This window comes from Clavelina lepadiformis, chromosome 8, assembly GCF_947623445.1.
Source record: "Clavelina lepadiformis chromosome 8, kaClaLepa1.1, whole genome shotgun sequence".
NCBI classification, from domain to species: domain Eukaryota; kingdom Metazoa; phylum Chordata; class Ascidiacea; order Aplousobranchia; family Clavelinidae; genus Clavelina; species Clavelina lepadiformis.
Window position 1 is genome coordinate 8,062,935 of NC_135247.1, and position 72,089 is coordinate 8,135,023.

At 33.5% G+C, this 72,089-nt stretch overlaps 5 protein-coding genes across 6 annotated transcripts in view; 3 read left to right on the forward strand and 2 right to left on the reverse strand.

Moving 5' to 3' along the window:
• The window catches only part of LOC143469871 (thrombospondin-type laminin G domain and EAR repeat-containing protein-like), a 21,177-nt gene extending 11,128 nt beyond the window's left edge, over positions 1–10,049 (forward strand). The window contains exons 5-13 of one of the 2 annotated variants that reach the window (XM_076967736.1): positions 878–968; positions 1,058–1,187; positions 1,377–1,505; positions 1,944–2,188; positions 2,280–2,466; positions 2,602–2,849; positions 7,021–7,220; positions 7,309–7,395; positions 8,434–10,049. In XM_076967736.1, the coding sequence (XP_076823851.1) occupies positions 878–968; positions 1,058–1,187; positions 1,377–1,505; positions 1,944–2,188; positions 2,280–2,466; positions 2,602–2,849; positions 7,021–7,220; positions 7,309–7,395; positions 8,434–8,587 (1,471 nt within the window). In that variant the 3' untranslated portion in view covers positions 8,588–10,049. The remainder of the gene's footprint in view (positions 1–877; positions 969–1,057; positions 1,188–1,376; positions 1,506–1,943; positions 2,189–2,279; positions 2,467–2,601; positions 2,850–7,020; positions 7,221–7,308; positions 7,396–8,433) is intronic. The other variant, XM_076967737.1, reaches the window with a different exon arrangement.
• A 5,491-nt stretch (positions 10,050–15,540) lies between these two features.
• On the forward strand, positions 15,541–16,272 carry LOC143468717 (uncharacterized). Its single transcript, XM_076966069.1, has one exon. The coding sequence runs from the start codon at positions 15,541–15,543 to the stop codon at positions 16,270–16,272; it is 732 nt and encodes a 243-aa protein (XP_076822184.1).
• Positions 16,273–28,204: 11,932 nt separating this feature from the next.
• Positions 28,205–37,633, reverse strand: LOC143468163 (ropporin-1-like protein). The gene is made up of 4 exons (XM_076965182.1): positions 37,365–37,633; positions 35,541–35,811; positions 28,481–28,656; positions 28,205–28,377 (listed from the first exon to the last, which is right to left on the reverse strand). Exons 1-4 carry the CDS (start codon positions 37,493–37,495, stop codon positions 28,311–28,313), a joined length of 645 nt encoding a protein of 214 aa, XP_076821297.1. The 5' UTR covers positions 37,496–37,633; the 3' UTR covers positions 28,205–28,310.
• Positions 37,574–40,546, reverse strand: LOC143468162 (sperm surface protein Sp17-like). Its single transcript, XM_076965181.1, has one exon. The coding sequence runs from the start codon at positions 40,405–40,407 to the stop codon at positions 39,598–39,600; it is 810 nt and encodes a 269-aa protein (XP_076821296.1). The 5' UTR covers positions 40,408–40,546; the 3' UTR covers positions 37,574–39,597.
• Positions 40,547–44,383: 3,837 nt separating this feature from the next.
• LOC143468748 (uncharacterized) lies at positions 44,384–48,097 on the forward strand. Its single transcript, XM_076966117.1, has 4 exons — positions 44,384–44,500; positions 44,811–44,966; positions 46,440–47,761; positions 47,845–48,097. Exons 1-4 carry the CDS (start codon positions 44,384–44,386, stop codon positions 48,095–48,097), a joined length of 1,848 nt encoding a protein of 615 aa, XP_076822232.1.
• Positions 48,098–72,089: the final 23,992 nt, after the last annotated feature.

Sequence of the window (72,089 nt, forward strand, 5' to 3'; positions counted from 1 at the left end):
ATCATTTCATAGTTTACATTTGTACTTACATCTATATAAGCCTATATGAGTCATGCATTTCGTGCAGTATTTGTCGACGCATAACTGCCACGCAATGAGGCGTATAGTAAGGTTTTGCATCATCGACCGAGAGGAAATATGCTGTTGAAAGTTGAGAGCGGGAAACTGGTGGGCAACGTTACTGGTTAAAGATAAACACCCTAAGTAGGCTATTACGTACAATAAGGAACACATAACCATATTTAACTCAAAATGATCCCATTTTACAAAAGGCAGTAGCGTCTTTCATTCGTTATAACACGCCTATAGGACTATAATGCCAACAGTTTTTTGATAGTACTGTATCTTTGTTTTTTGACAAGATAGATATCTCATAGAACAAACAGTTCTGTTGAGACAAATAGAAGCATCGCTTTTCTGTATTGTATGACAATAACGTAAACTGTCTACGACATTCTTTTACAAAATATCAGCAATTCTGTCAAATTTTAACTTCGCATGACGTTCAATCCAGTCTTGGTCGACCACTAGAGGCAGCAACTGAAAAACGTCACTAAAAATAAAAGATTTATATGTTTTGCCAACTTTTAGCAAAGGCCACAATTTCAATTTCAAAAAAAATAAATAGATCACCATCATCAAACCATCAGGCCACCCTAAAGGTATATTGCGTCTATACTCTGGTGATGCAATGCTTGTTGGAAAAATGCTTTGTTGGAAAAGTAACCATATGTTGAGGAACATCAAATAACGAGCGGCTATCGCACTATACTATTTTTATGCATATAGGTGAATGTTAAACTTTTTAATTAAAAAAAAATGTCTTGTAAGCTGCTCGTTTTCTGTTTATGTTTACCTTTTTTATTATTCATGTTAGTAAGTTAACAGTACCCTTTCCGAAGAAAATGAACATAGAGCAAACAAGAATTTACGTGGGCAGCAGAAGAATAAAAAGGAAGCGATTCACTGTAAGAGTATTAACTAAGCTTTTCGCGATACTTAATTGTGAATGGATTTTATAAAAAGTAATTTTTTTGTATAAAAATTTTTTTTGTAGGGTCTTTTACGTCAACTTGTGTTAGTTCCGGGGTCGGATGCGTCGATTATAATTTGTCCGTCAAACAATCCTTCTCTTGCTACATTAGACAAAAATAGTGGAAAAGTATTTAAACAACCTGTTGAATCACGTAAGCGTGTAGAGTATTTTTTGTAATTGTTTAGATGATGTAAAAAATATGTCATCAATTTTCCACTGTAAAGGAACATGTGTTGTCTAAAGTTGATAATAATTTATTAAAACGTCAATTACCAACTTATACTGGTTTGCTAAGAAAGGATACTTTGAAAATTAAACCTTATTCATATCATTTGTATAGCTCCTTATGTAACCTTTGAAAAAGATCCCGCATTTTGTTCGATACATTCCAAAGGGTCATTGATTTACACTGAAGCAACCATGCAACTAGAGTTATGTAACGGTCATTCTTACGGTCTGGTGCGAGGAGGTATTATTTGAAACCAATAATTTAATAATTTTCTATCAGACTTGTATTGTCGCCTATCCTTTACCTTATACTGTTAATCTAAGACATTTGGAAATGATATGTTAGTGCATATATAAGTCCCTTTACCTCGTTTCGTATAGTCGTACACGGTATACATTACTTTCAGATTAACCGGAAATTTTCAAAATGCGAAATTGAATCACAAACTTCTTTACAGTTTTCATATAACTTGATGGAACTTGAATAAGCTATGTTTTAATAATAAATACACTAGGGACACAAATTTGCCGTTTGTAGACAAGCACACACTATCTTATGCATTTTGTATATCTAAAGCAGATAAATATCTTGTCTAATATAAAAATTTTCTCAAATTTAGGAAAGATGCTATACTTTATTTTTTTTAAATGTTTTTTTATAAAAATGAGTGTAATATAGGTCCTGAGAGAATGGATTATATTGTGGACTATGACGATATCGTCACCAACAATTTTACTTTGTCAGTGGAACACTTTACCATACCTGATGAAGGTGACTTTGTTGCTACAGCGAATTACGACGACATGATCAGCAACATGTCTCATATATATTTGTGGAACCAAACACTTTCGAAATTTGTTCATTTCCAAAGCATAAAAACCCAATCTGCCATGATGTGGAAATTTTTTCAGATTGGTTATCAAGTAAGGAGCATATAGCTTTACTCAAGTATATTACAAATGTTCTGTTACAAAAAATGTGTTCAAAATCACTAAAGCATATACTTCTTTGCAGTATTTTTTAGCAGTGGCTAATGCGGGCGGAGTGTATGTACAACATGCAGTGAGCGTCATTTACCGGTGGTCTTATAAAGAAAAAAAATTCATACGACACCAAATTCTTACGATAATGGCAAGAAGCGTCGAAGTGTTTTCGATTGACATGATGTATTTTCTTATTGTTGCAAGCAAAACAGAATTCGGTTATTCTTCTTTGTATATAAAAACTAGTATTGCAGATGGCAGTAGGAATACAAATTTGTAGTTTTTTACTGTATTTATGAAATTAAAAGTATAATTTTATAACAAATGATTTTTCATGACAAATATTTGCATAGGCAGTGGGTCAAGTTGTACTATCATCTTCAAATGGAGTCCAGATCAAAGCAGTTTCCTCTTTTACAACACGCTGCCAACATGTGGTGTCCTGGATCTGACTTTTTTTCGTGCCAGTATTGCTCCAAACTTAGATGGACATTGCTTGGCAATAGCCAACGCGCTTGGTGATACATCAAGTCGTGTTGCATCGGAAATTTACTGCTGGGAAGACAGTATAGCGATGTTCATTCACTTTCAGACAATCGAGGTAAATTTTTTTTTAACTGCTACTTTAACTGCTACTAGCGTTTTCATTTTTTTATCTAATCTCCCAACACTTCTACTTTCCGCATTAGTATATGATATTGTCACGTAGAAGTCTTAAGTCCACTGCCCAGTGCCCACAGTGGTTTTTATTTTTTCCTGAAACTGAACTTTATTCCTTTGATCGAACTAGTTTTTCGGCTCATTGCGTAAATTAGAAGTAACATTGTCTAGGTTGTAAAGAACATGACGAAATACTTATCAGTCCAACTTGTTGATTTTCAATATACAGTTGTAACTGTGCACGATACTTCGCATTGTCTTGATGGATGGTTACTACAGCTCACTAAGAAACCATTCCCTGTGTTTAGTTTGACATGATTTACACCTTAGTCAGAGGCTCACAGTAGTTGATACTGTTAACATTATAGCTCCTTTTTCAAGATATAAAGTTATAATGGGTGCTTGCATATTAAAACAAGCATTCTCAAAAATGATTTATGTTTTTGCCTGTAGAACGTTGGTATTTTTGGAAGTCTTGACAGAAAAGTCGTTGTGTTTTCGTTCTACAGAATGCTTTTTGGGCTCCGGCTCGTCTTGCCAAACTCATGTTTCATTGCAAGTCATTATCCTCCAAAATAAACCCGTTCACCATTAATTTAAAGCGGTAAAGAAAGTGCATGGGCAGCTAAACAGTTTTGTTTTGAACAGTAAACCCTTTAGTGCCTTTAGAGTTTAGAACCTCAGCGGCAACTACTTCGTCGTTTAGTTTGCGATGACAGGCAAATTTGAGGAACACAAAGTATGTATCTGTCAATAATAATTTTTGCCTATGATTTTTCAAAACCAATTTTTCTGCACATTTACAAGAAAAGGAAGATAAGTGGATGCATAATCAAATTATATACATATACCCAGCTAATTTTAATTTTGTGACATTATTGAAAATAATGTTATGTTGATAAGCTCACTTTAGGATTTAAAACGGAGAATCGTTTTAGCTACACGGTGTAGTTATACGGAGATGGTGGTGCTGGGCAGATCACTATTCAAGGAAAATTTCTGTGGTGGGCGCAAACTCGCGTCCATGCTCTTACGTCACTGGCAGTTGTAGAATACTCCGAAAGTTCTAGATTTGGGGCCATCTTAAATATCGAAATGATCTAACAGTAAGTCTAGCGATAAATTGTAACCAAATGAAATACTTTATAAAACTTGCTGCTGTTTGTTAGACGGGTCCATACTATCTCAACCTTACAATACTTCAAACAAGAAAGGCAACGCTACATGCTTTTTGCGAGAATATTTTACTTTTGCGATGCTATCACTTGTATATATTGGCTAACACATGACACACAAGTTTTTGTTAATTTTGCAACTTTTTTGAAAAATGTTTATTACTTTTGTTTTTTTATTCATAATTTTAAATTTATTTTGTTAATTTTTTAAAATTAGAATTAGACATAATAATAAATAGACTATAAGAGGTTAGTTAGGTCTTTTATAGTTTTTGTTTTTGCTAAATGCAATGAGTTAAAAAAAATGCGTAATGGCGTTTGTTTTGGTTAATAGCCTGGTCTGTCATCGTCTGAATGTAAGAACAGATTCTGTATATACGGTTCGAATACGTTACCGGTATGGTATGGTATGCCGGCGTGCAAGATGATTTGGCGTGTTGTAACTGAATTGTAATAATTTCTAAATTTACGTATTAATCAAGATAGTGGCGTTGACTCATGGCTAGGAAAAGTGTCATTTAAAATATTCGCATTATGTATTACGTGGCTATACGATAGTTTGTCCAGTTTAGCTATGTCGCATGTATTGAAATAATTTTCAGGTGGTTGCGATGTAAGTAACACTTAAACCTATAATAGTAACAATATCCACGTTTGCTTGTTTACATTTTTCTATTCACCTAATATTGCGGTTAGATTTTCATTGGTTAGAAATGCTATATATGTGTGACTCATTGCGTCGTTGTCAACTCTTGATTGGTTATGACAAGATATAAATCATGTAAGGTTTATCGACTGAAAGAACAAATGAATAGAAGATGTTTTTAGGTTTTTAGGACGCATTCATGATTTGCTTGTTGTTTGGAAAACATCTGAAAATAATTTGGGATGAACTTCGTTTGATACATATATAAAATACGGCTAGAACTGGAATATAAGAATTTCGGATATTTTAACATTTGTGCTTGTGATGAAGAAAACGATAGCATTAGAACAAACAAGTGGAGTCAGTAAAGAACAGACAAAGCGGAGTCTTAAACAACTATACCTTGCCCCTTTGGTGCACGTGATTTGAATAGATAAATATAGCCCCAACGTCTTCGCCATACTGTTTTGCACCTAAAAAACTTTGGTGTGCACGTGACGTACTTTGTAGCCTGACTAATTCTAAAGTCCTAACTGACTTCTGGCTAATTCTGACTACCATTTGCGTTTGTGTTTGAGAAATAATTCTCAACAGATCGGTTTATGGCGGTACACTGAGGGACCTGACGGTAAATTATTCGAACTTCCGTTGTACTCCGACCGGGACGAAAGCCGCACTGTATATTTTCAAGATGTAACTCCACTATTTCTCGGAATCGCTTTTCAAGATATTTGGTATATACCTTACCAGGTGGCTAAGCATAGATGTATGCCCCGACAGTTAGAACAGCTTCTTGTCACCATTGTTGTGTATTTGCCAATATGTTGGTGTTTTGCCTGATTTATATGCCATTTGACATGGGCGTTTGAGTCACAGTATTTCAGGTTTCTGCGACAGGATTAAATTGATATCTGGTTTCTCTTTGGTAAATAGCTAGGAGGCCACCCTGTTGGTCTTCTTCATACTGTTCAGCAGATGATATTTTGTCTCGCAGTCTGCGGATGGTTTGCCAGAATACTTTAATAGCCGTCCTATAGTCTAACTCTGATTTTTTTCGAAATGCTTCAAAAGTCTGCGCTCCTTTCGCAGTTTCACTGCTGAGGCTGCAGCTGTTTGCGCCACAGTGTACCGAGCTCGTAAAGCAGACTACGACCCGTCATAGAGCTAGGCTTTGTATGCCGCCTTTTTTGCTGAAATAAGTTGTTTAACCCCTTAGTTCCACCATGAAGTTGTTTCTCACTATTCCTGGTCACACCGAGCCATTTCCACAGGTAAGCACTGATAGCAGATGCTAGTATTGTGACTTTAAACAGCGTCCATTCCACTTTGATGTCCTCGGTGCACTCTAGAAGTTCCGTGAACTTGGTTGACATGTTGGAAGCAAAGGTCTTTTTACATCATTGTCTGCTAAGGCTTCCCACTTAATGAAATAAAATTAATTGGTTTTATTAGATCTTTAACTTACCAGAAGTTCGAAGAGATACAGAGTGCAGAAATTCAGATGGTGATCGGTAGATAGTTCAGCTTACCTATTAACTCGAACGTTCACCATAGAAAAAAGAGGTGGGCTGAAATGGTCCCAAAATGTATCAACGACCGCTGTTGTGCACTATCCCAGAACCAGGTATTACTGTGCACATCTTTCAGCTGGAAAAGGTGTTCATAATGCTGAGATCGCTGTTACAACGTCTCTGTAAGAAGCACCTTCCATTCTCAATAAGCTATGCACCACTATGCTTTCCAAACAAAGGTTTCCATGTTTGGTCATTAGTTTCAACATGTACATTAAATGTTTCCAATATAAGTGTGGATTCATTGTGTACCACCCTTTCTGCATGGCAGCCTGCACTTCGCCAACAAATTCGAGACATTGTGATGTTGAATATCTGTGTACAAATTAGGCTCTGTCCTTTAAACTTTAGTTTCAAAATGTACACTCGACAGTGGGCCCCGCGCTGTTTTGCACCAAAAGAAAAATAATAACTTAGCTTTTATTTTGCGCAAATTACAATGTTTTTTCTCAATTTGTTCTTGAAAAGAATGCTTTGGTAAAAAAATAACTCAAAGCAAAACTTGGGTGGGAGATGATTTCCAAAGAGTTGATATTTCATTTTCGCTACGAATTTTTTCCTATTACATAAAATGTTTTAAAACTGGTAAGTGGCCCTGACATCAGTTCTTGCATTGGGCCCAGCGCTTGCTAAGGCTGGTCCTGAGTGTGTCTTCTGGTATTTGTGAAAAACCGTTTGTTATGTAATAATTAATTAAAACTATGCTCAATGTCATTACAGACCATTGGTGCTTCAGATTGGGAATATTTCAACTTTGAGGATCGTTATTTTTTGGCTGTAGCTAATCAAGTGTATCAATGGAGTAACGAGCGAGACGACTCGCCCGTAATCGAACATGAATTCGCTCTTAATTCAGTCATATATGAATTTGATATCAGTTTGCTTCGGTTTGTGTTTTACCAGCGAGTGGAAACCAACGGGTACGTTTAACTTTATACTTATTTAACGAACTTTTTAAATCATAATTATTTTTTTTCATATAATTTTTTTATTCTCTGAAATATTTAGAGCGACAGATTGGGAATTTTTCACTATCGGCAATCAACGTTTTTTAGCCCTGGCTAACAGCAATTCTTCAATTAGTCATATTTATAGGTAAGTCGACGTTAATAGAGCGTTTTCGAGCGTGTTATTAATAATATAGTCGTATAGTCAGGGTTGCCATTCCGTCCTTATTTCTAAGATTTGTCCTTATTTTAAAGGTCCGTGTCTTAGAAAATATGTTTGTCCTTTTTTCTAAGAAATGTCCTTATTTTCGGTGGGCACGTTTGTCCTTATTTTGGGCATTTTGTCACCTTTACGATACCATTTTGTACCAAAGAGATACCAAAATTATGAACATGCAGATAGTGTCTTGTTTTTTTTTTTTTTTTTTAGGAACATTGGTTGCTTTCTCTTGTTGTACACTGTTTAAGGTGGTATTCCTCGTTCATTTTCTAGTCGTCCTTATTTTTGAGTTGAGACTGATGGCAACCCTGCGTATAGTTTAGATCAGAGATGTCCAACCTTTTATTATAGTGGGCCGCATTGTCACTTGAAATAATTCAATGGGCCGCAGAACCTATTAATTTTCAAGAAAAATTGATAAAATTAACTACTTTAACAATATCAGTCATCAAAGTATTCCAAGTGAAAATGACTAGCGGGCCGCACAAAAATCTCAGGCGGGCCGCAGGTTGGACATCCCTGGTTTAGATGGTAAACTTTCCCTATTTGAATTTACCTATTTGGTTAACATAAAAATTATCGAACTAAACTGATTCGTATACTAATAACGGTCGATTGTTCGTTGTAAATCGGAAGCTAGCAAACTTTATCTCAAGTTTTTGCCGCATTGCCTGACTGTAAAGGAAACCATATGCTACAGTAGCACAAGTTTCTTTTTGATTCGATAACTGAAACGCTTGCATTTTGAAAAAGAAATGAAGCGTTTTAAAAATTCTTCCATCATATATAAAGTAAATAGATAGACGGTCTAAAAATAGTTTGGAATTACAACCAGATTGCAATTTTACTATAACCTGAAAAGAATCTGTTCGAATTATATCTGACATTGCACCAACTCTGAATTGCAAAAATCGAACAACAAAGTAGTAAAATAATGAAGAATAGTAATCCCTGTGGGTTTTACAGATGGCGAGGTGTAGAAAAGTTTGTTGAGGTGCATCGTTTACCAATTGGTCCAACCACTGATATCGACTACATTCCCATCAACGGCGAACACTACCTCGCTACAGCAAATCACAAAGGCAATCGATCAAAGCTGCTCAAAATAGTGACATATTAATTATATCGATTACCTGATATTTGGCATACCTCATGTAAACTTGCTTAGGTAATATTTTTGCATAAAAGGTTTCATTTTTTAAAACAGCATATTTATTATGGTGTTGAGCAGGATCTCTCACCTTTTTAAAAGGCTCATGTTCTTTATTGTGCTAAACATGCTTAGTATGTTTTTAGAGCTTTACGTCGTTACAGCATATAGTCCTACTGTGAGCTTGAAAATATTTGTTTTTTCAAAATCGTGACAATGAAAGGCTTCATTAAACTTAAGTTTTAGTTTTGTCACAAGTGTACGGTATCGAAAATGACCTTATCGTTTCCTTTATTTTTTCGCCATTGAATTGGGTGGGGAAGAATGGTGCTAAACTTGTTACAGCAAAATATAACAAGAAATATTCTCACGTAATATGTTCACAAATTTGCTCAATAATCAATAAACAGGAAAAAATGGCAAAGCCCCAGAAGCTTAAAACTTAAACTTACTTGTTACAAGCTTTTACAAAAAAACAATTGCCAGTATGACACTGTTTGGATAACATTCCCAAGTTAATGGAATTCTTATTTTGTAACTGGAAGTTGTCAGTCGGAATTTTACAAGAGAAATGGTTTGTATTGTGATAATATAAACAAAACAACGGTCTGCAACACATTGACAGTAAATAACATGTTTTCGGTGGGTTGCGTAACTTCTATAATCTATATGTTTAAAAGAGCTTTCCTACCTCCTATCACGAAATGCAACTACAGTACATTCAAGAACAAAATTACAGTGTCTCTGAACAGTATTAAAGTTGAAAACCCTGTTTGCAAAATTAGGAGTTTGTTATGCTTACTCCTTACTCCACTCCATGTTTTTGGATTTGACTTGAATGTTAGGCTATACTGCAAAAAAATTTTAAGATTTCCCAGAATCGCTGTTATTACATTTGTTGGTGATGTAAAGAAGAAATTCTAGAATAGGCTACATACTATATCTATAACCCTTTTTTCTTTTATATGTAAGTCAGCTGGAGTTATAATTTATGAGGAGCTTATAGAGTTACATAATCATTTTTACGTTAGAAAGCTGTTGCCCATGCTTTGATTTATGTAAATGAAATCCGAAAAAGAAATTGATAATTACTGTGCTGGAATTACTGTTTGCTGCATGATATTTAAGTTTGTGTATTGTATAATTTTACAAGTATACAGTAACTGCTATATTTTATACTCTTGAATTGTTGTGTTTAAACGCGTAAATTTAGGCCAAACTTCATAGGTATTTTTATTTTCTGTGTATGTTCCTTTTGATGTTTGCAAACTAATCAGCATATTAGCATCATTTCCAATGTCGATGTCTATTTTAATGGTTTTAGCATTTTTATCTTTGTTTATTTTATTTCAGTGTAATTGAAATGAATTTATATAGCTGAGAAAGCTACAGCTTAAAATGACCATTATAAGTGGTTTTCAGTTTGCAGTATTCAGGTAGTTTTAGTGTGTTTATCGCTCTCCAGTGACATTGAAGTGCGGTCTTCCCGATGTAGGAGCAGTGCTTTCAATAAGGCCTGGAGAATTGATCCACCATATTTCCTAACATTTTTAAGCACTTGGTTTTGTGCACCTCTTTCAGCATTTACAATTTTATTTAAAATTAAAATTGTCTAAAACTTAAATGTAAGCCAATACTCAGTAGCAACATGCAGAAAAACATTTTTGCACTTTATACTGTAGTTTTATACTGTACTTTCACATCACTTGAGGTAAGTTAACAAGCAAGGGTAAAAGTTGTCTAATTGATTGAAACATTCAACTGAAATTGGCGCATGAGATGATGAGCTTAAAAGCTAAAAGTAAAAATACCTGCTGAAATGCTAAACATCATATATTTTCGAACAAAAAACAATTCTTGGTTAATCTTGACGATGCTAAGAATCTTTCCAAAAGAAGATACACCAGTTTCACAATTGATATTATGCACTAAATATTCCTGGTTTATACACTGTATTCTACCAGAGGAAGTTTAACTTTTTAAATGGAAACTTGTGACGAAATATATTTTAGATTGATCAATGATTCTGAACGATGCACATGACTGAATTCCTAAAGTGGAACAACTTGCTAGAAAAAGTTGATTTGTTACCATTATAAGTTTCTTTCGAAAAAAATGATTATCTAAGTAGTAGTTGATGACGGCAGGCTATGGTCTTACCAATTATTCCGAAATTGCATGTTATGTGACCAATTCGGCAAAAAAAAATTAAATTTTTCCTCATATCTTATTCACCAAAAACGTAGGCCTACAAGTGAACCTACCTTCTGTACTATTTGGACAAAACTAACTCTATCCCCACCAGCACGCATATTTAGAATCAATCTAACCATTATGTACGGCTTTAAGAACCGCGGCATCAGCAAATTAATTATCAGCAGCTCACGTTTCAAATATTTTCTTCTGGGCTTATACATATCGCGGTTTGTTTTGCTTTACCTGCAAGCTTGGGCGATTCTTAATTCACGTAAAAGGCTAAAATTAACTTTGTTGACTTCATAAGAAAAAAGAGCTAGAAAACCGGAACAATCTAAAATTACTTCGTATTGGTATACTTAAAAACTGTTACCAAATTCTTACCAAAAGACGCGAAATAGCTAATACCCTTCTCTTGGGATGTCGTGTAACTGGTATGATAACTGAGTGATAATGATAATAATGGATAACTTGGATAACGACTAACGTAACAAACACATTTTTCATAAACATATTACGTCATATTTCGTAACACTTTATTTTATCCCACCTATGGTCTTTCGTCTGCTAAAACCTCGTTGAAAGAAGAAGTAAAAGCTGTAAATCATTCGTTGCGATTAAATGGCTAACCGAATTTGATTTTAAATAGATGTGAGTTTCAATCGAAGAAAAACACCTGCCCTTCAACCGTTATGAAAGTTTTGTGTTACTTCAATATATTTCCAACCTTTCTGATAAATTGAGACGGATCCCTAAGAGTCAAAGGATTAAGACGATATTCAACCTTGCTGTACAAACATGTAATTTACTTCCTTCTCCAAAACACCGGGTACCATCTACCGAAAGGCAAGGAGCGATTTCTGAGATCCCACGCCAAGGTGCTCAACATACATTGGGAAAACCAAACGCTTTTATTTTTGATGATGTAGCCAGTAGTAGATTGCCGACACCCCTTCTTTATCAAGTTCACTGCAGATATCATGATGCTGCCAAAACTAGCAAAATAAAACAGAAATTAAGGCAGTATCTATTCTAAAAGTGCATTTGACTTTTTTCCGATTTGCTCTGTTATTAGTACAGCCTATTATTATAGAAGCAAAACACAATTCGTACCAGAAATATCAACTAAAACAAGAAAAACTTGTTTCGTTTTAATTTAAGGCTTGGAGGTTTTTAGAAGACATGCAAACTTCTGGTGACACTTAATGTTTTTCAAAGAAAGTAGCATATTATAGGATTACACATTAAACATTTTTGTGGATTGTTGTGTGGTTCTTTGCTTGCGATAGGGCTGGTAAAGATTGCTACTATCTCTAGTGTCAATTGATTTGATTGTTGTTACTGTAACAGTATTTTCCTGTTACGCTTAATTTATTGTGCCGGAATTTTGTGCACCTCCGGCCAGAAGCAAAAATTAATTAATTAATTAATTTGGGTACGCCTTGCCCATTGCTATAACGTGACAGTTTCACAGTACTGCTGTGTATAGACGTGCCCTGTTTCACTGTTTTTGAATAAGTTACTATCACTCTATCAGATATAATCAACTGCAGGTCTGTTTGAATCAATATTATAAAAAGCCGGTAACTTCTACTACTCTATGATATGTCAGAAAATTTAGACGGTAGACGATTATTCAAGTGTTTGTGCATAAACATATTGGTCTTCAGAAAGATTAAGTCAATTATGTTCACATGTCAAAATCAACACAAGTATCATTTTGGTTTGAAGGCATAGGTTTACTCAAAATCATCTTGTTAAGTCTATCACATAGGCTATCTTTTATATATGGCTCATTAAAGTTATAGTCTGTAGCGGCCTGGATGGCATTTTTAATACCATTACATCATTTCTTGGAAAAGTGTTTTCTAGCTATTGATTGGAGTTTATGAACTTGCTTTTTGATAACACTTCAACTGTCGATTGATATTTGGCAACCTACTCTAAATAACTTCATGTGAAAACTCCTTTTAGTACGTTCCCAGATTGTTTCCAGCACCTGTGCTGATAAGAAATCTTTATTGCAAATGCCCGCTTCTTAACTTTACACTGATTTCATTTATCTACACGTCAGCTTGAACTACATGTAACTTCCTTTGTTTTCCTCACTGCACATGTTCTGAAATGCTGCGTTTTTCTTGTCGAACATTTTCACTCCCATCGTTTCACGTTTTATAAGCTCGCACTTTTACCGGCGAACACAGAGACACAGAGACACAGAGACACAGAGACACAGAGACACAGAGACACAGAGACACAGAGACACAGAGACACAGAGACAGACGGAGAGATACAGAGAGAGTCGTAAACGTGCTTACTACGCTGGTCATGATGTTTGCAACTCAATAGACATCTTATTAGCAGTGGTATTACTATGTTTTTGGTTATGCGTAATATTGAGAAAGTGTACAGCACCTACAATAAAGACATTTTATTGTAAATTATATCTGTTGTAATATTACTAGCTTTCGGCTGATAAGAGGTTAGAGTTTTTTAACCGCACGCAACAATAGAGTCAGATAATTAATTAATTCAACAGGTAAATTAAGTTAATACTGTATAACATAAGTTAAGACAGATAAGCTCTGCTTCTGCATTAATAACCTCTGCAAGTCAGTAGTTTACTAGTTTACTAGTTTACTAAAAAACTAGTTAACTAAAAAACTTTACTAATTTACTAAAAAACTAGGACCTAGTTTACTAAAAAACTTTGGGGAGAAAAACTTCGTTTGATACGCCATAATGGTAGTCGGAGATCGGGATTACAACGCGGTATTAGGCCTATAGTACTGAGCTATACACTTTCGATGTAAACCACAATTAACTTAATAGTTTGCAATCTGAATCTTAAGAACAATTAGAAGGTTGCGAATTCTGTCTAGAAATTCCTAAACTTCAGCTGAATAGATTATATAATTTTAAATACGGAGAATCTGATTAATTTCACTTTTAATACTCTTCATTATTAACAATTATTGCCGTTCATAAAAAAGGATTTTAAGAACCTGTTACAGATTTTCTTCTGCCAGGTACGTTTTCTACTGCTTTCACGGCCCACTCAAAACCAACGAACGTTGTGCCATGCTGCCCATGAAGCTTGATTGTATTGTCATGAGAGATTAAAAACCCATCTCCGTTTGGGGCGGTACTATGACACTTTATCGAAAGACACTTTATCGAACGACACTTTATCGAACGACAGCTGATCGAAACGACAGTTCATCGAACGACACTTTATCGAACCGACAGTTCAAGCAAGATTTTTGCGTGTTTCTCAAACATTGAGACAATAAGCCATTGTGATGTGCGGTCTTTGTAATGGTGTACATTAATGAATTGTGATGTATATACCGCTGGTGCTCTCCCTAAAGCAACATCATTAAAGCGGATGATACAGCGTAAGTGCGTATGTCCAGAAGGAAACGGCTTGATGGATGAACTCCGCGTGACACCGAGGGGAGAAGCCTTCGTTGTCGAGGAAGACGATGAGAACGAATTCTATATGTTTGCGTCTCAAAAGAATCTGGATATACTGAACAACTGCGCTAATTGGTTTTGTGACGGCACATTTGATGTTGCCCCACTTGGATACCAGCTGTACACGATACACGCGCTGGTCGATGAAAATCGCACGGTGCCACTCGTATACACCGTTACCGAGAACTTCGCATAAAATGCTTCCAGGCACTGGCATTCGTTCCGCCTGAAGACGTTGTACAACGGTTCGAGGACTTCCTGGCCACGTTCAGTGACGACGATGAGCAGCACTTGTCTGGATACATTGACTATTTCGAAACTACTTGGATTGGACGATTGTGTCGCAGGAATCGTCGTCAACCTCTATTTCCTATCCGGTGTTGGAATGTCTTCCACCGGGTTCAAGATGACCTTCCACGAACGAATAATAGTATTGAAGGATGGCACAATGCGTTCAGCAAGCGTGTCTCAATATCCCATCCGACGCTTCGCAGACTCGTCAAAAAAATTAAGCAGGAACAAGGTTCCAACGAAATGTTAATTGAGCAATTGAGTGCTGGAATTGATGGCCCACCTCGGAAGAAGCGCTACGACGCTGTCAACCAACGGCTGAAGAGCATAGTCGAAAATTATGACTCAACGAATATTGACATAAAAAGTTATCTTCGAGCAATTGCATACAACTTGTAATTAAATGAATGCGATTGAAATGTGCACTTCGTCAGTTGTCGTGCTTTTAACAGTGCATATCGTCAGTTGTTTCGATAAATTGTGGATCTTTTAACCCTATCCTAACCAGGCTCGCGAGTTTACTAAAAAAACTAGGTGTGGCCAACCCCGCACACACATTTGCAATCGTTAATTACTAGAAAACTATGCGTCGTAGACTGATGAGATTTTTACAGGTTAGTAGAAACATCATCTGGCTTCCTGTATACATCATAATTGTAAAACTAAAGAAAGTGAATTTAGTGTAAATTAGGTATTTCTAAAAGTGACACATTTCTAGAAATTCTTCTTGTTACGCCGCGCCCCCGCTGTGAGAAGAGAACGAAAGAGAATAGTTAGTCAAGTTATTGGTGCGTAAATGAGTAAACGAAAACGTTACGCTTCAATGCGGAGAGAGCAAAATTATATAAATATCACAATATCTCAAAAATTACAAAATCCAACTTTATCAAACAAACATGGACAGATAGCTGAACATTTTTTATGAAAAGTCACCAAATTTTAATTTTCTACAGCAAACAATGCAAACCTGCACAGTCTCCTGCCGAAACGGTGGTTCTTGCCAATTTGACCGAAACGGCTTCCAAGCCTGTGTCTGTCCAACAGGTTACACGGGATACTTCTGCGACGAATCGCCCTGCGACCAGTACCCTTGCGTAAATGTTGGCACTTGCGTCGTTGATCCAACTCAGTCTCAAGACTTTAGATGCAACTGTGCCAATGGCTTTACGGGAAGCACGTGCGGCGATAAGACATTCTGCAACTTGCCCTGTTTCAACGGAGGTTCTTGTCAAATTGAACCACGAGGCGACACTTGCGTTTGTCTTCCGGGCTACGTTGGACTTAATTGCGAAGATAATGTTTGCTCCCCCAACCCATGTTTGAATGGAGGAAGTTGCGCCGTTTCTCAACCGGGATTTCAAATGCAATCAACTTACATGTGTTCTTGCCCTAAACCATACTTCGGTGCAAACTGCGAACTGCTTTGCTCACTCCAGTGTCAAAATGGTGGCTCATGCACCGTCCTCGGTGGTCTTCCAATATGCGCTTGTCCAGCAGGATACAGTGCCACTTACTGCACAGTCATCACTGCATGCGAACAAGCTCCTTGTCTCAATGGTGGAACTTGCAACCCTGACGCGTCCTACCCCGATGGCTACAACTGCTCCTGTCTTCCCCAATTCGGCGGCAATAATTGCGATCAGACCTGCACAGTCTCCTGCCAGAACGGCGGTTCCTACGTTTTGCTATGACTGTGTGCGGGAGAAGCAACAGTCGATTCGATCAACTGTCGCTTTGATCAGCTGTCGGTTCGATAAAGTGTCGTTTGATCAACTGTCGGTTCGATAAAGTGTCCTTCGATCAACTGTCGTTTCGATCAGCTGTCGTTCGATTAAGTGTCGTTCGATAAACTGTCGTTCGATTAAGTGTCGTTCGATAAAGTGTCTTTCGATCAGGTGTCGCGTCACGGTTTGGGGCATAGAGTTATGAACAGACACGTTAAATAAGTTGGTAAAATAAAAACAACAACAGCTGATCCGAGAGACCAAAAAAGGACAGGTCCTCGCTCTGAACACTGGAACGTAGACTGAATCCAAAGTCCATCTTTTGTCACGAAGGCTACTCACGCCTGAAGCAAATGCGGGACACCAATCGAAAAAGGACACGCAATAATTACGCGTTCGACCACATTGATATCTGAGGCGCCAAAAAGAACAAAATCAAACAAGACAGTGGACAAAAGAAATCAGGGTGATAAAACACTAACAAAATAAAAGTGTGGGAAAACACACGAAAAACAAATAAACAACGGTGCAAAATATTATTTTGCCACAAACCCATTAGCCATCAAAGCGTATCACTATACATTTCTCGTTCACTTAAGGAAATTGTTCACAGAGTTATTACAATCTACTCTAACTCTTCTCATTCATCAAGCTCTAAAAACCCTAAATTGTATACTGAATACTCAATACTGAAATCACAGCATGCAACGGAACATATATACACTGAAAGGGGAGAATTAAAGAAATCTTGAGGTGCAACCCAGACAGAAATTTTTGTGGCGTATGGGTGGGCCAAACGTGGTCGAGTACTTAATATTTGGCTTATGGTTGGGGTATGCATGGAAGCATGGTTAGAATTTACCACAGATGCGCCATAAAAATATGTTGGCCATTTTCGAAAGACCTGCGGAATATGGGCGGCCAAAGGTAGGAAGGCCATGGATATTTTCTTGGAATAACCAAGCAATATTATGAGAAGGCTTTTTTATATTTAGTTTTTAAAGTAACAGAATATGTGTCGAAAATGCTAAAGATCAATCATAAGTATTTCCTTTAAATTTCAAGTAGGATAAAGCGGGATAACGCGTGCTTAAACATCTGTAACCACATATTGGGAGATATCAGATAATTCTTAAATGTTGACGAAGGCTCTACATTATAATGCTAGAGTTATTGCACTGCAATCGTTTCTTAAATAAATTTAATATTTGTATAATTTTTACACACTCAACCCCCGTTCTATCCCGCGATTTTCAAAACTGTCAGAATTTTAATGTAGATGTCAAAAAGCTGATCAATCACGAACCGGCGTTAAAGCGCGCTGTGCCTTGCCCAGTTTGGGTGCGGTTACTTTTAGCAACTTGCTCTTTTGTAGCTTAACATAAAAAATTAGGCAGCAATAAGGAATTTCGTTTTTAACTAAATCAGTTCCAGATGAAAGTAGAAGCAGGAGTTTTATCTAAGTTGCCGGTAAGAGTTTTAGGCTATGGCGCTTGCAATAGTGAATTGTAATAATTTATATAATTGGCGTTTCAATAAGCGATTGTATGGTCTCCATCTAGATAAAATGTATTATTAAGAAAGCTGTACTGTCCTTGGTTGATCATGTCATTCAAAAGTTTAATTCCAAAACCGACATACTTAACCCAGTATATAAGTGTTTTTAAGTGGCGTCATATATTCAGAGTATACGAAGTTAGATGTTACTTTGGGTAAAGAATCTCGGTGACGTAGAATATGTTAGATTTTTAGTTATTACTATGAAATACCTTTCGACACGTAGCATGACGTAAATAACTGTGTTTCTCTCTGATTGGCTGAATATAACAAAATAAAAACTGAGGCTTGGTTCTAAGTGCCCTTTTTACCTCTTTTCTTTTATTCATCATTCAATTCAAGCCATTAGCTCTATTCAGATTTTAAAATGGATATGAAATTGCTTCTGATGTGATTACGACTATATTTTGGAACATAAGAATTTGGACTTTTTGAACGTTGTGCTGATTTAAAGAAACAATCATAGATAGCATAAACAACGGAGTCAAAAATAAAAAAGTCAATGAGTTCTAAAAGAAAAACTAAAGCCTTTGGCTTTAGGCCAACATAAAACAATTAACCTCGCCATCCCCATAAAGCTATAGGTCGGTACTTAGCGTAGATTAAATTTCTCACAACAGCATGCAGCCCAGAGTATACCTGTTTTAAATTATATCCTAAACTATTACTAAATTATTTCTTCAATTTATCAATGTTTAATGCAGGTTAGATCACTACCAGTCGGTTGCTGAACTGCATCATACTATTCTTACGGTTACTAATAACACAATAGACATGTCCCGTACAAAAAGTCAACATTCTTTTTACAAACTATATCACATGTTAACTAGTCGAAAACAGCACTGACTTCGACGAAAACTAATGTTGCAAAAACAAGCAGACATATCTGATGTTTCAATAGTAAAGCCTGTTGTTGGAAATATTTTTTCATGTCGCCCAAGCATAAATAGGCCTGATTTATGCCAGCCAGCAACAGTATCTGATGACAATGAGAGCAATATCTCATCATCCGGTTCTTTTAAAGTTATGGCAAATAGGTGTGATCACAATTATGAATCAAAGATTTCCACTTTTGAACAATCCTGTGAACAGTCTTTCTCAAGTAAGATGTCAGTTTGTGAAATCTTAGCCTCTCGAAATAATTCAAAATGTTGTTCAGGAATAATAGAAGAAAACGCTGTTAAAACCCATTTACTGTGGCAGCCTGTTGCAACTAAAACAAATTTTTAAAGAATGGGTTTTAAAAGAGACTTGTAGCGGCCGTTAGTTACTTCTTGGTTTATCGCTGGTTGGCGCCCTCAGAATACTCCCCGCACGTGGTAATTTTCTCACTGGGCGTCCGTTTTCCCATTCCTTTTTCTTCATCACTGCTTCTGCACAAGACAGCAGTTCGATAAAAGCGTTAAACTAAGAAGTTCGCGGTTTTTCAATATATGAGCGAAGCTAACATACAACTGGAGCAGCAGCCTTTTGAGTCAGGAGTCAGCAACGGAACAACCTAACAGCACTAACCTTCGCCATAGACTAATGTTTCAAAAGCAGCTGTTACTAGGCTGATGAGAAGGCTATCTTGTATTAAGGACTTGTCAGAGTTGCCCAAATCCTACAAAACACTGCTTCCAGATCCAAAGTTGTCATATTTATACATGGGCACAGCCGCACAGGGAAGTAGCCTATGTTCATTTTCCACAATGGAAAACAAATCTAAGAAATGTGTTGCTATACTTTTACAAGAATACAAGTGAAGTGGTTCCCTATACATTGCTTATAAACACTGATGGTTAACCATTATTCAAACACACACTAGACTTTAAAATCCATCCAATTTTGGTGACAATTTATAAATTGCAAATGAGGCCTCTGTGTGTTGGTATATATTCAACTGAAAAAGGAAGCAACTTAACAAACAGGAAATATTTTGATCTGGAAGATTTATAGGTTAGGTGTAATTATAACGATGGGATCTTTTATGAAAGAATTAAGTGTCAATCAGCACTGTCTATTTTAATAAGGACAATGCGGTTATTGCGTGGTCAATCTTACAGGGAAACATGTTTACCAATTAAGGCATTACTTACACAGCTGGGGTTGTTTTGAAATCGGTGAGGTCAAAATGCATTGTAGATAACATGTTTACAAAATAGTATGACAATTATGGGGTTATCTTAGTAAAATGAGTTCGAAAGTGCAACACAGATGACATGTTTACGGAACAGATTGTCAATCAACTACTCATCGATAGATTGACAATTATCTCGTGAACTGAGAATGAACTTATGGCAAGTATGACGTTATGCAGAGCATTATGTTACAGCGCGGTAAGTAGCAGAAATATAATTATAACGTCACAACTTGTAAAACTATGGGGACGGCCAGGTTAATTGTTACAATCGTCATAAGACAATGGAAACAGTGTCTTCCAGTACCGAATTACTGTACCGCCGTACTTTTTCAGTACCGAATCTCTCTACTAAATTATTTTTATCAAAACATTTTAGTCGGTCACAGTACTTTCAAAAAGACTATTTCAAGGTTTTAGCAAGTTTGTTTTTAATATAGTCGCAAGAAGTAAGTTGACATATGTTTTGATCTTTAATAACTTACAGCTTGTGATAAATATATCAATTAATGTAACATAAAATTGTGTACGACATAGAATTCTCGTCTATCGAATCAGCGAAGCATAACACTCTGTGACGTAATCCTTGCTTCTCTGTTACTGTGCGTGCATTACGAGTCTCATCTCTGAACAGTCGTACGTTCAACGCCGCAACATGTCTTCGTGCTGTTGCTGTCACAATGTTCTATCTTGATGTATTCGTTCAAAGAAGCTTCAAATATAATCAGATTATACAGTTGTCATTCCTGTGTCATTATTGCTGAAGTCTATCAAAGTTCACTGTTAAGATATACACAAGTAAACAGACCTTGTAAGGAAGTGGGCAAACCTTACAGGATAAGGTACCATATACCACTTTCCATTACAAACTGATGCAGCCGAGTGAGGACGAATTGACGATAAAAGAAGACATTTCCATTACAAGTGTGGTGGAGCCGAAATCGCTGAGAACTACGCTTTTCTTTTTTGAGCAACCTAAGAACAATTAAATTTGAGGTTGAGAGAAGTCTAGTGATCTCAGACTGCAAGTTTCGAAGATATGTCTCATCTACAACCCATACAACACTCATTGGATCCAGCCAACGAACATTTCCACCTCAACGATGGTGACGAAGAATTGCCTGGATTACAACCACCTTTGGAAGCGACAATGACCGACGAACAAAGCACTCCAGTGAAAACACTTTGTCGGTATTTGGACATTCAGTAATGATTTTTTGTTTGTTTTTTTCTCTCTATATAGTATATATCATAGCGTTATTGTTCAGATTATGTCTAATTGATGGTGGCTTAATTGCCATACTCTCTAACGGTTCAACCATGCCGGAGAGAAATTTTTCTTTGTGTTATTTTGTTATGCTTTAAACATAGCGTATGTTGAATGTCAATTACAAAACGTATTTGACTAATTTTATATATATTTTGTAATACGCGTATTTCCAAGTGAAATATTCACACAGCTACACTGGTAAAACCAGATGCTGAAATATTATTAAATGGTCTTATATTTGAAAATGCCTAGCGCAAATTTCTCTTATGTTGATCAGAACGCGTGAGCATAAGAGAATTTTATACTACAAGTTGTTTACGGAAACGGCGTGAAGAAACGTGAGATGAAACATTTGCCGACGTTTCCTCATTTTGCAAGCATTCGCGTGACGTGTCAAGACATTCTGTTTTCTATTTAAATTCGTGACATAAATGTCATCATTGTTTGTTTTGTATACTAATTTTGCTTTATGAGTTAAAGACAACATATTACTACCTTTTTGCGAATGTATTGCCAATATGAATTGTATTGTAACTATGTTTCAACGTTTATTGTTATGTGATCTACATTTAACGTGTTATATTGACTTTTGTTATCAACATTATTGTTTTAATTATTGTTCATCGAAAATTGTTTTTATTATGATCATGAAATACCGTTCATTTTTTTTCAAAAAACTTACGATATTTCCTTGGGAAAGGTTATGTGATAAATATATCAATTAATGTAACATAAAATTGTGTACGACATAGAATTCTCGTCTATCGAATCAGCGAAGCATAACACTCTGTGACGTAATCCTTGCTTCTCTGTTACTGTGCGTGCATTACGAGTCATCCCTTTTCATTCGTACGTTCAACGCCGCAACATGTCTTCGTGCTGTTGCTGTCACAATGTTCTATCTTATGTATTCGTTCAAAGAAGCTTCAAATATAATCAGATTATACAGTAGTCATTCCTGTGTCATTATTGCTGAAGTCTATCAAAGTTCACTGTTAAGATATACACAAGTAAACAGACTTTGTAGTGTAGTGGGTAAACCTTACAGGCTAAGGTACCATATACCACTTTCCATTACAGCTTGGCCATAATGGCAATTGCCCTTGTAGTAGTAATACAAAAAGTACCGGTATCGAAAAAGTACAGAACTACTTTTTTAAAATAGTGCCGACTATTTGCACCGTTGGTACATGTTTTTGCCAGGTACCAGTGCAATGACAAAACATGTCCCCTGTCGAAAACCTGACCTCCAGTGTGACGGCATAAAGGTTATTGTGGTTATCGGTTTGACTTAGCTTAGCAGAAAACGAGCACTTGCGCAGTAAGAGCGTCGGACGTAGCCCCGGCTAGCATTGCATGGCATATTTTCTAATAGAGAGATGCGGCTTGTCTTGGTAAAACAACCTGGTATTTCTGTCTATTTTATAGGCTGACGAGAAATGCTTTGTCTGCCAAGTTTAAGACAACAAGAGCTGTCACGGATAAAATAAGAGTGGAAAAAGGTGTAAGATTCGTTTTTAGTGTGAAATATCTACTTCCATAAGTAAAAGAAGCGTAGAAGGTGCATTCCACGTGAATTATCAGTTTTCCAAAGTTACACCGTGGAATAGTCGGTAGGTTGGTCAAGTAGGTCATATGAAATACTGGCTCATCTATCATAACACTGGTCAACAGCCAATTTTAAATGATATGCGATTAGGTTAGTCTTTAAGGGGTTTTGACGCTGATTGCGAAAATGCCCTTATTTTGTTTCCAGCACATCAGGTTTTCGAGATATTTGCATTTTTAATTTTTAGTTGTGCGATAATGGCCTTTTATAGGGAGAATCTTTTGCCAACCTTTTGCAAAGTAAGTGGTATATTGAGCGGTTAATTCCACATGCTTGTCCACTGCAGCAGAAAATCTAAAATAAACTGTTCGGTTTTCACAATGTTTGTTAATGGCAGATTTTAATCAATATTGTAGTAACATATACTGTTCAATAGATTTATTTGTGCCATATTTTGATCGACTGCTATTCTGCCTTTGTTATGACAAGAAAGTGCAAGAACAATCCCGATCTGTTTTGTTATATTTGTGGCAGTTTTACAACCAAAGGCAAGCAACGAAGTTATGGCGAAGGTCGTGCTGTTGTTGCGTTGTTGACTCCTTGTCTCAGAAGGTTGCTATCTCAGTTGGTTGTTACCTTCACTCATATATTAAATGAAAAGCACACGGCATTCTTAATTTAAGACTTTACTCAAACTGATGTCCTGCGCGCAGGCAGTGCAAAAACGAATGGGCAGGTAAAGTGAACGAGCAATGCGAAAATACACACGTGCTGGGAACATCACGAGGGCGCCAACCAGCGACAAACCAATAAGTATCCAACGGCCGCTACAAAGTATCACTTCAGTTATCACAAAGATGTACAAGTTGTTCTTTGGCTGCCCATTGGGAGACCAAGACAAAAAGTTGGCACCACATCAAATATGTCCAGCTTGTTCAACTGGTTTACACAATTGGCTACATAAACAAACAAACGTCATTGATGCCTTTTGCTATTCCCATGATATGGCGAGAACCTTTTTGCCTTGTCAATGTAATAAGGTTTTCTTCAAAAAATAAAAGTAAAATTGAATATCCCAACTTAGATTCAGCGAGGAGACCTGTACCACTTGTTGCTTCACTTCCTGTTCTGCTTCCTCCTCATGGAGGTCTTGAATCTGTTCCTGATGAAGTTGAAGATAGTGCTGCTGAAGGGAGTTCCACAGATCCGAGTAATTCTGCTGAGTCCGAATACGAACCAGAAAAAAGTTAAAAAACAAATTCTGTTTTCCCGGAAACGTTTAAACGACCTTATAAGAGATTTGTCTCTTTCCAAAGAAAAGTCAGAAATGCTTGCATCAAGATTAAAAGAAAACAACTTGCTTGAGAAAGATGTAGTAATAAGGCATTACAGAAAGCGAAACTTGGACCTGGCCGCAGCATTCACAGTAAACGGAACTCTTCGCTACTGCCACAACATTAATGACTTGTTTCAATAATTGGGTGAAGCACACATTGTTGATGAATGGCAACTTTTCATTGACTCTTCGAAGAAAGTTTGAAAGCTGTGTTGTTGCACAATGGAAATATAAAACCGTCTAATCCTATAGCACATTCTGTTCATCTGAAAGAATGTTACGAAAGCATCGAAGTCCTTCTGGAAGCTATTCAGTACAAGGCTTACATTACTCCATGTATTTGCGGAGACCCCAAAGTGGTTGGCATCTTGTGTGGGAATGCAGGGAGAATTCACGAAACACTGCTGCTTCCTGTGTTTGTGGAATAGCCGTGCTACCAAAGAGCATTATATCAGAAGAGACTGGCCTGTAAGAGAATTGTACATAACTGGAGTGGCTAACATCATTCCTCTAGTAGATTCTAAGTAGATTCTCTTGCCACCTCTTCATATCAAGCTGGGTTTGATGAAGAATTTTGTTAAAGCAATGGGAAAGTGCAATTCTAATGGGTTTGCATTTCTCTGTAAAAAATTTCCTAGCATAAGCCAAGCAAAACTAAAAAAAGGAATCTTCTTGGGGTTTCGAATTAGAGAAGTGCTAAAGATCCACATTTTGGAAAATCATTGTCAACGTTGGAATTTTGTGCTTGGAAGGCATTCAAGTTAGTGGTTGTTTGCTAACTTTTTAGGAAATGCGAAATCGCCTTCATTTTGGGCAGGAGTTGACGATTTGCTGGAGGCTTACTGAAAAATGGGTTTCCTCATGTCCCTCAAAATGCATTTTCTGCACTCCCACTTTAAATTTTTTCCAGAAAACCTTGGTGCAGTTAGTGACGAACAAGGTGAGCGATTTCACCAAGACATTCAAGTTATTGAAGCTCGTTACCAAGGTTTTTGAAGTGAGGGAATGATGGGGACTACAGCTGGATGTTGTGTCGTGATGACCCCAGTCATGTGGACAAAAGAAAGTCATATGCTAAACATTTTTAAGTGCGATGTATAATGTGTGTATCAGCTGTGTATTGTTTTTAATGCTTTTTTTCTGAAAACACGGATTCGACGATATCTTAAAAATGTGATGAGCTAAAGAAAATCTAAAGGCAGATTCAGAATCAGAGCAAAAAATACATCTCAAAAAATATACTTGGGTTCTCGTTTAAAAAAAAGTGAAATTTTGTTGACCTGTGATAATTAGTAAAAGTTTCCATTGTCTTTCAAGTTGTGATGTTATAAATATGTATCTGCTATTTACCGCTGCTATTTACTCGCCAAATTCTAAATAACCCCTGTGTGATTAACAACTTATTCGCCCGACACGTGTTCTGCACAATTAATAACCGCTTTGGCATTCCAAAAATAGGCAATGTTGACTGAACTCATTTCCTTCCTTCAATTAATTTTCGTTAGAACTGACACCTAAACTATGTATTTTCAAGTCTGAAAGTCCAAATCATTTCCTGTTTTGATAAGCGCATTTCGCCTCAAGTTGAAATTCTATTTCTTTAATTCTCTCTGTCAGTGTATATATTTACTGTTGCATGCTAAGATTTCCGTATTCTGTTTAGAGAGTTTGATGAATGAGAAGAGATAGATCGTAATAGCTCTGTGAACAGTTTCCTTAAGTGATCGTGAAATGTAGTTATGCGTTTTCATTGCCAACGGGTTCTTAAAATCCTTTTTATAAACAGTAATATTGTTGTAATTTTTCATTTTTGTTTTAAGTAATAATGAACAGTATTAAAAATGAAATTAATCGGATTCTTGGTATTTAATATTATAATATATTCGACTGAAGTCTAGGAAATCTCCAGACAGAATTCGCAGCCTTCTAATTGTTCTTAAAGAATCAGGTCGCAATATAATAAAATAATTTTGGATACACGTTAACTAGTGTATACCAGTAGTAGAGTCTAAACTCTATAGAGTTGTTATATAGGCTACTGCTAAACTATGGCAGTGCTTCCATCAACCACTCGGAGTCCTAACCCATCTCTCAAGTCAAGTTTTGTATAAAAACAGTCTAATTGTCTACTTGAACAAATTAAAAACACTTCATGTATACAGCATTCAAAAATCGCAATTTCTTTCCAGCGCTCGGTGTAGAATGACTCTGAAGAACACTTTCACTTATGAAGGTGTCTTAATTTAATTGTTGAATTATCTGACTGTATTGTTTGTGCGGTTAGAATACTCTAACCTTTTGGTAGCCGAAAGGTTTTATTATTACAACATAAATAATTTACAAGAAAATTTTTTTATTGTAGGTGCTGTACACCTTCTCAATATTACAAATAACCAAGAACATATGTAATACTACTGCTTATAACATGTCTATTGAGTTGCAATCACCATGGCTAACTTAGACAACTCATCTGTTGATTTCGCTGATTCACGCAATTAAGGCTCTCTATCTCGATGATTCACTGGACTAAATCTGCTCCTTGGTAGAAGTGCGAGCTAATATAACGTGGAACTTCCACGTTAAACAATATTTTGACAATGTAAGATATATATCTTCAAAGCTGATACATTGAGACATAGATTAATAATAATCAGTGTTAAAGTTAGGAAGCAGGCATTTCCAATAAAGATTTCTTATCAGCTCAGATGCTGGAAAACAACCGGGGGAACGTACTAAAAGGAGTGTTTACACATAGTCATTCAGCGTAAGTTTCCAAATATCAAACAACAGTTAAAGTGTTTGTCAAAAAACAAATTCATACACTTCAATCAATAACTAGCAAACACTTTTGCAAGAAAGGATGTAGGCTAATGGTATATAGACAGGGTTGCCATCAGTCTCAACTCAAAAATAAGGACGACTAGAAAACGAACGAGGAATACCACCTTAAACAGTGTACAACAAGAGAAAGCAACCAATGTTCCTAAAAAAAAAAAAAAAAACAAGACACTATCTGCATGTTCATAATTTTGGTATCTCTTTGGTACAAAATGGTATCATAAGGTGACAAAATGCCCAAAATAAGGACAAAAGTGCCCACCTCCGCCCTAAAAATAAGGACGAAAGTGAAAATAAGGACATTTCTTAGAAATAAGGACAAATATATTTTCTAAGACACGGACCTTTAAAATAAGGACAAATCTTATAAATAAGGACGGTATGGCAACCCTGTATATAGAGTTGCAATGTAGTAGCATCTTATGCAACCCAAGAGGCTTAGTTGGAGGGCAGTTAATGTGTGAAGGTTCTCGCCATATAAACATGCGATAGCCGGTTAAGCAGTATCCACGCTTGATTGCGCACGGTGCAAGAGATCCAAAAGAAGATGTAATTGTGTCTGTGACGTAATTACAATAAATAGTAGTGTGAAATAGAAAGTCGTTGGTTACTTTCCCAGAAGCGAACTTACAGTATAATGGACAGCATTGTTAGACTAGTGAGTGGGCCATGTGATGAAACTTTGGTTTCATTCCAAGATGAATATTCTTGTTTGTAAGGTGGGTGTGCATCAAAGGTATTGTTCGATTTTTAATAACTGTATGTAATTGCGACTATATTTCAGAATATAAGAATTTGGACTTTATAAACTTTGTGCTGACTTACAGAAACAATAAGGAATAGCATAAGCAACGTAGTCAAAAGGTAAATAGAGAAAAGGAGTTATAAACGTACAATTAAAGCCTTTGGCTTTATGTCATCCAAAAACATTAATATAGCCCCCATCATTGCCACAACACTTTTACCTCACAGATATATTGTCAAAAGAACACCTCTAAATTCGTAACACTCTAGACATACTACAAGCTCTTCCCAAAACCACATACATCTATTGTTTGTTATCCAGCAACTATTTACATTTTAAGAATTAAATGTTTGAATGAGATGACTAACCAAAGACAGTATAACTTTCTTAATAATATGCACAATTTGTAATTTGGTATATCTCTACATATGCCGCAATATGTTTGTTTATGCTTTATAATGTGATGTATATTACAAAAAATGACATTGTTATAAATAATACTTTTATTTACAACATATAAGAACACTAAATAAAACAAACAGTTAAATCAATAAAACAAGGAAATGTACAGTGAAGATGGTATCCATATACCTATGAAAGTTTTGGACACTCAGGGCTAAGGAAATTTCTAGGCATGACCATTCCTCCTTGTTTATCACTGCAAAGAATACTGCAAAGGACTAAACATTTTACAAAAGTCCACATCACTCATGTAGTACAAATTTTGCTCATAAAAAAACCATGAAATTACAAATACTTACACATCTTCTTGTAAGTGGCCAATAACACCATCTATTTGTGCCTGGGATATTTCTCCACTCAAGCTAGCCAAATACTGATACAAACTTTTAAAAGTATCAAATTGAATACGTGATGCTCCCCCATCTGGGTCTAAAGTAAGTATCTGACACACAATTCGCATTGCATCCGAGATGCTCTAAAAACAAAGTGAAAAAGATTACTATCATGGAGTACCAGAATGCACATCGTGTTTGAGTTTGAGCTGTATTTATACCGGTTAAATTATCTGAATCTATTCTTGCATACGCTTAGAATACTCTAACCTTTTAACATTACAATAAAAACAGTTTACATGAATAGGTTTTTATTTTGAATGCTGTAAACTTTCTCAATAATACAATTAACCATGAAAATAAGCAATACTACCGCTTATAAGATATTTATTGAGTTGCAATTACCATGTCAAGCTTAAACAACTCATCTGTAGGTTTTGGTGATTCACTCGGCTCACTTTACTCGCTGCTAGAAGTGTGAGTTTATAAAACTTGAAGGTGATGGGAGTTAAAATGTTCGACATGAAAAGCACTATGAATTGTAGCAAGTGCAATGAGAAAAACAATGTTTAGACGATGGGAGATAAATATAGCTAAAGCTCACGCATTGAGTCATGGATAAATAAACAGTACTAAGGTTAAGAAGCAGGCATTTCCAATAAACACCTCTTCTTATCACAATAGATGCTGGAACATAACATGGGAACATATTAAAAGGAGTGTTCACACCATGTTATTCAGAGCAAGTTTCCAAATATCAACCGACATTTTTATTTTTAAGTCTTTATCAGAAAATAAATTCATAAACTTCAATCATTCACTAGAAAACACTTTTGCAAGAAATGATGTACTGGTATTAGAAAATATCACCCAGAGCAATACAAATATACCAATAAGCGAAATAAACATACTAAAGTTAAAATTCTTGAAAATTGAAAGTAACCGACTTGGCTGAGTTGCAGTGTTGCTGAGTTTTGGACTTACCCTACCAGTTAGCATGTTTCAATGTTCTAAATCACATGCAGATTTAAAACTAAAAATTGTCCTGAAGTAGCTAAAAATGTTTTTTAGGACATAATTCTGGTGACTTTGCGCCTCTTTTACAAAAGTTTCAAACATGTGTTTTGATGGCATTTAATGGAATGTTAGTGCAAGGCTTACTAAAATTATGTGCTAAATTTCAGAAACCTCATGCAGTGTTTTCGAGTAATTCCTTTTTTTGATAATTTGCTGTATAATGAAACAAACAATACTTTTATGGCATTTGACGCTAAACCTTGGCCCCAGATCTACTAGCTCCCAGGTAATCCAGTTTAAATGGAATATGTGTCTTCAGGTAAGCGATTAGTAGCAGGGCAATGTTTCTGTTCAGCGTAAAAAAGAAATTAAGAGAATTATACATCTATTTGTTTATTTATTAAATAACTTAATACTCAATATTTGTTGTAACTTTGTGGAATATTTCATTTTGGTCATACCTGGCACAAGTAATATTCAGATGAGTAAAGTATTAAAAACTTTCTAGATTTGTATATCCTGATGTTCATTACTTTACTATTCTTCGCTTTCAAAGCATATATTGGTTAATTTATAAGAATAATAGCAACGTGAAGCAAATTACGACACTATGATGGCCGCTAGACTGTAGTCTCTCTTCTATCTCATCAGTCACCAGAATCATTGACTACTGTTACCAGCTTAAAAACAAAAGGTTTACATCAAACCGCCATCACATGGTTTTGATGTGCTTAGTGTTGCGTATTATATCATTTACTTTTCGCCATCAACTTTGCGGAGAGAAAATTCTTTTTTCTCAAAGCAGTCATTTTTATAAAATTATAGTCTTAAAAGCAGTCCAAAAACTTAAAAACTTTTTTGATCCAACTACTTGAATGCATATTATGTATTTGCAGAGTTGTTTGTGCAAAAAAAGTGTGACAAATGAATGACCCTTAAATAAGAGCGGGCTTAAGTTTCTGCTCTTTTTGTAATTAAAAAAAGGAGTGCCATCATGCTCAACTCTGATTAAGATATCGACATTTACTTGCATAAACATTTTAAGAGTATGGCTAAAAGTGCCTATAACACGCACTGCTTCACTTGAATAAGATACAAGTGTAAATGATATGGCAAGTGTAAATGTAAATGATAAGGCAGTATGCCCCTGAGTGTCTTGCAAGTATTTATAGCTTAATTTGTGTATCGATTTCATCGCTTAGTTCATTCGGTTTTATTTTTGCCTAGAGCACAGCTGATTCATGTGAAGCGGCACTTCTTGTCATAATAAAACAAACGCATTGACTTTATGGTCACTGTAGCCTCATTATAGTTTTTCTGTGGTACTGGACGATTCTCTGTTTGGACGCAGGTTAGTAAATCATTATACCCAGTAATCAACTTATGACATCTTGGGGTTCGTCCAGGGAATATATTTACTGAGGTCGATTAACCAATATGGTGTCCAAAGTTGGGGCTGAGGAAATTGAGCAACTGAAAGAGTGTTCCGAACAAATAGGGTCGGGCCATAAACAAAAGACAAAATTTTTAATGAAGGAATAAATGAATGAATAAATTTAATGAAGTTGGTTAAAGCAAGGGAGAAACCGAAGAGAGGGAAGACCATGCTAAGTGAGTAAAAAGTTGAAAGCAAACTGCTGAAAATAAGACTAGAAGAGAAGAAAACTGAAGCTCAAGGACAAATGGTGAGCCGCAGTGAGGAACATAAACCAGTCGAATACCCCATGTGAAGTGTTGTGAGTTACCTACCTTTGTTGATGGCAAGGACGATCTGGATAACTATCTGCTTAGGTTTGAAAGGTGCTCTGGTAAGGCACAAACAAATGTGGGCGATCCACTTAAGCGAGCTGCTTTCTGGAAAATCGCTGGACATCTACTCCAGACCTTCAAAAGACGAGGCTCTGGATTATTATTGTCTGAAGGTGCTGCTGCTGAGACGAAACAACTTCACTTTGCACGGATATCTGCAGAGGTTTTGAGAAGCCAAACCTAAGACCGGTGTAAACCCAGGTCAGTTTATTATGTGCTTGCAAATTTATTTTGATGAGTGGGATAAATTATTAAACACAGAACTCTTCTACAATGGCCTGCAAGAGCTTATTGTGAAGGAGCAGTTTACTAATTCACGTTCCAGGAATCTGTCTGTTTATCTAGTGGTTAGAAACTCGAATACCTTGAAGGAGCGATGGGGTATAGCAGAGCAGTACCTTGTAGCTCACAACCAGACCCTGATGGGGAGTGATCAACTGCTACGCAACAGGGGCACCAGAGAAATTTTGAGAATAGCCCAACGAGGAGAGTGGTGCTGGTGAGTTTCAATGTTTCAATTGCCAGGGCCTGAACCACCAGGCAGCAGAGTTTTGATCTCCATCAAGAAGAAAAGGCAACGATGAAGGAAGACAGTCTGTTCCGAGACAATCTGAAGGGATACTGTGGAATGCCGTCCAGAATATCATCAATACCAGGCCAGTAGTCACCAGACGTCTTTTAAGGCAAAAAAGGGGTTACTCCGAACCACATCCTATAAAATGTGCGCTGCAAATGAAAGGTCCCTTAGAAAGGGACATTTTAAAATGCATAGCCTAACGTCATAATTATCACAAAGATTGAAGTATCTGGCAAGAAAAACGCCAATATAGCAGCTCTGTGCATGATAGGATAGTCTATTCTCATTGGTCATTGCTTGTTCTTTTGTCCCCCTTTTGTATCTAAACAAAAGTTGAGCTTGGTGAGCAGTGGCATAGTAAGTTGTAGTCACAAAAAATGCTTGTAAAGGCAACACCAAATCACCAATACATTTAATTGGAACAAGGAGTGAGCGTATATGCTAGCATATACGATAAATGTTTATTTTCATCTGTAGTTACAGAAAAGTTTTTGAGAGACCATCGAAGAACTTCAAGAGACCGTTTAGATCCCTCAAAACGTTTTAAAAAACACTGGTTATACGTACCTTTAACATGGTATGTTTGTATAGAGACATGTATTTTGAAGCAAAGACAACCTCTTAAAGGCTTTCAGCGTTTACAGCAGGGGTGTCGTAACCCGTGACCCGCGGGCCACATTTGGCCTGCCGGAAAGTTCTGAGTGGCCCGCATGCTATTTGTCGAAACGACTTATATTCTCAACTGAATCGCCTACGTAATTTATGGCGAACTCACATTCCGAGAAATTGGCGTAATTGTTTTTTACTAACTTCTGACAGCCATATGGAAAACTTTTCGTCACATTCCTATATCGTCCATCTCACCAAATATTGCCAAACTTGTTAAAGAAAAACAGTGCCAAACTTCACATTAAAATGTCGACGTGTAGTAAAAACTTTGTTGAATTTGCTATAACTTGGTATGTTTATTGTTCTTATAATTGTAAAAGAGGATAATACGTATTTCTAAGATTAGAATTTTGGTATGAGGGTTTTAATTAGAAATTAGCAGTAAACACTCAAGCGGCAAGCGCAATCAATCGCATGTGGCCCTTTGGCGAAAAAGGCTGGACACCCCTGGTTTACAGCATCGGAAGTAACTGTGTATCTAGCCTTGTCATCAGCTTTAGAAGGTTGAGGAAACAAACAAAGATACTCTTCAACTTATTGATTAAAATGTTGTGCTCTTCAGCTGAATGTGTTGGAAAGCGCTCTGGCAATTACAAAAAGCATTAATGAAACTAAATGATGACATAGTTTTACAAATGAAAAATCAAAAGAGCTGGTTTTCTGGTCTCTGTCACCAGACATTTGTCTTAAAGCAGCTAATACTGATGAAAAAAAATCAACGCACTGAGTAATACATATTTCATGCTAGGACCACCTGGCTTCGCACAGCAGTGAACATGCGGACCTGTTCCGGAGCGTCGTCCAAGTATATTTGAAGGCGTTTTAGTGATGTGATAAAATACAGAATTTCATGAAGAGCGATAAGCCTCCTGCAAGTGTGTATATCTGTGGCAAAGTAGCGAGGTGACATGTGCTTGAGCATATTTCAAATGGCCACTCTTGTTTCTACCACTATTAAAACCCTGAGTGACAACTATGGAAGCATTAGCACGCCATTGGACAATTTGTGTGAGAATCTATTGACAAGCGTTTCTCGGATGGGAACAAAAGTTTTCTTGGGCAGTAAATTTTGTATTGTTTTTAACAATATAGTGTATGTTGCATTTTCTTGGGCTCTTTAAACCCTGCTTGGTGCTGAACAATCAACAACCCGGATAAATGAACTAAATAATGCATTAAAAGTATCAAATTAAACAAGTGGCCGCTTTCCATTATACCAAAAGTGGAATAAATGACACAATAGTCACACACAGTTTCACCACTTCGAAAATATTCTCACAATTTCAAAGATAAGGGCAGTCTCAAGGACAAAATGCCACATGTGTACAAATAGTCACTTGTTTTATGCAACTTTCTTAGATTTGTTGTTTCGTCGGCGAAAATTGTAAAGATACCTACATTTTAAGTTGAAGCTATTATCTTTTTACAGATATGTAAAGTCAAATAAGTTTGTTTTCTATCTGATGACTGATGTACTTGACAATTTTTAGACAGTGCCTTTAGTGTTGTAGGAGGTAAGGGTCTACCCTTGAACAATACCTTAACAAAGTTATAAAATTGCTTCGGTCATCAACCTTTTCACATGTAACAATAAGGCATATGCACATGATAGCCTGTAAAAAAATTGTGTTATGTTGCAGTAAGTCCTGCTGAAATTTGCTCATGTGTGTAGTTATTCCCTGTTGCTGTTTGCCACAGCCTCACAAAAAAACCTGTGCTTCGGTGTTGCGCAAGTTTATGGTCGTTTGTACTCTAGTGCATAGAAACACGTCGTCTGACATTGTTCAAATCGACCACTTGCTCATTTTTCAACATGACTTTTAGAAAACCTAAGAAAATAGAAACTATAAAGTACAGGGATTTGCAGGCAACGCTATAGAGAATACAAGGAAATAACCCTTTGTTAAAAAAGTCAGCTGAACACAATGCTTCTTTAAACTGCACTGTCGCTCGGTTGACATCTTGTAAGTTTTATTTAGCACAAATCTAGACTTCAGCTACTTTTATTTCTATACATCATGAGTAGCAGAAGAGGTATGCAGTATGGAGACTGAAGAAATATCCAGGTCAGGAGCCGCAGCTATCAAAATAGCATCGAATTCCCTTGGTTTGTGAAAACTGCCTACGTTTATGTACCACTTAAGACTCATCAAAGGTCGTCTCTATGCTTAATCTGGGAAGCAGAATACTGTATAACAAAAAAGACCACAAGCCTATTTTAAGTTAGGAAGACGAAAGCCTTACTCAGTACAGTATATTGAAGCTATTTTTAACAGTTTCTTCTTTCTTATAAACCTAAGTTAAATGTTGTAACACAGTAACCTTCACATAATCTAAATTTTCAGCCTAATTTATATCTAACCTCAGTTAGATCTTAAATAACTATAGTCAAAATCATTGTTTGTCTGCCTATTTTCCCGACCTAACTGCCAATTTAATATTGCGATTAGTTGCGTGACCTCTTTCCGATGAAATAGCCACTTTCAAATAATTTAAATGATTCTTATGTCCTTCATCACGAAGCAAATATCAATGTTGTTTGGAAAAAAAAACACTTTATTAAGTACAGTATTATTATGCAATAAAACCCATGTCGACTTCGTTTCTTACTCGTTTAGGTTAGCCAGGATAAGTCAATAAAATGGGATGGGTACCGGTGTTGTATGTGATACAAAACATAGTAATTGCAAATCAAGTATCCAATTAGTCACGATAAATATGACTTTGGAACAATCACAGCCACAATCTGATTGTTTTCCTAGTCTAAAGTGTAACGTAAGCTAAGAAGACAGGTAAAAAAATGGCATACACGGTTACATAAGCATATATGCTGTGGGTGCCTATGATAGAATAAGAACAATTATTCTGATATCATTTTTATTCAAAAGATATTCTAGAAACACAGTTAATATTGAAATTGCGTTCTCTGGATATGTAAACAAATAGCCAACTTACCCCACCCCCCAAATGACTGCATGCAACAGCAAAAAATTTATCAAATTCCACTTCTTCTGCAAAACTCCCAGCTCGAATTATTTCGGAGAGTTGTTCCTTTGGAAGTCCCAAATCTGTCCATTTCTTGGTTAAAAAATCAAGAGCAACAATAGATTTGTCTTTTAACTGCTGATGTAAAACATCAAGAAGGCCTGGTGTTAAACCAGTTGCACCAGGTTCAAGTCTTCTTTTTACAGGAAGAGGTTCACCATTTGCAAGAGCATTGAAGTACCTTCAGAACAGGAATAACAAAACTAGAAATGAAATTTCAACTTTGATTGCTTTGCTTAAGTTTTGTGAACAGTTATAAATTTATACACATAAAAATTAAAATTAACCAAAAAATTGTTTGATTTTCTCAAGAACAAAGTCATAAGAAATCATTACGATCAACATTCAACCCTTGCTGACTGTCTAGAGTAAAAGAAATATGTTTGACTTGTATTGTACAATTACAATTGTACAACTTTAAGAGTTTACAGCTTTTTCTGTTGCATGATCGCTTTTAAAATTTAATTGCATTTGGTTGAGTCACAATATTGTTGATATCGAAGATTTAATTTTGGCAGACAGAACCGTCTAAAAAGTTAATTATAACCTATTAACGTGAGCTTAAGCTTGGGGTGTAAATATTGTTTTAAACTATAAAATTATTCAGTAGTGTTTGGTCGTACTCGTACTCCGTTCTAACTATAAAAAATCCAACCAATTTTACTTCATTCAACCAACTCAATTCCATTTGTTCTACACTGATACCAGAAAAGCGCTAGGCACTGTGCCTTTAATGGACAGGCTTCTTCAAAAACAGTTTGAGCAGCATTGTGTGAGCCTATTGCTGTACTCGTGACAGTGTGGGGTGTTATGCGCAATTATGTTACCGATTACATAACTTGCAATTACTTAAATTTAAATGTTTGGTATTATTAGCCGAGTTACTAAAAGAAAAAACAAACAGGCTCCCTATCAGAGAAAAACAAGCGACATGCCCAGTCAGACGAAGAGTGAAATAAAATGGAAGGCGCTTGAGATGCCCAAATGATTGCAAGTTGTTCCATACTTTAAACAATCTCACAAAGAGAAGCCATATGAGCAGAGCATATTAGCATGCTTATCTGACGTCAAGATTTTATCTACTATAAATGAACATGAATATATTTAGGTTGGTCGAATGATATAACAAGATATGTGGATTTGCATTAACCCAAATACTTTTGAGTTCAACACATCCCTATAAATTAATATCATGACGCTCAAACATGAATTTTGGGAAAACATGTTGGTTGGTCAATTTTTGATATTCTAACTGATATTTTTAGGACCGGTTGCAGACCTCACAATTTACATTCCATTTTTGTGAAAAATTATGCAAAATAAATTATTATTTAAAAACAACCCAAGTGAGTACCGGTACCTTACTTTATCTTCTACATTTTGATGAGCAATACTAAGGCTATAGCATAAAATAATAAAACAGTTCTGAAAATTGGTTGGGCATTTCAAAAATCTTAAAAACATTGAAACCTTAAAATTGTGTCCAGTACAACTCAATAAAACGATTATAGTTTTGTTGAATTCTTTATTGAAATATACAGGAGTTGTTGGAAACAAAATAGAAAAAAAATTGGAATTGGCCAATCAATAATTAATGAAAACCAGAGGCAATATCTCCATACCGAAACACTAAAAACCATATAAAAATGTTATTTACAAAGTCTGTTAAAAATCTATGTTTTAGTAACACAAATCTTAAAGTATGATATACCAAAAGATCACTAATCCACTTACGCAGCTGACCATGCTAACACATCATGTGGTTGTGTACGAATTGCAGCTTTTGTGAATTCTTTCAAAATGTCTGGCAATTCTGGTGGAATGTTTATTTGCTGAGCACAGTACATAGTTTCTGGGGGAGCCATGATTTATAAATGAAACAACCAAACAGCTCAACCACGTATATAGTCAATGGCACTTGTAAAAATTTAACCAAAAAAAACCTAATGATATGCAACAGAAATCAGAAAAAATTACAGTTGAAATAAAGCATTACTGCCAAATTACTGCTATCTCAATAATTGTATGGATAAACAAAATTACTATGAGCATAACGAAATATCTGCAGTTACTGTAAAACCAAATCTCCAAATACTACTGATATATATACAATATTTCCAGTTTTTTAATATGGTTTTTTGTTAAGCCAATTGCAACTTACTGGTGGTCACAACAAAAATACTAAACATGATGAGAATTCCAGAATCAGTACAAAAAGAATTATTTTACTAGCAAAATCTGTTTTTAAAGGGAGTTAGCCAATTTTAAAGCGGAAAGGAAATTAAGAAAGGAGGTTAGGTTTCATAGTAATGACTTACCGTATTTTACGGACCATAAGGCGCACCGGGCTATAAGGCGCACTGTCAATAAATTGCTTTGATTAGTTTTTTGTTCATACATAAGGCGCACCGGGCTATAAGGCGCATGGGTTACTGTATAAAGCTCATTAAAATACGTTGTGCGCATGCGCGCGTTAGCACTTAGGACATTATGATCTATACATTAGCACATTATGATCTATACATTAGGTGCACCGGCTTATCAGGCGCACGATCAATCTATGAGGAAAAAACAGGATTTAAAGTGCGCCTTATGGTCCGTAAAATACGGTATGTTAGTATTATTGATGTCTTTCTAATAAATGTAAAATTTAACGTGTGACTGATTAGAACCCACAACTTTTACCAGTAAAATTGACATTGCCTTCTGCCATCATTTAAACACTATTTAATTAGAATATTACTGAAAAATAAGGTGGTACAACACAATAAACATAATCAAACTAAAAAAACAGCAAACAAATTGCTAAGTTGGGGTGTAGGTAGCAAATATGAACTATCATACAGTGTTGGCTTGGCTAATAACTCAGAACATACACATAAAAATATGTACAAACATGTCTAAAAAAGGCTAGTGAAAGATAGCCAAAATTATTAATAGTAGTTGGTTTTCTATACGTCCAATGTAAGTTAATCCTCTCAAAAGGCCTACAATAAGAAACCTATACTCTATATGTTTATAATAATTCTATACAAACTATTGCAAACATAAAGTCAACAACAACAAAACACTTTGCGTCTGCATGAGCTTATAAAATATTAGTGAAACATTGCCAGAGAAGTCTTAATACAGTGATTAATAGATCTATATGCATGTATCTATAATGTATCTAAACTTTACATGTATATATATGCCAATTAAAAAAATATATTCAGTAATATATTGAAAAATAGTATACATATACAACTCAGTTAGCAATAAAGTTGACTCAACTATATTCTGCCACTTTGGTCACAACAGATTTTGTCCGAATTAAGAAAAGTTGAAAGATATGAGTCAAGGAGCTTACACTTATCTTTATTATGACATAGTAAAAGAGTTCAGAAAAGCAACCCTTAGATCATTTATGAGCAATAAAATTATGTAAGGCAAAAAATCATGCGATGTAGTGTAATAAAGTACTAAGTATTATTATTTCATTGTTATACCACAATAATGCAAAATACAAGCACATTTAGTGTTAATGTGAAGAATATGGCAATGCATTTACCTGCCGCCCGGAAGGCAAAAGAAAAAGTGCTACCATCTGAACTATCATGCTTACCAGCCAAAGTTCAAAATCACTCAAGGTTGATATGACGTACAAAGATAAAAACGCTCTTTCTGAGATTACAATACTTAGCATTATTGTTGTCCAAATTTAGAGGAGGTATGTTTGAATATACAAATGAGAGAATTATGTGTGCTGTTTACTTTTGTTCAATTCTTGGAACTTTTGTACAAATACAGTAGTTGTCCAGATTATCAGGTTACAAAATAAAGTGGAGTTAACTGCATTTAAAAGGAAATATTTGTAATTGTTTTTTGTTTAGAATTGTGAAAAGATAAATTAATTAAAGAATTTAAATGCAATATAAGTGAAAAGCTTTTATGACCATACAAAAATATAAAAAAAATTTAACTTCAATTAACCATGCACAGCGTTATTGCTTTGGACCTTTAGCTTCTTTCTAGTGGCATATCCTCTGAAATTACTTTGAATTTTCACTGCAGCTGCAATATAATCTTCATGTTCTTTTGTCTTTTGAACATGTTTTCGCCTCATTCTGTAGTGTTTATAAGTTGCCTGGATTTTTCGAGCAGATTGGTCTTGTTTAGAACTGATAGTTTGATCCTTTCTGGCAAACCTACTTTTTCTCGTTTTGTAACCTCTGTAAGCGGCTTGAATTTTTGTCACAGATTTCTCTTGTATTTTTCTTGCTTGAATGATTTCTTTTCTCACTTTATGACCACGAAATGATGCTTGTATTTTAGTTGCCGCAAGATTACATGCTTCTCCTTTTATCCCCAAAATGCCATTTTTGTTAAGTTGTCGATGTGACACATACCTTCTATATCTGGTTTGAATGGTTTTAGCTGCATTGTTTTTTATTTCATTGTCTTCTCTGTGCTTTCCACATGGAAGCTGGATCCTTTTAAATGCTTGCTTGTCAGAGTCTAAAACTTTTAAATCGGTATCGCCAGCATTAAAAATAGACTTGTCAGATTTATGCTGAGGTATGTAAAATTTCTCTTCTGGTTCGTCATTGTTTTGAAAAATTATGCATGGATCAACGCATGTAGTTTTTCTTTCACACAGCAGTTTACTGAAATAGTGTGATGAGAATTGCACAATATCTTCAGGTTGATGACGTAAAACTTCCATAGCTACCTGTTCCAGTAAAGTAGAAAAGCCTTTAGGAATATTTGATTTAAAGGAAGAACTACTGAAGGACATTTCAGTATTTATAGCGTTCTTAACTGTTGTAAAAATCAGCAACTTGCTATCCACGAGGAGATTTAATGATTAAGTAATACCTTGCAGGCTGCCGGCAGTTAGCACATATATCTCACCTGACAAGTAATTCTATTTGATTTGTCTATTTGTTACCTGGTAACAAAGGAAAACAAAAGCGCGCCGATTGTGTTTAAATTATTTTATTCTTTAGCGGGATAATAAAGTGCTTGTCACCGTCACCAAGTATTGTGTCGTTATTAAAGAAGTAAAGATTTTATTTTTGTTTGTATCTTTTAAAGGCTATAGAGATATCATACAACCCCTAATTGATAAAGGACCACCGTAGTATTTAGCGCAACAGTGAGAATTTTTACTGACTGTCCCGTGTATATTCGTCTGCGCCAGTTTACTACATTTTCGAGAGCAGTGGTTCTTTATTTTTTTTTCACATTTATCCTTTACAAACTCAAACACTGTCAATTCCTTCGCAACAGATATCAAAACTCAGTCCATTGTGGGGATGGTGATGTGAATTGTAATATGTTGGCCTGTTGGTCTTAATTTTTACTTATTATTAAACTCTAATAAACATTTTGAGATACGTTAGAACTTTTGGGAATGTGAATTAAACATTTTGCACCATATAGTTCACAAGGCTCTTTTTAGGACCTATATAACTACAACATAATAATAGTAGGCTACAACAGTTAACCAATAAAAGGTTTGTTTGTTATTGTTAAAAAGGACTTAACTACAACATATGCACTATACCAGTGGTTCTCAAAGTTTTTTTCCGATTCCTCCCTTACCAACCAAAACACCGTCAATTCCTCCCCCCAAAAAATCACAAAAAATAATTTCCAAAATTTTACACTACCTGAATATTGTCCCTGGATGATGTCTTTTGAAGATTTATCTCAGGAATAAAATTCAAAATTGCAAAAGAACGCTCTTACAAAATAACCAAACAAATTTATAAACAAATCGTTGCTCATTGTTAGTGAGAACCGTGAGCCTCATGTTGAGAAGTTAATAAAGAAATTCGAGGAGAAAAGCGTGTGAGTTTTGCTCGAAGGTCTCCGCAAATATCGTGTGTTCCTCTTTTTTTCATCACTAGCTTACTAGCTAGTTCTATAAGTACCGTACTAACAATAAAGAGAAAACAATAGCCATTATGAACCAAACACACGCGTTTATAACGTCAGTCACTGCAGTTAAGGAGCTTGTCCTCGCGCACTATTGTAGACATCTAAACAACATTTTCGAGAGGATTTTTCTGTTACAAATAAAATTAAAAAATTAAAGTTTTTTTCATCTACAGTTTTTCCTCCCCAATTCCTCCCTAGAGAAAATTTCCTCCCTGGAATTAAAAATTCCCCCTTTAGTGAGCCAAGTGGCCCGGTTTGAGAAGCACTGCACTATACATTAGTTATAAAAAGTCCTAGAAAGACTCTTGTGAAATATATGGTGCAAAATGTTTAATTCACATTTCCAAAAGTTCTAACGCGTCTCAAAATGTTTATTAGAGTCCAATAAATAAATAATAACGGTACAACAGTTAACCAATAAAAGGTTTGTCTGTTATTTTTAAAAGAACTTAACTACAAAATACGCACTATACTATGGGGATGGCGATGTGGATTGCTTTTAGGTTGGCCTAAAACCAAAGGCTACTAGTCTTTCTTTTAGACTCCTAGACAATTGTGTTTGACTCCGTTGCTGCTGCTATTTCTATAATGTTTCTTTAAATCAACACCAGATTCATAAAGTCTAATTGTTATATTGTCCGAAATATTGTTGTATCAAATTAGAAACATTTTCATCATCTTTTCACATTTAAACAAAGCTATAACTCCAATTCAGTAATGACTTCAATTCCGAATAATTCAGCAATAACTTCAATTCAGAAGAAGAGAAGAATAGGTAAGAGAACGATTTAGACCAAACATTAGTTTTTATACTCGCCGTATTTGACCAATGGGCGCGAACGCCATGCTAGATTTTACCCTGACACGTATAACACATGTCCATGTTGTACATTCTAAGCTTTTTCACAAGGAATTATAATCGATTTTCACCGGGAACAGAAAAACCACTTGACACACTTCACTACGTCGCACGTCGATTTGGAACTAAGTTTGAATACGGATTAAACTACGAAAAATACACTTCAAACATTGAAATGAATCTAATTAGAGACACAAGCAATGCGTTCTTTACAATGCCAATGAATGAATTATTACAATTTACTATCACGACCGCCACAATACAATAGTTATATAGGTCGTAAAGAGACCCTTACGATAACAGACAAACCTCCCCAGATAGCACGTAGTTGTCGGCCCGACAGCTACAACGAGCTATTCTCGCTATAGCGATTGTAGCTCCTCTGCCGCTAATGGGTAGCAAGCTAGACACGGTGTTTTTACGCTGTCCAAAAGATCTTTGTCGGGCCGACGGAGGTCCATTAGTGATGTTAGCTGATGCCGTAAAACCGTTTAGAACAAAACAATGATTAAACATACATAAGTTAGTTTTATTTAATATTTTTAAAATATAAATGTTATTATTTAATGAGGTTCGTAACAGTCGGAAAGGTTTTATCACTAAATGTTGGTAACAATTATAATAATTATAGTAATTGCTATAGTAATAACACCCCTGGCTTTTTTATTCAGATATTTTGAATATAACACGTATTATACTTCTTTGTTTATTCTGAGTTTTTGTTTAACACTTAAATAAACATTTATTTCTAAGTTATCAAATCGATATCATTTTAATGTTTTTTTCTGCTTTGAGGATATCTATTGATCGTCGCCAGCCAGTACGCCGTCTAGTTTGAACAATGCGATAGGATAGTTGGTTATAGTTAATAGTTTTTACATAGGCCTACGATACAATACGATACAATAGTTTGGATTGAGGAAGTAACATTTAAAAGATATGAAGGCAGGCAAAAATTGTTTTTTGGTGGATTTTAAACTATAGTTCGGTTTATTATATAGTATTGCTGCTGATAAGTGGTTAGAGATTTGATACAAATCCAAATGTTATATGCACCAATTGCAGTTCGATTAGATCTTATCATGAAACATACACATGCACGAGACTCCTTGATCGGTTGATGTGCATCTCTGTCTGCACGCTAGGCTACGTAAAGAGTTTGGTATAGGCTAATGGCCTTAGTCACGTAGCCTACGTGTGTTTTTCGACTAGGCCTACTGCTGCGTCATTTGCTTAAGGCAGGTTGTTTTCCGTTTCAGGATTATAAATCAATATTCAACAAAAGTATAGCCTATATTTCAAACCATTTGGCATATAAAAGACATCCACTAAATTTCGAATGAGGCAAAATCTCGAAATAAAATGTGCCCTATAAGAAAGAAATACGTACAAAGTCATGCAAGCAAAGTCAATATCTGAAGAGGTCCAATAATAAACCTAGGCTAGGTGTCCAAGACTGCCAAGTTTGTAACTTTATCAGGAGCGAAACATGTATTTTAGACGGGGGATAAAAAAGCCTCCTCATGTGTATTTTGAGTCTCTCTGGCACAGTGCTTCTCAAACCGGGCCACTTGGCTCACTAAAGGGGGAATTTTTAATTCCAGGGAGGAAATTTTCTCTAAGGAGGAATTGGGGAGGAAAAACTGTATATGAAAAAAACTTTAAATTTTTAATTTTATTTGTAACAGAAAAATCCTCTCGAAGAGGTTGTTTAGATGTCTACAATAGTGCGCGAGGACAAGCTCTTTAACTGCAGTGACTGACGTTATAAACGTGTGTGTTTGGTTCACAATGGCTATTGTTTTCTCTTTATCGTTAGTACGGTACTTATAGAACTAGCTAGTAAGCTAGTGATGAAAAAAAGAGGAACACACGATATTTGCGGAGACCTTCAAGCAAAACTCACACGCTTTTCTCCTCGAATTTCTTTATTAACTTCTCAACATGAGGCTCACGGTTCTCACTAACAATGAGCAACGATTTGTTTGTAAATTTGTTTGGTTATTTTGTGAGAGCGTGCTTTTGCAATTTGAATTTTATTCCTGAGATAAATCTTCAAAAGACATCATCCAGGGACAATATTCAGGTAGTGTAAAATTTTGGAAATTATTTTTTTTGATTTTTTGGGGGGGAGGAATTGACGGTGTTTTAGTTTGCAAGGGAGGAATCGGAAAAAAACTTTGAGAACCACTGCTCTGGCACTTGTGTAAAATAGAATTAAGGTGTGTAATTTTGCACTTGTAATGTATAATAGCTTCTAGTTTGACTAATAAAAGTGTCATGTTTTTAGGTTAACCATGGCTTCAGCACAAAACATGCATACCAGTATAGTTTCTGATAGAACACTGCGTCGGCATGCTGCAGCACGAGCTGAACGGCATAACATATTTTTCCAGCAAAGCGATGAAGAAAGATTGGATCCGGTTGCTGTATTACAATCAAATAGTACTACAGAAAGTATATCTGCAATATCTACATGTACCGGTAATTGTTCTGTTTCGCAGAACATTGACTTTGATGTTAATGATAATTCAGACCAACGTACTTATATGGTAAACAGTAATGTAGAATCTCGGAATGGTCATTTAATTCTTCTTATTTAATCTTAATTTAATCTTATCGGTTAACTGTTATACTTTTATTATTTACTTATTAGACTCTAATAAATATTTTGAGACGCGTTAGAATTTTTGGGAATGTGAATTAAATCTTTTGCACCATATAGTTCACAAGGGTCTTTTTAGGACTTATATAACTATTGTATAGTTCATATGTTGTAGTTAAGTTCTTTTACCGAAAACAGACAAACCTTTTATTTGTTAATTGTTGTACTCTTACTATTTACTTATTAGACTCTAATAAACATTTTGACACGCGTTAGAACTTTTGGGAATGTGAATTAAGCATTTTGCACCATATAGTTCACAAAAATCTTTTTAGGACCTATATAACTATTGTATAGTTTATCTGTTGTAGCTAAGTTTTTTTAACGATAACAGACAAACCTTTTATCGGTTAACTGTTGTACTCTTATTATTTACTTATTAGACTCGAATAAACATTTTGAGACGCGTTAGAACTTTTGGAAATGTGAATTAAACATTTTGCACCATATAGTTCACAAGGGTCTTCTTAGGACCAATATAACTAATGTATAGTGCGTATGTTGTAATGAAGTTATGTTAACAATAACAGACAAAACTTTTATTGGTTAACTGTTACACTGTTATTATTTACTTATTAAACCCTAATAATCATTTTGAGACTCGTTAGACCATTTGGGGTTGTGAATTAAACATTTTGCACCATTTAGTTCACAAGGGTCTTTTAATGACCTATATAACTAAAGTATAGTGCGCAATATGTAGTTACGTTCTTTTAACGATAACAGACAAACCTTTTATCGGTTAACTGTTACACTTTTATTATTCACTAATTAGACTCTAATAAACATTTTGAGACCCGTTAGAACTTTAGGGAATGTGAATTAAACATTTTGCACCATATAGTTCACAAAGGTGTTTTTAGGACTTATATAACTAATGGATAGTGCAAATGTTGTAGTTAAGTTCTTTTAACGATAACAGACAAACCTTTTATTGGTTAACTGTTATACTTTTATTATTTATTTATTAGACTCTAATAAACATTTTGAGATGCGTTAGAACTTTTGGGAATGTGAATTAAACATTTTGCACCATATAGTTCACAAGGCACTTTTTAGGACCTATATAACTAATGTATAGTGCATATGTTGTGTAATGAAAATTCCTTTGTTAACTCTCCTCGTTTTATCTTAATTACTTCTTGTGTTTGTTTCTGCTTTGGGCATTCCTTAGTCGAAGACTAAGATTACTTCACGGTTCGTATTGTCACAAACGAACATCTTTTGAGCCGTGAGGTTGTGTTGCTTTTCTACTATTATTGTTTTACTATTATTCTATTATTTCAGATGAATTATTTACGTTAAATAAAGCTAAGAATAACGGCATCATTTAGTAGAATTTATTTAACGTAATTTGTAGGCTGACAATAACATGTCTAAAACAAGTGCGGTGAAACCTGCCAAGCTAGAAGTTGACATCAACTGCGAAACCGCCAGCAAATTATGGAAACATTGGAAAAGTACGTTTGATAACTTCCTAGCTGAACTTGCGCAAGAACAAATTTCTACAGCTCCTCCTATCAACAAACTTCAAATATTGACGAATTTTGTGTCCGCGGAGATATTTGAATTTATAGAAGATTGCAATACATACGACTCTGCTGTTGAAATCTTGCAGGATTTACTTGTCAAGAAACCGAACGAAATCTTCGCTCGCCAGTTATTGGCAACGAGAAAGCAGCAACCAAGCGAGTCCCCAACGCAGTTTATGCAAACGTTACAAATACTCAGCAAAAACTGCCAGTGCAAAGATGTTACTGCGGAACAATATCGCAAAGAACTCCGTAGAGATGCATTTATTAACGGTCTCTCATCTCCCTCGATCCGTCAAAGACTTCTAGAAAATACAACCCTTTCTCTCGAATCAGCAATGGACCAAGCAAACGCTTTAGACATGGCGATCAAGAATGCCTCCGCATACAACATGCACAGCACAACATGCTCATCGGCCTCCATAAACCCGCAAAGTCATCATATTAAAAATGAAACAGAGAATCAAGGTGAGCAGCTTAAAGAGACAACGACGTATATCGCAGCTTCCTTCAAGAAGAAAAAGTGCTATTTTTGCGGTTATGACTTTCATGAGAGGAGATCTTGTCCAGCGCGACATCTCACGTGCAACAAATGTGGAAAAATTGGACATTTCCTGAAGGTATGTAAAAGTAAACACCCTTCGAAAACCGCCGCTACAGTAGCAAAAGCTACACCGACCTTGTGTGCCATTTATCCTCACAAACTACTTGAAGCGGCGCTAATGATATCAATACGTGATCAAAACCTATGCGCTCTGGTTGACTCTGGAAGTTCCGATAACTACATCAATGCCGTCACCGCAAAATCACTGAATCTTCCAATAACCCCAACACGCCAAGAAGTATCTATGGCACAAAGCAGCTTAAGAGGTACAATGTTAGGTTCCTGCACAACCGACGTCGTCGTTAACAACCGCAAATACGAAAACGTACAACTCAGTGTCATGGAAAACTTATGCAGCGACGTGAACTTAGGCCAAGCATTCCAGAAACGGCATAATCGGCTTATAATAAAATACGGTGGTATTGAGGAAGACTTTACTTTATCCAAACCTATAGTCTGTGCCTTACCAGCGGCCACTATTGCAATGGAAACCTTATTTCCACAGTTACCAAAATCTTGCAAACCTATTGCAGTCAAATCACGGCGGTATAGCAAACCTGATTAACAATTTATTCGAGAAGAAATCAAAAAAATGCAAGATGATGATGTAATATTGTAATTGAACTCAGTCGGTCTCCGTGGCGAGCACAGATAGTAGTTGTTCGCACTGAAGGAAAAACCCGAATGTGTGTGGACTACTCGCAAACGATTAACCTTTACATTCACGTAGATGCATATCCATTTCCAAGAATAGATGACCTGATAAATAAAATTGCAAAGTATTCCGTCTTCTCAAAATTCGACTTGAAATCCGCATATCATCAGATTCCGATATTGGAAACCGACCGTGTCTACACAGCGTTTGAAGCTAACGGCAAGTGATGGCAATACAAAAGAATCCCATATGGTGTCACAAACGGAGGGATCAACTTCCAGAGAGCAATTGACCGCATCATTGATGAATAAAATCTGAACGACGTTTTTGCATACCATGATGACGTCACGGTCTGTGGCACGACACAACAAGAACACGACGACAATGTCCAAAAACTGCTTACCGTATTCAAACGCCGAAACTTAACATTCAATGAAAGCAAGACTGTCAAATCTGTTTCTCAAATCAACGTTCTTGGTTACCAAGTTCAATACAGAACAATCAAACCAGATCCTGACCGACTACAGCCACTTCAAGAATATCCTCTCCCACAGAACAAAAAGACTCTACAACGCCTTCTTGGCTTCTTGTCTTACTATTCGAAGTGGATTCCACGGTTTTCCGACAAAGTTAAACCACTAACGACGGTCGAGTCCTTTCCCCTCAGTGAAGAAGCTGAGCAAGCGTTTCACCAGCTTCTAACGGAACTGGCCATCACCTCATTACAATCCATTGATGAGACTACGCCATTTGTTGTTGAGTGTGACGCTTCAGATGTTGCGATATCAGCATCTCTAAATCAAGGTGGACGACCGGTCGCTTTCATGTCACGTATGTTGCACGGAAGTGAATTGAAGTATCCAGCTATAGAAAAAGAAGCGACTGCAATCATCGAAGCTACTCGGAAATGGAAGGTTCTTTTACAACGCCAAAGCTTCGAACTAGTAACTGACCAGCGATCTGTAGCTTACATGCTTGACAATCGTCGTCGCACGAAAATCAAAAACAATAAAATCCAAACTTGGCGTTTGGAACTTGCCTCTCTTAATTACTCAATTCGCTACCGTCCTGGCAAAATGAAGCCGGTCGCAGACTGTCTCTCAAGATCAACCAGCGCCTCTATCTATCAACCAAGTCAACTAGAAGACATCCATAATAACCTGGGCCATCCTGGAGTCACCAGAATGTTGCACTTTATTCGCATGAAGAACTTACCTTTTTTAACCGACGAAATACGGAAGGTATGTTCGAACTGTAAGATATGCGCTGAAAATAAACCACGATTTGACAGACCTCCCCAGACGGCGGTAATAAAAGCTACAAAGCCAATGGAACGAATTAGCATCGACTTCAAAGGACCGATACCTTCATCGTCTAAGAACAAGTATATTTTAACCACAATCGACGAGTACTCACGATTTCCGTTCGCTGTGCCGTGTCCGAATATGAACTCGATAACAGTGATTCAAGGCCTGAATCAACTGTTTACCCTCACTAGATTACCCAGTTATATTCACTCTGACCGTGGACCCTCTCTTATATCACACGAACTTCGCACTCACCTTCGAAACTTGGGAATTGCAACAAGTTCATCAACCCCATATCACCCCAATGGAAATTCCCAAGTGGAGAGGTACAACGGTATCATCTGGAAAACAGTTACGCTAATACTCAAGTCAAGGAAACTTCCATTATCCCAGTGGGAACTAGTGTTACCTGAAGCCTTGCATTCCATAAGGTCGCTGCTCTGCACGGCATCAAACGTGACACCTCACCAAAGATTTTTCTCCTTTGACCGACGCTCTACCTCGGGTCCTTCAATACCATCGTGGCTGATCGCTCCCAATAAAGTGTACCTCCGACGTTTTGTACGCAACAGAAAATACGATTCCTTGGTAGACGAAGTTGAATTGATAGATACAAATCCAACGTATGCACGCGTCCGACGGCCAAACGGACAGGAATCTACAGAGTCTTTGAACGATCTCTCACCATGCCCTCAAGAAGCGCCAAGCAGAGATGAAATACCTGTCACAGAAAAATTTATAAGCAACCCTTCACCAGACATTGAAATTCAAAACGATGCTCCTGTCATGGATGAACCAGAAATACAGAACATGCCGACAGAAAGAAATCTTCGCCGATCAAGCCGAACCAACAAAGGGGTACCTCCAGCTCGTTATGGCGAACAGTGAAATATAATATGTAGACTAACTTGTAATACCTATCAGCACGTATACGATACGCGTTCAGTATATGTTATTTTGAGTACTTGCTTATTGCTAGCCCAAGCCAATGTATATACCAAGTCCATTATAACAACCACAGTCATTAGACTAAACTTATTATACGCCAGGTGAAAATGTAATGAAAATTCCTTTGTTAACTCGCCTCGTTTTATCTTAATTACTTCTGGTGTTTGTTTCTGCTATGGGCATTCCTTAGTCGAAGACTAAGATTACTTCACGGTTCGTATTGTCACAAACGAACATCTTTTGAGCCGTGAGGTTGTGTTGCTTTTTTACTATTATTGTGTTACTATTATTCTATTATTTCAGATGAATGATTTACGTCAAATAAAGCTAAGAATAACGGCATCATTTAGTACATCTTGTAGTTAAGTTCTTTTAACGATAACATACAAACCTTTTATTAGTTAACTGTTACACTTTTATTATTTACTTATTAGACTCTAATAAACATTTTGAGACCCGTTAGAACTTTAGGGAATGTGAATTAAACATTTTGCACCAAATAGTTCACAAGGCACTTTTTAGGAACTATGTAACTAAGGTAAAGTGCAAATGTTGTAGTTAAGTTATTTTAACGATAACAGACAAACCTTTAATCGGTTTACTGTTATACTTTTATTATTCACTAATTAGACACTAATAAACATTTTGAGACGCGTTAGAAATTTAGGGAATGTGAATTAAACATTTTGCACCATATAGTTCACAAAGGTGTTTTTAGGACTTATATAACTAATGGATAGTGCCATATGTTGTAGTTAAGTTATTTTAACGATAACAGACAAACCTTTTATTGGTTAACTTTTGTACTTTCATTATTTACCTATTAAACTCTAATAAACATTTTGAGACGCGTTAGAACTTTTGGGAATGTGAATTAAACATTTTGCACCATATAGTTCACAAGGCACTTTTAGGACTTATATAACTAATGCATAGTGCAAATGTTTTAGTTAAGTTCTTTTAACGATAACAGACAAACCTTTTATTGGTTAACCGTTATACTTTTATTATTTATTTTTTAGACTCTAATAAAAATTTTGAGACGCGTTAGAACTTTTTGCAATGTGAATTAAACATTTTGCACCATATAGTTCACAAGACTCTTTTAAGGACCTATATAACTAATGTATAGTGCAAATGTTTTAGTTAAGTTCTTTTAACGATAACAGACAAACCTTTTATTGGTTAACTGTTATACTTTTATTATTTACTTATTAAACTGTAATAAACATTTTGAGACGCGTTAGAACTTTTTGCAATGTGAATTAAACATTTTGCACCATATAGTTCACAAGACTCTTTTAAGGACCTATATAACTAATGTATAGTGCAAATGTTTTAGTTAAGTTCTTTTAACGATAACAGACAAACCTTTTATTGGTTAACTGTTATACTTTTATTATTTACTTATTAAACTGTAATAAACATTTTGAGACCCGTTAGAACTTTTTGCAATGTGAATTAAACATTTTGCACCATATAGTTCACAAGACTCTTTTAAGGACCTATATAACTAATGTATAGTGCAAATGTTTTAGTTAAGTTCTTTTAACGATAACAGACAAACCTTTTATTGGTTAACTGTTATACTTTTATTATTTACTTATTAAACTGTAATAAACATTTTGAGACCCGTTAGAACTTTTTGCAATGTGAATTAAACATTTTGCACCATATAGTTCAAAGGATTCTTTTTAGGACCTATATAGCTAATGTATAGTGAAAATGTTTTAGTTAAGTTTTTTTAACGATAACAGACAAACCTTTTATTGGTTAACTGTTATACTTTTATTATTTACTTATTAGACTCTAATAAACATTTTGGGACCCGTTAGAACTTTTTGCAATGTGAATTAAACATTTTGCACCATATAGTTCACAAAGTTCTTTTAATGACCTATATAACCAATGTATAATGCGCATTAAGTAGTTACGTTCTTTTAACGATAACAGACAAACCTTTAATCGGTTTACTGTTATACTTTTATTATTCACTAATTAGACACTAATAAACATTTTGAGACGCGTTAGAAATTTAGGGAATATGAATTAAACATTTGGCACCATATAGTTCACAAAGGTGTTTTTAGGACTTATATAACTAATGGATAGTGCCATATGTTGTAGTTAAATTATTTTAACGATAACAGACAAACCTTTTATTGGTTAACTTTTGTACTTTCATTATTTACCTATTAAACTCTAATAAACATTTTGAGACGCGTTAGAACTTTTGGGAATGTGAATTAAACATTTGGCACCATATAGTTCACAAGGCTCTTTTAGGACTTATATAACTAATGCATAGTGTAAATGTTTTAGTTAAGTTCTTTTAACGATAACAGACAAACCTTTTATTGGTTAACTGTTATACTTTTATTATTTACTTATTAAACTGTAATAAACATTTTGAGACCCGTTAGAACTTTTTGCAATGTGAATTAAACATTTTGCACCATATAGTTCAAAGGATTCTTTTTAGGACCTTTATAGCTAATGTATAGTGAAAATGTTTTAGTTAAGTTTTTTTAACGATAACAGACAAATCTTTTAATGGTTAACTGTTATACATTTATTATTTACTTATTATACTCTAACAAACATTTTGAGACCCGTTAGAACTTTTTGCACTGTGAATTGCACATTTGGCACCATATTGTTCACAGGATTCTTTTTAGGACGTATATAACTAATGTATAGTGCAAATGTTTTAGTTAAGTTCTTTTAACGATAACAGACAAACCTTTTATTGGTTAACTGTTATACTTTTATTATTTACTTATTAAACTGTAATAAACATTTTGAGACCCGTTAGAACTTTTTGCAATGTGAATTAAACATTTTGCACCACATAGTTCTAAGGATTCTTTTTAGGACCTATATAGCTAATGTATAGTGAAAATGTTTTAGTTAAGTTCTTTAAACGATAACAGACAAACCTTTTATTGGTTAACTGTTATACTTTTATTATTTACTTATTAGACTCTAATAAACAATTTTAGACGCGTTAGAACTTTTTGCAATGTGAATTAAACATTTTGCACCATATAGTTCACAAGACTCTTTTTAGGACCTATATAACTAATGTATAGTGCAAATGTTTTAGTTAAGTTTTTTTAACGATAACAGACAAACCTTTTATTAGTTAACTGTTATACTTTTATAATTTATTTATTAGACTCTAATAAACATTTTGAGACCCGTTAGAACTTTTTGCAATGTGAATTAAACATTTTGCACCATATAGTTCAAAGGATTCTTTTTAGGACCTATATAGCTAATGTATAGTGAAAATGTTTTAGTTAAGTTCTTTTAACGATAACAGACAAACCTTTTATTGGTTAACTGTTATACTTTTATTATTTACTTATTAGACTCTAATAAATATTTTGAGACGCGTTAGAACTTTTTGCAATGTAATATAAGCATTTTGCACCATATAGTTCACAAGGGTATTTTTAGGACTTATATAACTATTGTATAGTTCATATGTTGTAGTTAAGTTCTTTTACCGATAACAGACAAACCTTTTATTGGTTAACTGTTATACTTTTATTATTTACTTATTTGACTCTAACAAACATTTTGAGACCCGTTAGAACTTTTTGCAATGTGAATTAAACATTTTGCACCATATAGTTCACAAGGGTCTTTTAATGACCTGTATAACCAATGTATAGTGCGCATTAAGTAGTGACGTTCTTTTAACGATAACAGACAAACCTTTAATCGGTTTACTGTTATACTTTTATTATTCACTAATTAGACACTAATAAACATTTTGAGACGCGTTAGAAATTTAGGGAATGTGAATTAAACATTTTGCACCATATAGTTCAAAGGATTCTTTTTATGACCTATATAGCTAATGTATAGTGAAAATGTTTTAGTTAAGTTCTTTTAACGATAACAGACAAACCTTTAATCGGTTTACTGTTATACTTTTATTATTCACTAATTAGACACTAATAAACATTTTGAGACGCGTTAGAAATTTAGGGAATGTGAATTAAACATTTGGCACCATATAGTTCACAAAGGTGTTTTTAAGACTTATATAACTAATGGATAGTGAAATATGTTGTAGTTAAGTTATTTTAACGATAACAGACAAACCTTTTATTGGTTAACTTTTGTACTTTCATTATTTACCTATTAGACTCTAATAAACATTTTGAGATGCGTTAGAACTTTTGGGAATGTGAATTAAACATTTTGCACCATATAGTTCACAAGGCACTTTTAGGACCTATATAACTAATGGATAGTGAAAATGTTTTAGTTAAGTTCTTTTAACGATAACAGACAAACCTTTTATTGGTTAACTGTTATACTTTTATTATTTACTTATTAAACTGTAATAAACATTTTGAGACCCGTTAGAACTTTTTGCAATGTGAATTAAACATTTTGCACCATATAGTTCACAAGACTTTTTTAAGGACCTATATAACTAATGTATAGTGCAAATGTTTTAGTTAAGTTCTTTTAACGATAACAGACAAACCTTTTATTGGTTAACTGTTATACTTTTATTATTCACTAATTAGACACTAATAAACATTTTGAGACGCGTTAGAAATTTAGGGAATGTGAATTAAACATTTTGCACCATATAGTTCACAAGACTCTTTTAAGGACCTATATAACTAATGTATAGTGCAAATGTTTTAGTTAAGTTCTTTTAACGATAACAGACAAACCTTTTATTGGTTAACTGTTATACTTTTACTATTCACTAATTAGACACTAATAAACATTTTGAGACGCGTTAGAAATTTAGGGAATGTGAATTAAACATTTTGCACCATATAGTTCACAAAGGTGTTTTTAGGACCTATATAACTAATGTATAGTGCAAATGTTTTAGTTAAGTTCTTTTAACGATAACAGACAAACCTTTTATTGGTTAACTGTTATACTTTTATTATTCACTAATTAGACACTAATAAACATTTTGAGACGCGTTAGAACTTTTTGCAATGTGAATTAAACATTTTGCACCATATAGTTCAAAGGATTCTTTTTAGGACCTATATAGCTAATGTATAGTGAAAATGTTTTAGTTAAGTTTTTTTAACGATAACAGACAAACCTTTTATTGGTTAACTGTTATACTTTTATTATTTACTTATTAGACTCTAATAAACATTTTGGGACCCGTTAGAACTTTTTGCAATGTGAATTAAACATTTTGCACCATATAGTTCACAAGGGTCTTTTAATGACCTATATAACCAATGTATAGTGCGCATTAAGTAGTTACGTTCTTTTAACGATAACAGACAAACCTTTAATCGGTTTACTGTTATACTTTTATTATTCACTAATTAGACACTAATAAACATTTTGAGACGCGTTAGAAATTTAGGGAATGTGAATTAAACATTTTGCACCATATAGTTCACAAAGGTGTTTTTAGGACTTATATAACTAATGGATAGTGAAATATGTTGTAGTTAAGTTATTTTAACGATAACAGACAAACCTTTTATTGGTTAACTTTTGTACTTTCATTATTTACCTATTAAACTCTAATAAACATTTTGAGACGCGTTAGAACTTTTGGGAATGTGAATTAAACATTTGGCAAAATATAGTTCACAAGGCACTTTTAGGACTTATATAACTAATGCATAGTGCAAATGTTTTAGTTAAGTTCTTTTAACGATAACAGACAAACTTTTTATTGGTTAACTGTTATACTTTTATTATTTACTTATTAAACTGTAATAAACATTTTGAGACCCGTTAGAACTTTTTGCAATGTGAATTAAACATTTTGCACCATATAGTTCAAAGGATTCTTTTTAGGACCTATATAGCTAATGTATAGTGCAAATGTTTTAGTTAAGTTCTTTTAACGATAACAGACAAACATTTTATTGGTTAACTGTTATACTTTTATTATTTACTTATTAGACTCTAATAAATATTTTGAGACGCGTTAGAACTTTTTGCAATGTGATATAAGCATTTTGCACCATATAGTTCACAAGGGTATTTTTAGGACTTATATAACTATTGTATAGTTCATATGTTGCAGTTAAGTTCTTTTACCGATAACAGACAAACCTTTTATTGGTTAACTGTTATACTTTTATTATTTACTTATTTGACTCTAACAAACATTTTGAGACCCGTTAGAACTTTTTGCAATGTGAATTAAACATTTTGCACCATATAGTTCACAAGGGTCTTTTAATGACCTGTATAACCAATGTATAGTGCGCATTAAGTAGTGACGTTCTTTTAACGATAACAGACAAACCTTTAATCGGTTTACTGTTATACTTTTATTATTCACTAATTAGACACTAATAAACATTTTGAGACGCGTTAGAAATTTAGGGAATGTGAATTAAACATTTTGCACCATATAGTTTAAGGGATTCTTTTTATGACCTATATAGCTAATGTATAGTGAAAATGTTTTAGTTAAGTTCTTTTAACGATAACAGACAAACCTTTAATCGGTTTACTGTTATACTTTTATTATTCACTAATTAGACACTAATAAACATTTTGAGACGCGTTAGAAATTTAGGGAATGTGAATTAAACATTTGGCACCATATAGTTCACAAAGGTGTTTTTAAGACTGATATAACTAATGGATAGTGAAATATGTTGTAGTTAAGTTATTTTAACGATAACAGACAAACCTTTTATTGGTTAACTTTTGTACTTTCATTATTTACCTATTAGACTCTAATAAACATTTTGAGATGCGTTAGAACTTTTGGGAATGTGAATTAAACATTTTGCACCATATAGTTCACAAGGCACTTTTAGGACCTATATAACTAATGGATATTGAAAATGTTTTAGTTAAGTTCTTTTAACGATAACAGACAAACCTTTTATTGGTTAACTGTTATACTTTTATTATTTACTTATTAGACTCTAATAAAAATTTTGAGACGCGTTAGAACTTTTTGCAATGTGAATTAAACATTTTGCACCATATAGTTCACAAGACTCTTTTAAGGACCTATATAACTAATGTATAGTGCAAATGTTTTAGTTAAGTTCTTTTAACGATAACAGACAAACCTTTTATTGGTTAACTGTTATACTTTTATTATTTACTTATTAAACTGTAATAAACATTTTGAGACCTGTTAGAACTTTTTGCAATGTGAATTAAACATTTTGCACCATATAGTTCACAAGACTTTTTTAAGGACCTATATAACTAATGTATAGTGCAAATGTTTTAGTTAAGTTCTTTTAACGATAACAGACAAACCTTTTATTGGTTAACTGTTATACTTTTATTATTCACTAATTAGACACTAGTAAACATTTTGAGACCCGTTAGAAATTTAGGGAATGTGAATTAAACATTTTGCACCATATAGTTCAAAAGACTCTTTTAAGGACCTATATAACTAATGTATAGTGCAAATGTTTTAGTTAAGTTCTTTTAACGATAACAGACAAACCTTTTATTGGTTAACTGTTATACTTTTATTATTTACTTATTAAACTGTAATAAACATTTTGAGACCCGTTAGAACTTTTTGCAATGTGAATTAAACATTTTGCACCATATAGTTCACAAGACTTTTTTAAGGACCTATATAACTAATGTATAGTGCAAATGTTTTAGTTAAGTTCTTTTAACGATAACAGACAAACCTTTTATTGGTTAACTGTTATACTTTTATTATTCACTAATTAGACACTAATAAACATTTTGAGATGCGTTAGAAATTTAGGGAATGTGAATTAAACATTTTGCACCATATAGTTCACAAGACTCTTTTAAGGACCTATATAACTAATGTATAGTGCAAATGTTTTAGTTAAGTTCTTTTAACGATAACAGACAAACCTTTTATTGGTTAACTGTTATACTTTTATTATTCACTAATTAGACACTAATAAACATTTTGAGACGCGTTAGAAATTTAGGGAATGTGAATTAAACATTTTGCACCATATAGTTCACAAAGGTGTTTTTAGGACCTATATAACTAATGTATAGTGCAAATGTTTTAGTTAAGTTCTTTTAACGATAACAGACAAACCTTTTATTGGTTAACTGTTATACTTTTATTATTCACTAATTAGACACTAATAAACATTTTGAGACGCGTTAGAACTTTTTGCAATGTGAATTAAACATTTTGCACCATATAGTTCAAAGGATTCTTTTTAGGACCTATATAGCTAATGTATAGTGAAAATGTTTTAGTTAAGTTTTTTTAACGATAACAGACAAACCTTTTATTGGTTAACTGTTATACTTTTATTATTTACTTATTAGACTCTAATAAACATTTTGGGACCCGTTAGAACTTTTTGCAATGTGAATTAAACATTTTGCACCATATAGTTCACAAGGGTCTTTTAATGACCTATATAACCAAAGTATAGTGCGCATTAAGTAGTTACGTTCTTTTAACGATAACAGACAAACCTTTAATCGGTTTACTGTTATACTTTTATTATTCACTAATTAGACACTAATAAACATTTTGAGACGCGTTAGAAATTTAGGGAATGTGAATTAAACATTTTGCACCATATAGTTCACAAAGGTGTTTTTAGGACTTATATAACTAATGGAAAGTGAAATATGTTGTAGTTAAGTTATTTTAACGATAACAGACAAACCTTTTATTGGTTAAATTTTGTACTTTCATTATTTACCTATTAAACTCTAATAAACATTTTGAGACCCGTTAGAACTTTTGGGAATGTGAATTAAACATTTTGCACCATATAGTTCACAAGGCACTTTTAGGACTTATATAACTAATGCATAGTGCAAATGTTTTAGTTAAGTTCTTTTAACGATAACAGACAAACTTTTTATTGGTTAACTGTTATACTTTTATTATTTACTTATTAGACTCTAAAAAACATTTTGAGACCCGTTAGAACTTTTTGCACTGTGAATTGCACATTTTGCACCATATAGTTCACAGGATTCTTTTTAGGACCTATATAATTAATGTATAGTGAAAATGTTTTAGTTAAGTTCTTTTAACGATAACAGACAAACCTTTTATTGGTTAAATGTTATACTTTTATTATTTACTTATTAGACTCTAATAAATATTTTGAGACGCGTTAGAACTTTTTGCAATGTGAATTAAACATTTTGCACCATATAGTTCACCAGGGTATTTTTAGGACTTATATAACTATTGTATAATTCATATGTTGTAGTTAAGTTTTTTTACCGATAACAGACAAACCTTTTATTGGTTAACTGTTATACTTTTATTATTTACTTATTAGACTCTAATAAACATTTTGAGACCCGTTAAAACTTTTTGCACTGTGAATTGCACATTTGGCACCATATAGTTCACAGGATTCTTTTTAGGACCTATATAGCTAATGTATAGTGAAAATGTTTTAGTTAAGTTTTTTTAACGATAACAGACAAACCTTTTATTGGTTAACTGTTATACTTTTATTATTTACTTATTAGACTCTAACAAACATTTTGAGACCCGTTAGAACTTTTTGCAATGTGAATTAAACATTTTGCACCATATAGTTCCCAAGGATCTTTTAAGGACCTATATAACCAATGTATAGTGATCATTAAGTAGTGACGTTCTTTTAACGATAACAGACAAACCTTTAATCGGTTTACTGTTATACTTTTATTATTCACTAATTAGACTCTAATAAACATTTTGAGACGCGTTAGAAATTTAGGGAATGTGAATTAAACATTTTGCACCATATAGTTCACAAAGGTGTTTTTAAGACTTATATAACTAATGGATAGTGAAATATGTTGTAGTTAAGTTATTTTAACGATAACAGACAAACCTTATATTGGTTCACTTTTGTACTTTCATTATTTACCTATTAGACTCTAATAAACATTTTGAGATGCGTTAGAACTTTTGGGAATGTGAATTAAACATTTTGCACCATATAGTTCCCAAAGCAGTTTTAGGACCTATATAACTAATGCATAGTGCAAATGTTTTAGTTAAGTTCTTTTAACGATAACAGACAAACCTTTTATTGGTTAACTGTTATACTTTTATTATTTACTTATTAAACTCTAATAAACATTTTGAGACCCGTTAGAACTTTTTGCAATGTGAATTAAACATTTTGCACCATATAGTTCACAAGACTCTTTTCAGGACCTATATAACTAATGTATAGTGCAAATGTTTTAGTTAAGTTCTTTTAACGATAACAGACAAACCTTTTATTGGTTAACTGTTATACTTTTATTATTTACTTATTAAACTGTAATAAACATTTTGCAGACCCGTTAGAACTTTTTGCAATGTGAATTAAACATTTTGCACCATATAGTTCACAAGACTCTTTTAAGGACCTATATAACTAATGTATAGTGCAAATGTTTTAGTTAAGTTCTTTTAACGATAACAGACACACCTTTTATTGGTTAACTGTTATACTTTTATTATTTACTTATTAGACTCTAATAAACATTTTGGCACCCGTTAGAACTTTTTGCAATGTGAATTAAACATTTTGCACCATATAGTTCACAAGTGTCTTTTAATGACCTATATAACCAATGTATAGTGCGCATTAAGTAGCTACGTTCTTTTAACGATAACAGACAAACCTTTAATCGGTTTACTGTTATACTTTTATTATTCACTTTGTAGACACTAATAAACATTTTGAGACGCGTTAGAAATTTAGGGAATGTGAATTAAACATTTTGCACCATATAGTTCACAAAGGTGTTTTTAGGACTTATATAACTAATGGATAGTTTCATATGTTGTAGTTAAGTTATTTTAACGATAACAGACAAACCTTTTATTGGTTAACTTTTGTACTTTCATTATCTACCTATTAAACTCTAATAAACATTTTGAGATGCGTTAGAACTTTTGGGAATGTGAATTAAACATTTTGCACCATATAGTTCACAAGGCACTTTTAGGACTTATATAACTAATGCATAGTGCAAATGTTTTAGTTAAGTTCTTTTAACGATAACAGACAAACCTTTTATTGGTTAACTGTTATACTTTTATTATTATTTACTTATTAGACTGTAATAAACATTTTGAGACCCGTTAGAACTTTTTGCAATGTGAATTAAACATTTTGCACCATATAGTTCACAGGATTCTTTTTAGGACCTATATAGCTAATGTATAGTGAAAATGTTTTAGTTAAGTTTTTTTAACGATAACAGACAAACCTTTTATTGGTTAACTGTTATACTTTTATTATTTACTTATTAGACTCTAACAAACATTTTGAGACCCGTTAGAACTTTTTGCACTGTGAATTGCACATTTTGCACTATATAGTTCAAAGGATTCTTTTTAGGACGTATATAACTAATGTATAGTGCAAATGTTTTAGTTAAGTTCTTTTAACGATAACAGACAAACCTTTTATTGGTTAACTGTTATACTTTTATTATTTACTTATTAAACTGTAATAAACATTTTGAGACCCGTTAAAACTTTTTGCAATGTGAATTAAACATTTTGCACCATATAGTTCTAATGATTCTTTTTAGGACCTATATAGCTAATGTATAGTGAAAATGTTTTAGTTAAGTTCTTTTAACGATAACAGACAAACCTTTTATTGGTTAAGTGTTATTCTTTTATTATTTACTTATTAGACTCTAAAAAACATTTTGAGACCCGTTAGAACTTTTTGCACTGTGAATTGCACATTTTGCACCATATAGTTCACAGGATTCTTTTTAGGACCTATATAATTAATGTATAGTGAAAATGTTTTAGTTAAGTTCTTTTAACGATAACAGACAAACCTTTTATTGGTTAAATGTTATACTTTTATTATTTACTTATTAGACTCTAATAAATATTTTGAGACGCGTTAGAACTTTTTGCAATGTGAATTAAACATTTTGCACCATATAGTTCACCAGGGTATTTTTAGGACTTATATAACTATTGTATAATTCATATGTTGTAGTTAAGTTTTTTTACCGATAACAGACAAACCTTTTATTGGTTAACTGTTATACTTTTATTATTTACTTATTAGACTCTAATAAACATTTTGAGACCCGTTAAAACTTTTTGCACTGTGAATTGCACATTTGGCACCATATAGTTCACAGGATTCTTTTTAGGACCTATATAGCTAATGTATAGTGAAAATGTTTTAGTTAAGTTTTTTTAACGATAACAGACAAACCTTTTATTGGTTAACTGTTATACTTTTATTATTTACTTATTAGACTCTAACAAACATTTTGAGACCCGTTAGAACTTTTTGCAATGTGAATTAAACATTTTGCACCATATAGTTCCCAAGGATCTTTTAAGGACCTATATAACCAATGTATAGTGATCATTAAGTAGTGACGTTCTTTTAACGATAACAGACAAACCTTTAATCGGTTTACTGTTATACTTTTATTATTCACTAATTAGACTCTAATAAACATTTTGAGACGCGTTAGAAATTTAGGGAATGTGAATTAAACATTTTGCACCATATAGTTCACAAAGGTGTTTTTAAGACTTATATAACTAATGGATAGTGAAATATGTTGTAGTTAAGTTATTTTAACGATAACAGACAAACCTTATATTGGTTCACTTTTGTACTTTCATTATTTACCTATTAGACTCTAATAAACATTTTGAGATGCGTTAGAACTTTTGGGAATGTGAATTAAACATTTTGCACCATATAGTTCCCAAAGCAGTTTTAGGACCTATATAACTAATGCATAGTGCAAATGTTTTAGTTAAGTTCTTTTAACGATAACAGACAAACCTTTTATTGGTTAACTGTTATACTTTTATTATTTACTTATTAAACTCTAATAAACATTTTGAGACCCGTTAGAACTTTTTGCAATGTGAATTAAACATTTTGCACCATATAGTTCACAAGACTCTTTTCAGGACCTATATAACTAATGTATAGTGCAAATGTTTTAGTTAAGTTCTTTTAACGATAACAGACAAACCTTTTATTGGTTAACTGTTATACTTTTATTATTTACTTATTAAACTGTAATAAACATTTTGCAGACCCGTTAGAACTTTTTGCAATGTGAATTAAACATTTTGCACCATATAGTTCACAAGACTCTTTTAAGGACCTATATAACTAATGTATAGTGCAAATGTTTTAGTTAAGTTCTTTTAACGATAACAGACACACCTTTTATTGGTTAACTGTTATACTTTTATTATTTACTTATTAGACTCTAATAAACATTTTGGCACCCGTTAGAACTTTTTGCAATGTGAATTAAACATTTTGCACCATATAGTTCACAAGTGTCTTTTAATGACCTATATAACCAATGTATAGTGCGCATTAAGTAGCTACGTTCTTTTAACGATAACAGACAAACCTTTAATCGGTTTACTGTTATACTTTTATTATTCACTATGTAGACACTAATAAACATTTTGAGACGCGTTAGAAATTTAGGGAATGTGAATTAAACATTTTGCACCATATAGTTCACAAAGGTGTTTTTAGGACTTATATAACTAATGGATAGTTTCATATGTTGTAGTTAAGTTATTTTAACGATAACAGACAAACCTTTTATTGGTTAACTTTTGTACTTTCATTATCTACCTATTAAACTCTAATAAACATTTTGAGATGCGTTAGAACTTTTGGGAATGTGAATTAAACATTTTGCACCATATAGTTCACAAGGCACTTTTAGGACTTATATAACTAATGCATAGTGCAAATGTTTTAGTTAAGTTCTTTTAACGATAACAGACAAACCTTTTATTGGTTAACTGTTATACTTTTATTATTATTTACTTATTAGACTGTAATAAACATTTTGAGACCCGTTAGAACTTTTTGCAATGTGAATTAAACATTTTGCACCATATAGTTCACAGGATTCTTTTTAGGACCTATATAGCTAATGTATAGTGAAAATGTTTTAGTTAAGTTTTTTTAACGATAACAGACAAACCTTTTATTGGTTAACTGTTATACTTTTATTATTTACTTATTAGACTCTAACAAACATTTTGAGACCCGTTAGAACTTTTTGCACTGTGAATTGCACATTTTGCACTATATAGTTCAAAGGATTCTTTTTAGGACGTATATAACTAATGTATAGTGCAAATGTTTTAGTTAAGTTCTTTTAACGATAACAGACAAACCTTTTATTGGTTAACTGTTATACTTTTATTATTTACTTATTAAACTGTAATAAACATTTTGAGACCCGTTAAAACTTTTTGCAATGTGAATTAAACATTTTGCACCATATAGTTCTAATGATTCTTTTTAGGACCTATATAGCTAATGTATAGTGAAAATGTTTTAGTTAAGTTCTTTTAACGATAACAGACAAACCTTTTATTGGTTAAGTGTTATTCTTTTATTATTCACTTATTACACTCTAATAAACATTTTTAGACGCGTTAGAACTTTTTGCAATGTGAATTAAACATTTTGCACCATATAGTTCACAAGGCACTTTTTAGGACCTATATAACTAATGTATAGTGCAAATGTTTTAGTTAAGTTCTTTTAACGATAACAGACAAACCTTTTATTGGTTAACTGTTATACTTTTATTATTTACTTATTAGACTCTAATAAACATTTTGAGATTCGTTAGAACTTTTTGCAATGTGAATTAAACATTTTGCACCATATAGTTCAAAGGATTCTTTTTAGGACCTATATAGCTAATGTATACTGCAAATGTTTTAGTTAAGTTCTTTTAACGATAACAGACAAACCTTTTATTGGTTAACTGTTATACTTTTATTATTTACTTATTAGACTCTAATAAATATTTTGAGACGCGTTAGAACTTTTGGGAATGTGAATTAAACATTTTGCACCATATAGTTCACAAAGTGTATTTTTAGGACTTATATAACTATTGTATAGTTCATATGTTGTAGTTAAGTTCTTTTACCGATAACAGACAAACCTTTTATTGGTTAACTGTTATACTTTTGTTATTTACTTATTAGACTCTAATAAACATTTTGAGACCCGTTAGAACTTTTTGCACTGTGAATTGCACATTTGTCACCATATAGTTCACAGGATTCTTTTTAGGACCTACAAAGCTAATGTATAGTGCAAATGTTTTAGTTAAGTTCTTTTAACGATAACAGACAAACCTTTAATCGGTTTACTGTGATACTTTTATTATTCACTAATTAGACACTAATAAACATTTTGAGACGCGTTAGAAATTTAGGCAATGTGAATTAAACATTTTGCACCATATAGTTCACAAGGCACTTTTAGGACTTATATAACTAATGCATAGTGAAAATGTTTTAGTTAAGTTCTTTTAACGATAACAGACAAACCTTTTATTGGTTAACTGTTATACTTTTATTATTTACTTATTAGACTCTAATAAACATTTTGAGACCCGTTAGAACTTTTTGCAATGTGAATTAAACATTTTGCACCATATAGTTCAAAGGATTCTTTTTAGGACCTATACAGCTAATGTATAGTGAAAATATTTTAGTTAAGTTTTTTTAACGATAACAGACAAACCTTTTATTGGTTAACTGTTATACTTTTATTATTTACTTATTAGATTCTAATAAACATTTTTAGACGCGTTAGAACTTTTTGCATTGTGAATTAAACATTTTGCACCATATAGTTCACAAGAATCTTTTTAGGACCTATATAACTAATGTATAGTGCAAATGTTTTAGTTAAGTTCTTTTAACGATAACAGACAAATCTTTTATTGGTTAACTGTTATACTTTTATTATTTATTTATTTGACTCTAATAAACATTTTGAGATCCGTTAGAACTTTTTGCAATGTGAATTAAACATTTTGCACCATATAGTTCACAAAGCACTTTTTAGGACCTATATAACTAATGTATAGTGCAAATGTTTTAGTTAAGTTATTTTAACGATAACAGACAAACCTTTTATTGGTTAACTGTTATACTTTTATTATTTATTTATTATACTCTAATAAACATTTTGAGACGCGTTAGAACTTTTTGCAATGTGAATTAAACATTTTGCACCATATAGTTTAAAGGATTCTTTTTAGGACCTATATAGCTAATGTATAGTGCAAATGTTTTAGTTAAGTTCTTTTAACGATAACAGACAAACCTTTTATTGGTTAACTGTTATACTTTTATTATTTACTTATTAGACTCTAATAAATATTTTGAGATGCGTTAGAACTTTTGGGAATGTTTAAACTAAACATTTTCCTCCATATAGTTCCCATGGGTATTTTTAGGACTTATATAGCTAATGTATAGTTCATATGTTGTAGTTAAGTTCTTTTAACGATAACAGACAAACCTTTTATTGGTTAACTGTTATACTTTTATTATTTACTTATTAGACTCTAATAAATATTTTGAGACGCGTTAGAACTTTTTGCAATGTGAATTAAACATTTTGCACCATATAGTTCACAAGGGTATTTTTAGGACTTATATAACTATTGTATAGTTCATATGTTGTAGTTAAGTTCTTTTAACGATAACAGACAAACCTTTTATTGGTTAACTGTTATACTTTTATTATTTACTTATTAGACTCTAATAAACATTTTGAGACGCGTTAAAACTTTTTGCACTGTGAATTGCACATTTGGCGCCATATAGTTCACAGGATTCTTTTTAGGACCTATATAGCTCATGTATAGTGAAAATGTTTTAGTTAAGTTTTTTTAACGATAACAGACAAACCTTTTATTGGTTAACTGTTATACTTTTATTATTTACTTATTAGACTCTAACAAACATTTTGAGACCCGTCAGAACTTTTTGCAATGTGAATTAAACATTTTGCACCATATAGTTCACAAGGGTCTTTTAATGACCTATATAACCAATGTATAGTGCGCATTAAGTAGTAACGTTCTTTTAACGATAACAGACAAACCTTTAATCGGTTTACTGTTATACTTTTATTATTCACTAATTAGACACTAATAAACATTTTGAGACGCGTTAGAAATTTAGGGAAAGTGAATTAAACATTTTGCACCATATAGTTCAAAGGATTTTTTTTATGACCTATATAGCTAATGTATAGTGAAAATGTTTTAGTTAAGTTCTTTTAACGATAACAGACAAACCTTTAATCGGTTTACTGTTATACTTTTATTATTCACTAACTAGACACTAATAAACATTTTGAGACGCGTTAGAAATTTAGGGAATGTTTAAATTAAACATTTTGCACCATATAATTCACAAAGGTGTTTTTAAGACTTATATAACTAATGGATAGTGAAATATGTTGTAGTTAAGTTATTTTAACGATAACAGAAAAAATTTTTATTGGTTAACTTTTGTACTTTCATTATTTACCTATTAGACTCTAATAAACATTTTGAGATGCGTTAGAACTTTTTGCAATGTGAATTAAACATTTTGCACCATATAGTTCACAAGGCACTTTTAGGACCTATATAACTAATGTATAGTGCAAATGTTTTAGTTAAGTTCTTTTAACGATAACAGACAAACCTTTTATTGGTTAAGTGTTATACTTTTATTATTTACTTATTAAACTCTAATAAACATTTTTAGACGCGTTAGAACTTTTTGCAATGTGAATTAAACATTTTGCACCATATAGTTCACAAGACTCTTTTTAGGACCTATATAACTAATGTATAGTGCAAATGTTTTAGTTAAGTTCTTTTAACGATAACAGACAAACCTTTTATTGGTTAGCTGTTATACTTTTATTATTTACTTATTATACTCTAATAAACATTTTGAGACTCGTTAGAACTTTTTGCAATGTGAATTAAACATTTTGCACCATATAGTTCAAAGGATTCTTTTTAGGACCTATATAGCTAATGTATAGTGCAAATGTTTTAGTTAAGTTCTTTTAACGATAACAGACAAACCTTTTATTGGTTAACTGTTATACTTTTATTATTTACTTATTAGACTCTAATAAATATTTTGAGATGCGTTAGAACTTTTGGGAATGTTTAAACTAAACATTTTGCACCATATAGTTCCCATGGGTATTTTTAGGACTTATATAACTAATGTATAGTTCATATGTTGTAGTTAAGTTCTTTTAACGATAACAGACAAACCTTTTATTGGTTAACTGTTATACTTTTATTATTTACTTATTAGACTCTAATAAACATTTTGAGACCCGTTAGAACTTTTTGCACTGTGAATTGCACATTTGGCACCATATAGTTCACAGGATTCTTTTTAGGACCTATATAGCTAATGTATAGTGCCAATGTTTTAGTTAAGTTCTTTTAACGATAACAGACAAACCTTTAATCGGTTTACTGTTATACTTTTATTATTCACTAATTAGACACTAATAAACATTTTGAGACGCGTTAGAAATTTAGGGAATGTGAATTAAACATTTTGCACCATATAGTTCACAAAGGCGTTTTTAGGACTTATATAACTAATGGATAGTGCCACATGTTGTAGTTAAGTTCTTTTAACGATAACAGACAAACCTTTTATTGGTTAACTGTTATACTTTTATTATTTACTTATTATACTCTAATAAACATTTTGAGACCCGTTAGAACTTTTTGCAATGTGAATTAAACATTTTGCACCATATAGTTCAAAGGATTCTTTTTAGGACTTATATAGCTAATGTATAGTGAAAATATTTTAGTTAAGTTGTTTTAACGATAACAGACAAACCTTTTATTGGTTAACTGTTATACTTTTATTATTTACTTATTAGACTCTAACAAACATTTTGAGACCCGTTAGAACTTTTTGCACTGTGAATTGCACATTTGGCACCATATAGTTCACAGGATTCTTTTTAGGACGTATATAACTAATGTATAGTGCAAATGTTTTAGTTAAGTTCTTTTAACGATAACAGACAAACCTTTTATTGGTTAACTGTTATACTTTTATTATTTACTTATTATACTCTAATAAACATTTTGAGACTCGTTAGAACTTTTTGCAATGTGAATTAAACATTTTGCACCATATAGTTCAAAGGATTCTTTTTAGGACCTATATAGCTAATGTATAGTGCAAATGTTGTAGTTAAGTTCTTTTAACGATAACAGACAAACCTTTTATTGGTTAACTGTTATACTTTTATTATTTACTTATTAGACTCTAATAAATATTTTGAGATCCGTTAGAACTTTTGGGAATGTTTAAACTAAACATTTTGCACCATATAGTTCCCATGGGTATTTTTAGGACTTATATAACTATTGTATAGTTCATATGTTTTAGTTAAGTTCTTTTAACGATAACAGACAAAAATTTCATTGGTTAACTGTTATAATTTTATTATTTACTTATTAGACTCTAATAAACATTTTGAGATCTGTTAGAACTTTTTGCAATGTGAATTAAACATTTTGCACCATTTAGTTCACAAGGCACTTTTTAGGACCTATATAACTAATGGATAGTGAAATATGTTGTAGTTAAGTTATTTTAACGATAACAGACAAACTTTTTATTGGTTAACTTTTGTACTTTCATTATTTACCTATTAGACTCTAATAAACATTTTGAGATGCGTTAGAACTTTTTGCAATGTGAATTAAACATTTTGCACCATTTAATTCAAAGGATTCTTTTTAGGACCTATATAGCTAATGTATAGTGCAAATGTTTTAGTTAAGTTCTTTTAACGATAACAGACAAAACTTTTATTGGTTAACTGTTATACTTTTATTATTTACTTATTAGACTCTAATAAATATTTTGAGACGCGTTAGAACTTTTTGCACTGTGAATTAAACATTTTGCACCATATAGTTCACAAGGGTCTTTTTAGGACTTTTATAACTATTGTATAGTTCATATGTTGTAGTTTAGTTCTTTTACCGATAACAGACAAACCTTTTATTGGTTAACTGTTATATTTTTATTATTTACTTATTAGACTCTAACAAACATTTTGAGACCCGTCAGAACTTTTTGCAATGTGAATTAAACATTTTGCACCATATAGTTCACAAGGGTCTTTTAATGACCTATATAACCAATGTATAGTGCGCATTAAGTAGTGACGTTCTTTTAACGATAACAGACAAACCTTTAATCGGTTTACTGTTATACTTTTATTATTCACTAATTAGACACTAATAAACATTTTGAGACGCGTTAGAAATTTAGGGAAAGCTAATTAAACATTTTGCACCAAATAGTTCAAAGGATTCTTTTTATGACCTATATAGCTAATGTATAGTGAAAATGTTTTAGTTAAGTTCTTTTAACGATAACAGACAAACCTTTAATCGGTTTACTGTTATACTTTTATTATTCACTAACTAGACACTAATAAACATTTTGAGACCCGTTAGAAATTTAGGGAATGTTTAAATTAAACATTTTGCACCATATAATTCACAAAGGTGTTTTTAAGACTTATATAACTAATGGATAGTGAAATATGTTGTAGTTAAGTTATTTTAACGATAACAGAAAAAATTTTTATTGGTTAACTTTTGTACTTTCATTATTTACCTATTAGACTCTAATAAACATTTTGAGATGCGTTAGAACCTTTTGCAATGTGAATTAAACATTTTGCACCATATAGTTCACAAGGCACTTTTAGGACCTATATAACTAATGTATAGTGCAAATGTTTTAGTTAAGTTCTTTTAACGATAACAGACAAACCTTTTATTGGTTAAGTGTTATACTTTTATTATTTACTTATTAGACTCTAATAAACATTTTTAGACGCGTTAGAACTTTTTGCAATGTGAATTAAACATTTTGCACCATATAGTTCACAAGACTCTTTTTAGGACCTATATAACTAATGTATAGTGCAAATGTTTTAGTTAAGTTCTTTTAACGATAACAGACAAACCTTATGTTGGTTAACTGTTATACTTTTATTATTTATTTATTAGACACTAATAAACATTTTGAGATCCGTTAGAACTTTTTGCAATCTGAATTAAACATTTTGCACCATATAGTTCACAAGGCACTTTTTAGGACCTATATAACTAATGTATAGTGCAAATGTTTTAGTTAAGTTATTTTAACGATAACAGACAAACCTTTTATTGGTTAACTGTTATACTTTTATTATTTACTTATTATACTCTAATAAACATTTTGAGACTCGTTAGAACTTTTTGCAATGTGAATTAAACATTTTGCACCATATAGTTCAAAGGATTCTTTTTAGGACCTATATAGCTAATGTATAGTGCAAATGTTTTAGTTAAGTTCTTTTAACGATAACAGACAAACCTTTTATTGGTTAACTGTTATACTTTTATTATTTACTTATTAGACTCTAATAAATATTTTGAGATGCGTTAGAACTTTTGGGAATGTTTAAACTAAACATTTTGCACCATATAGTTCCCATGGGTATTTTTAGGACTTATATAACTAATGTATAGTTCATATGTTGTAGTTAAGTTCTTTTAACGATAACAGACAAACCTTTTATTGGTTAACTGTTATACTTTTATTATTTACTTATTAGACTCTAATAAACATTTTGAGACCCGTTAGAACTTTTTGCACTGTGAATTGCACATTTGGCACCATATAGTTCACAGGATTCTTTTTAGGACCTATATAGCTAATGTATAGTGCAAATGTTTTAGTTAAGTTCTTTTAACGATAACAGACAAACCTTTAATCGGTTTACTGTTATACTTTTATTATTCACTAATTAGACACTAATAAACATTTTGAGACGCGTTAGAAATTTAGGGAATGTGAATTAAACATTTTGCACCATATAGTTCACAAAGGCGTTTTTAGGACTTATATAACTAATGGATAGTGCCATATGTTGTAGTTAAGTTCTTTTAACGATAACAGACAAACCTTTTATTGGTTAACTGTTATACTTTTATTATTTACTTATTAGACTCTAATAAACATTTTGAGACCCGTTAGAACTTTTTGCAATGTGAGTTAAACATTTTGCACCATATAGTTCAAAGGATTCTTTTTAGGACTTATATAGCTAATGTATAGTGAAAATATTTTAGTTAAGTTGTTTTAACGATA

Bases quoted from the DNA above. Each gene is read 5' to 3' on its own strand.
- LOC143468717 (XM_076966069.1), top strand. From the start codon at position 15,541: ATGCAAACCTGCACAGTCTCCTGCCGAAACGGTGGTTCTTGCCAATTT.
- LOC143468162 (XM_076965181.1), bottom strand. From the start codon at position 40,407: ATGTCCTTCAGTAGTTCTTCCTTTAAATCAAATATTCCTAAAGGCTTT.
- LOC143468748 (XM_076966117.1), top strand. From the start codon at position 44,384: ATGAGCAACGATTTGTTTGTAAATTTGTTTGGTTATTTTGTGAGAGCG. The intron at 44,501-44,810 runs GTAGTGTAAAAT...ATATTTTTCCAG, and splicing joins CATCCAGGGACAATATTCAG to CAAAGCGATGAAGAAAGATT. The intron at 47,762-47,844 runs GTATAGCAAACC...AATTGAACTCAG, and splicing joins ATTGCAGTCAAATCACGGCG to TCGGTCTCCGTGGCGAGCAC.
- LOC143468163 (XM_076965182.1), bottom strand. From the start codon at position 37,495: ATGGCTCCCCCAGAAACTATGTACTGTGCTCAGCAAATAAACATTCCA. The intron at 35,812-37,364 runs GTAAGTGGATTA...CCTGTTCTGAAG, and splicing joins GTGTTAGCATGGTCAGCTGC to GTACTTCAATGCTCTTGCAA. The intron at 28,657-35,540 runs GTAAGTTGGCTA...CTTTGTTTTTAG, and splicing joins GCAGTCATTTGGGGGGTGGG to AGCATCTCGGATGCAATGCG.